We start from the raw sequence: 60,948 nt of genomic DNA on the forward strand, positions 1-60,948 counted from the left end.
ACGACCCTATATATCTGTATCCACATGCCCTAAACTTATGAATGATGAATTTTTTTTGAAAAGCATGTCCCCACAATCATTCTGAATTTATATATATATATATATATATATATATATATATATTTATATAAATTAAACTCAGGGGTCTAATCTAAATGCTATCATTTTCATGAGCCTTTCCGTGAGAGCGCATCTTTGCATGTAACGAGAGGGTACAGACATATCCAACTGTTTCAGTTCCACACCCATTTATTACGTGTAATTTATTTAGCTTTAGCTAGCCCTAGGTTAGCTCAGCCCCAGCCCCAGCTCCAGAGTGGAAATGTTTTAGGTCCATTTGTCGGTCTGATTTTAGGGCATATGACCCATCACTCAGCTATACCATAAGAGTTGAGACCAAACAAATATTACAGGCTGGTCATATCACTCACGAGACCTCACTGTTCATCATTTTCCCATCTCCTTTACTCATAATCTATGATCATTGGAAGACAAAAGCCACTCAACCCCATGTTCATGTGGCCTGCCCACGCCAAGGTTTAAAGGGGTACGTACATCCCCCCACAACACAGCTAACCCTAAACCCTAACCCTATCTAAACCCTAATTTTACGCATCACATAAATTTTGGCCAGATGAAGGGCCACATTGACCATGGAGCATGGAGAATGGACAACGGACCACGATCCATGAACCGCACTTACTTTATGGTCACATCAAACTCCTCAGGCAACAAATATCATGTACATGTTGTTTGATATCACATGCATTGATCCCATTTGGTGTCATTTTCAGACATGGCTTTACTTCCATGTTTTTGACAACCCATGTGTTGCAACTACACAAACGAATTGCATTATTTTTCTTTTCAATGGAAAATTACACCCAATAGAAGAATTTGTGCAAAGATTTATATATATTTCTTGACATCTTCATGCATGGTATAAGACATATGTGTTACCTTATGAGAGTATATTAATGAGATCATGTATGGTTTGAATATAGATATTTACAATAGGTTAATTCATCATTAATTCCAAAAACATGTCAATGGAGTATCAACCTCTACACTCTAGACCTAAATTAGAATTAACTTAGGATTGTAGGACAAAAAGAATCAAGTTTTAGCAAATACATAACACTTGTTTTTGAAAAGCAATTCTTATAGGATCCAAGGCTTAGTTTGTTCGAATCTTGTTTGCTTAAAGACTTGTCCCAAGATTCATGCAATCTAGGTTTTTCATTAGGGAAAATTATTATATAGGATGGGTTAGAGATGATAGTGATAGAGAAGGTAATTTATTTCGATAAATCCTCAAAAAGCCTTAAATACAAAAAGTCAAATATACTTTCGGTGTTTTTCACTTTAAAATCAAACATGTCACTACTTTGTCTTTTCCTTTTTTTAATAATAATAATAATTTTATTATTATTATTATTATTATTATACTTTTCACTTTAAAGTCAAGTCAAATAGCTACTTTGTCTTTTTCTTTTCTAATTAACAAATAAGAACAATATTAATAGTAATAGATATAAATAATATAATAACTAATTATAAATTATTGTTTCATCGCGATAATTAAAAATATATATTATATTTTGTATGATATATATGTCATAGGAAAATATAACAAATAAGAATAATATTAATACTAATAGATATAAATAATATAATAACTAACTGTAAATTATTGTTTTACCTCGATAATTAAAAAAATATTATAATTTTTATTATATATATCATAGGAAAATATTACCATTTTTATCAAATAGATTTCAAAATTTTTGAGTTGTTTAACTTTACCATATATAATTATTAAAAAAAATTTATAATAAAAAAATTATTTTTATAATTATTAAAAAATGAAATTAAGGCATATTCTAATATATTATACTTTTAACATACTTATGATATAAGTTCAATAAATAAGTGTTGTACCTACAATTCACATCTTTTTCTTTTCTTATCATCATCATCATCAATAACCTATCAAATAAGAACAATTTTAATACTAATACACTTAAATAATATAATATTAATTATAAATTATAGTTTCATTAATTATTATTTTAAATATATTGTAAATAACTTATCCAAAATAATAATAATAATAATAATAATAATATAATTTTAAAATTTATTGTTTCATTCCAATAATTAAAAATATAAAGTTATTATATATATTTCATAAATTTTGACATTAATACTTTAAATACTTTAAATATTTTTGACATTAATACTTTAAATATGTAATACATTATGATTCAACTTAATTTTGTTTTTAAATAGACACTTGTGGATGGTTGTCCTATGCTCTTTAAAATCTATTTACTACAAATTAACTAAAGATGATTTTTTTTATAAAAAAAAAGTTATGATTTTCATTATAAAAATTATTGCTAATAAGAATTCATCTAATATATAATGTTAATTTATTGAGATGATATATATATATATATATATATATATATATATATACTAATATAGTAAAACAATGTTTCTAATGTTATTAGATTTGTTGTAAAATGTAGATTCAACATTTCTATATTGAACTTATAACATAAATACACTAAAAGTATGATACTTTACGACATGCTTTAATTTCACTTTATAACCATTATAAAAATAATTTTTTATTGTAATATTTTCTTAATATTTATATTGCAAAATTAAACATTTCAAGAATGATATTAATAATGATATGAATAATTCAAATTACTAATATCATAAATAATAATATTAAGAGTAATATTAATATTTAATAATAATAATAATGCAAAAAGTAAACTTACATAGGAATTAAAAAAAAAGTATAATTAATTTTAAAATGATCAATCTTTAAAATTATTACTTGAGGATTTGATAGGAATTTGTAAACATGGTGACCCTTAAAGAGAATTATCACCCCTAGCTCATCCTTTTTTCTTTTTCTTTTTTTGATAATTTTCCCTTTTGGTTATTGACCATTCTAACTTACATACTAACATATCATGACTAAAATTAAATAATAAATCATCATTTTTTTTTTAATTTTTTTTTTACTTCTTATAAGCCAAATGATAATTAAGCTTATAAATATATTTTTAAGCATCAACTTTCAACTATATATTACATTTGCAAAAATAACACCATATAATATCTCACATTCTAGCATGATTGCTTAAAAACTAAAGAAATTTAGGGGAAAAAAATTGAATAATAATTTACTTGAGAGCACTTAAGACATGAATTAGTTGAGAAAAGAAGAAAAGCTAAAAAGTTAGGATGGCTTAGGTCGTTTTATTTCATGATCCTTTGGTGTATTGCTTATTAGATAAAGGATGAAATTATTCTAATTATCATAATTGTAATTGAGAGTTAAAAGCATGATTTTTACTTCCTTTCTACATTCTAACCAAAGATGAAATTGTTGGTGAAGTAATACTTAGAAGATGATATTATTTTGGTATAACCTTGGAAAACTGAAATTTGAAATTGATTAAAGCATGATAACATGTGAGAGTGCAACTTGAGCGAATTGAACCGACCCAATCCGAACCCAACTTGATGTTTAAATGGGTTTGTGCAATCATTTTTAATAATCAAATTGGGTTTAAGAAAAGTTTTTTTGAATGAATTCAATTTAGGTTGTATAACTCGAGTCTAACTCGAACCTAATTGAATGTTTTTATAAGATCTATAATGCATATTATCTTATTCAATAATATTTATTTTTTTATTTTTAAGAAAAAATATCAAATTATATTATATCATATATTTTTCATTTTTTTTATAAAAATATGTAAATTTATGTTTATTCATTTGTTGTTGATTGGGCAGACCATTGATGATAGTTACTGGAACCAATTCATAGGCCTAATATGTGCGCAAACACACTCCATAAAATTGAACGAAAGAGCATAGGGACATGTGAATGGCCGTCAAGCCTTGAGGGAGGGAAAAAATAAAAACTATCAACCTAATTAATGGAATGAACAAATGACAAAGTGAATAGATTCTAAGTATTTTTAGTGGTTGATTGGAGTCTTAACATATGCTTATACCACATAAACAATATGATTTACGCAATATAAAAGACTTGACGTGGAACTCTAGATGTACGCTAGTTAAGAGTGGCAAGGGTTAGGAAGGGATTTGTCATCAGTTCTCTAGGTTGGTCATTTTTAAGAATTAATAATTTGATGGTCAATTACTTCTATATTGGTCATTAGTAAGTTATCTTATTTTGGGAGATTGTTAATTCAAATTTGAAGGTTTAATTGTTATGTAAAAGATATCTTATTTTGATTCAATTGTTACTCCAAGTAAGGTTAGGTGGTTGCATATTGCTATTGATTTTAACTTGTCGAGGTCATTCTTATACTTAATCCTCAAGCTCAATATATGAATTGAGCATATCACCCATGGCCTCTAATTTTATGATATCACAATCATATGACCTCTAATTTTATGACATCACAATCATACTTGTTATCAAGTTATAATATTCATATAAACTTAAAAAGATTATTGTCCGTCTCTTTCAAAAACTAACTAAAGTTTCGGACGAATGTATTAAAAAAAACCACCCAAACATAAATTGTTGTAGATACGTTCATGGTTGACTATGAGAAAATTAGCCGAGAAAGATATTATTAGTCGTGCACGAACACTACATATATGTATCACTTCATGTAATCAAAAGTCCAGCCCAATAAGAAATGATTGGGCTCTAATCAAAGCCCAATTTGAACATGAAAAAGGAAACTGATCCACGGCCAGAAACACACGTTGGAGGGGTAGGACCCATGCTGCCATGCAACATATACGGCTCTGAGCATCTCCGAAAAAATACTGACACGACGTCTCAAAATTAATTAAAAACTAAAGTCCGCAAAGGTCTGTTCGTACCAGTTAAACAGTTGAAATGCTCTGAGAAAATTTTCTTTTTGACTGTTTGGTGAGCGAGAGAATTCACAGGCGAAGGGCGGGGGAGGGTTTGGGTAGCGGAGGTGGCGGTGGCGGTGGCCCTTGGCCCTGGCCCCTGGTGGGGGTGGGGAGGTGGAGGCTTTGATGGGGACGCCACAACGTTCTCGTACGGTGCACAATCGACGAGGGAGGGGAGCATCGCAGCGCTCAGACGGTGCCACGTGGAGGAGTTTTATGGAGCGGACCGAAATGGGTGGCTTTTTCAGCTGTCACTGTAGCCGACATTGCTGACAGCCACGCACGTGGGGCTTGCACGGTTGGATAAGCAGAGCGGGGCCCACCACCCCTACCCCTTCCCCCTTTTTATTATTATTTTTGAAAAAAAATGAATTTTTGTCTTAAATTTTAATCTTTGCTGTCAAATCGAACGTCTAATCGGATTGACCGTAGAATGCGGGATTCTCGTACGAGTGTTTTTAAATTCCGTGTATTTTGTATGTGCAACATCCCCACACGCCTCATTGGAGCGTGGAGGATACTCTCCACATTTTACTCATATTATCCACTTCCCCTCTCTAGGCTCATGTCTCGATACTCGGTCTATACAATGTCTACAGTTTGGCGTTAGGTTTATCCACAAAATAGGGAGCTTACAAGTCCCAAGTCACAACTTCTATTTCTTTTTAATCTCCCATTTTAAAATTATTTATTCTAATAAAATTAAAATTTTTATATTTGGATGAAGATGAGGATAAGAAATCAGTGATTGAAAAGGAGAAATACAAAATTGTGACATGTTGGATGGTAGTGGGGCAAGAAAATGAAGAGACTTCCAGTATCATTTCCATTCTTTATATATGTTTGATTACTGCTGGCCAGCCTTTTTGGTTTTTCCCCATAATTTCTAATTTCTTCTCTCTTTTATCTCCTTTCTTTGAATCAAAATCAAGAACAGAAGTTTTAAGAAAGTGGTGAAGAAGAAGAAAGAGTAGAATTATTGAGAGGTCATACTCCCAAATGACAGATGAAGAGGAGAAAGTGAAAGGTCGACCAACTCTCTCTATCATGAAAGAGAGGAGGGTGGGGGGGGGGGGCAGCAAAGGAAGGGGGGCGGGGGAGAGAGAAACGTGGCGGGGGTAGGGGGCAGATGGAAGGCCTTTTTGGAGGGGCCATTGGCAGCAGTGGGATTTGAGAGACACATGCATGCAAATGGCTTAAAAAGCAGGAGCATTTGCATTTCCACCACCTCATGCCTCATGCCTCATGGGGAAGGTAAATTTTTTGACTGTCCCTTTACTGCCATTTTTGGCTTCTCTTCCTGCAATTTTTCAGTTCTTCCTTTCTATCATTTCATTCCTCCATCTTTATCTCTAAAATAATCCTTTCTTCTTACTTTAACCCTCTTTTCTTTTTTTCTTATGACGACCCGGTATTTTCTGTACTCAGTGTCATGGCCATGCAATGCTGAATCTTTTCAATCAAGTATAGAAGATTGATACTCCATCTATATATATATATATATATATACACACACAACACCCATATTTGGAAGACCTAATTGGTTGTACTTCAAGTGAGTAAATGGTATTTTCACAGGCATTAAAATGAAAAAAAGGTAAAAGTAAATGGACACCAAAATTGATGCTCGGGACACTAGAAATTTTAGGGTGTAGAACCCCAGAGTGAGTTCCAACCACACAAGCATCAGTACCATCACATCAATATCATTTTACAACAGACAAATTTTCAATCCAAGCTACAGAAAGCACATGACATCATCAATATATATACATATCTACACACACGCATGGAAGTTCTCACTGGTCAATCATAATTGAATCAGAATGTACAAAAATGATACACCTATGTTGCTCTCTTAGATCAGCCCATTTGAATTGATGTTTCTTTTATTGAATTCAGCTGTTTCAAATTAGTGTTGTTCACTGGATGATCATAGTTTTTGTTTAGGGGGTTGCCTTCTTTCAAAGCTGAGGAGCTGCATGATTTTGTTAATGCGAGCATACAGTATAAGTATTTTTAGCCTTAGTGTCCCAGTGAAAAACCAATTTCATACATATTTTAGCAGCATACATCATCCAGAGAGACATTCGAGTTCATCGTACATTTTGATTCACTAAAAGCTTTACCATTGTTAAAGGGTATTCGTTTGAATTTCATTTGTTTGAGTGGTGGAAACAAGCAAAAAGAAAAAGGAAAAAAAATGTCTCATAAATATGTATATATCCATTATAGAAAAACCTACTTCATCTTTTGTACTTCTCTTTTAACCCATGATTCCAAGTACCATAAACATATATCAACTTCCTATAGTGGCAAATCCTAATTATTGGTAGCCACATCCTTAGCTTCACTAATTTAGGGCAATCATATCATTCATGAAAGTTTAGCACATTTGGTCATTGAACCATGAAATCATCAATCTCTAGTCATTCCAAAAGATTCTTTAGTTGGCAATTTTCACAGCTGTCACCTGAAAAGACAGCCCATTCCAGAAATTCTTGTCACACATGACCTTAAATATGGAGAGCTTAATAATAATAATAATAATAATATGATAATATCATGTAATTACAAAGAAAGCAAGCCATAGATTAATTTTAATGTTAATTTTAGGAAGTATATATTGAGCCTGTGTGTATGTATATATGTGGTATGTAAAGAGAATCAATGCTCAATATGCATTGATGGTAGAACAAATAGGAGCATTTTGGTCATGAAAATGATCAAAATACCTAAGAAGAGCATCTTGGGCCAATGCGAATGTTATTAATGAACGCTTATAACTATATACTTCAATTTTATTTTATTTTTGGCATTCACCCTGCTAAAAAGGGGAGAAGTTCAAATTTGTACAGGATTCTTGTCCACACCAATTCTTTTGTTTAGAGTGAAAATTTGTATGAACAAGTTTCTATCAGTCGTCTCTACCTTATGAATTTGCAAACAGAAGCAAAACCTTCGCTTAATTACATCTCCCATGAAGATTTTTCGGGTATGTTTCTGCTTATTTTTTAGTGGCTGGTAACGCCTATCAGAAGGAGAAAGAGAAGTAGAGTATGTTTACCATAGAAGAAGGTTCTTTTCTTTGATTGTCACAAAGGATGATCAAGTCACTAGCTGGTAAAGGAGAGAACAAAATGGAATGGCAACTGCATGCATTATAGAAATATTTAGGTTTCAATCTTAATTATTGCCATTCCACGGAGTAACAGACAATTAATTTCTCAAAAATAAAAATCATAAAGGGTAGATATTACAAGAGATCCCAAAGAGCAATTACCTTTCTCTGGTTATCAATCAATGGATTATCCATCAAACTAAGGACTGTATAAGCAACATCACCAGAGGAGTAATGAAATCAAAGTAAAGTAAGAGAACTTTATTTAGAAGAAGTCTAGCAAATTTCCTATACACTTGAGAACTCGAGAGGATTAACATCTGCAAATGGTAGAAACTGAACTCATTAAGTCTATCGATAAATTTTTGGATCAAATCACTTTTAAGTGTTCTAGCTCACTTTCCTATTAGTTACCTTGCAAACCGAATAGCCAAATACATGAATTTGAAATTAAGATCTATCAAGTAACAGAACCAAGAAACAACCGAGGCTAATAAAAGAACGTACAGTTCCAATCTACTTTTGATGGGGCAAGTGATCATTCTGAAGGAATGGCTTCCTGCTGATAACTCAAACATAGGCTTTTGCCATATCAAGACAACCCTGGTAAATGATAGACTCTTTATCATTAGATTTTGTGTAGTGTCTATAAGCACTATCAGCCTATCACTTGAGAGTTGTTAATGTTATATTCGTACATATTTCATGACGTCAGGAAGGAAATGCTGAGATCAACTCTTGCTTGTTTTTCTACCCAAAAGGGACCCTTCACCAAATTTCAAATATTTTCAAGCATAGCCTAAAATAAACCTAAATGATGAATGCTGCGAATAGATCCTTTATTTGTCAAGTGGTAGTTTCATACCCCACTAGAGGAAAAGATGGTTCCTATAGCATCTTCCTCCATAACATTATTATTTTTTTCTCTTCAAGGCCAAATGCACATAAAATGAGCACTTTTCTCTTCAAGCATAGAGCGATAAATTGTGCAAAATTTGCCTTTAAGCCAAACAATAATCAGGAAACCCAAAAACATGAGCCAATCATAGACAGTTGTCGGCGAGATTTATTGAGAAACAAGCCCCCTAGAAAACCTACACAGCCATTACTTCTTTTGCTACTCCCACGAAACCTATGTGTTAGAAAACATACATGTGTTCTCATTAGCACCTATAATGGGGAAGTTTTGAATCCGGGTCCTGTCTTTTCCCCTAATTTCATACATATCTAAATTGTCTTTGATTGGAAACCAAACAAGATTCCACTGTTCCAAGGCTCATGTGAGAGTGACTTCACCTCCTGAATGCTCTCCTCTTTTGGGAACATCTGATTCTGATTTGACAAAATATGGAAAAAGAAGATGAAACCGTCCAGGTAAAATCTGGGTTTGAGTTTTCAACACGAGATCTATCTTGTAGTTTCCAAGAATTAATTGCCAACCCATAGGTGTCTGCCATTTTCATTATCTTTTCCCTTCAAATGAAATGACAGCACCAATAACCATTAATTAATTGACCAGATATTGATGGCCCAATTATGAAGATTTGATTTACAAAAGCTCAAAATTATTACCCTAAAAACAGTGCCCATAAAGGACCTGCTGTTCTTCCTTAACACAAAACAAAGCCATATATACCAATTCAATTCTCAGACAGTAAAGCAGCTAAAGTGAGCAAGCAGAAGGGGAGGAAAGGAAAGGAGAGTCAGAGAGAAGGATCCGCAAAGAGAAAAAAAAATGAAGAACTGACCACCATCTGAAACACAATCAAAATAAACAGGTGGTATGTATATGTAGTGCTAGACATATCTGACATATGATATATCCTTTGTAAAAAGGCCTTTCAAAGGCTTTACCAACTAAGAGTTGAATTGGGTATATATTACCCCATTAAAGCAAATGGAAGAGAGAAAAGAAATGGTGAAAGAGAGAGATGATGAATTTGAACACATGATCTGCAAAATCTACTGCATGGCATACATGAATTCTCAAGTACACATGTATGAGCAATTGAATTGCTCAGTTCCACATAGAGCATAAAAAGACAAGTACATTAACTCCTACTCCAAGTACTCTCAGTACTACTATTCGACTACTGCTACTAATACCATTACTGTTTGCATCAAAAGCAGATTCATCATCTAGGTAGCCCCAGATCTAAGCATTGTTTCTGTGGAAACAAACAAAAAACACAAAGAGAGTCGAACAGCTTGATCATAGCTAGTAGATGGCTAGCACTTGGAAAAATAACTAACCCTAGATTAATTAATACTACTTAGAAATCGCAATATCCTTTTTTCTGAGAATGAGAATGATAAAGGGAGGTACCCATATGGATTAGGCCACTAAGAGGCTTGTTTGGAGATCTGGTGCACTGCTTTGTCCTTTAGTAATTCTACCATTAACTGGCTCCTGGAGGAGGCAGCTGTGGTGGCATCTGCTGCGGAAGGCGCTTCCGCTTCTTCTTCTCGTAGCTGATCCCCCTCGCTTTGGACTGCAAATCGCGAACCTCTCGGAGATAGAGCCTCACAGCCCTTGCCCCAAATGGGTTTGCTTCAGGCTTCCCTCCATTCTCTTCGAAGGCGGCGCGGAGGCGTCCGATGAGAGCATCCAGGCTTCCCCAGGCCTGGCGGAGAGGGCACGGGCAAGGCGCAGGAGGGTTTGGGTGGCCGTAGAAAGGGCAAATTGGGGTGTGGACTTTGGTCTTGCCGAATTGGTCCAGGTAGCGGAGGAATTCCAGGACATGAGCTCCGCTGCAGCGCGACAGCGACAGCGGTGGCCTGTGGTTTTTCAAGTATTGGCCGAAGGTGTTCCAGTCTCGGCGCTTCTGGTTCTCGTAGCGGCTGGGAGTGGTGGAAGCGGAAGAGGAGGAGGTCGCAGCTGAGCTGTTGCTGCTTGTGTTGATGCTGGTATTCTCAGAGTTGGAGCTGTCCATTTCTGGAATTGAATCCATGGATTGATCTCCTTCTTTCACCTTCGATCTCACACTTAAGGGATATGTAATCTTTTTGTTTCTGATTGTGGTGGTGACACTGTGATTTTTGTTTTCTACTTCTTCTCCTACTTTCTTCCTCTAGCTAGGGTTTCCTTTCCTTCCTTGGGATGATTAAAACAGAAGAAGAAGAAAAAAGAAAAAGAAGAAGACGAGTGATCAAAGAGAGATCAATGCATCTATGCTTCGTATTATAACACTTCCAGTGGCTTCAGGTGTTTTATGGTTGATGGGAGCTATCACATGAGATGAGAGACACATAGAAAGAGAATGAAGTAGCAAATAAGGTTTTGAGCTGGTATATATAGGTAGATAGATATATAAATATGAATGATATTATGGATGTTGGGGGGATGGATGAAGAGATTGATGGGAGAGTGAGAGGACTAGAGCAGTAGTACTCCTCTTTGAAGTTGGAGTTTCTTTGTTTGAGCAAAACTAGAAACCCTGATGGTCTGTGGTTCTACTGGTAGATTCACCAGTTTTGTTATCTGAAAATGTTAGGGGATTGGTTTTTTTCCTAAAAAGGGTGGAGCAACTCCACTCTTATCAATGGATTAATAATATTCTTATTGGAGAGAGAGAGAGAGAGAGAGTTGTAGAAACCGGGGGGTTTGGGCTTCTGTGGAAATGGGAAAAGAGACAGTGAGTTGAGATGGAGACAAAAAAGTTTTGAGGGGTAAAATTCAAGGGAATAACATAATCTTGTCCATGTTGTGCTGAATGACATTTCTTTACTCACTGACCAAACTAGCCTTATTCCAATTTTCCTTTCTCTCAGACTTGAATTTGGCCCCATCCCACCCCTACCTGGCTTGAAATTATCACCCATTATACTCTACTTTGGTTGATGCAGCAAACAGGTGTGTACATGATCTATTCTTAACCAATAACAAGCTCAATTGGGTTAATTTTCCCACCTTAGAAAAAAAAAAGAAAAAAAAACAATTATTTGTATGGAAGCTAAAATAATTGAAACAGTTACCAAGACATCCACACTGAAATATAGGAGTAGATTAATATTGAAGACAATATTGCATGAACACTGGACCATATGACCTGAATTAAATATTAGTCCCAAATACTTCAACACAAGAGATGGATGACTGAATTTTAATTACAAGCAGTATCCTCTTGATCTCATGTTCCCCATTGTTGCTTGCCAGATTTGATTTTACTTCTTTTCATTCAATTATCTCTGGTTAAATTAAATTTTCCACCTTTTGTAAGTCACTATCTTTTGATTGTGAAATCCTCCTAACCCCCTACCTTTCACTTTCAATGATGAAAGATAATCCATTTTCATTTTTCAACACCCATTAGCCAATGAATCATGTCTACACTTTACAACTTAGCTAGCCATTGCTTTCATTTGGTGTTCAATCAAATTTAAATTTACATGGTTGACCTCCATTACCTAATCTCTAGGGACTGAAGTTGAAGAACCCCCTTTGCTTGATTCATTTGGAGGACGAAAAAAAGCTTGTAACAGTGCTTGCTATAATTAAAACAGCTCCAAGTCTTTGGCTTATTGAGGCTTTTTTTTTTTTTTCAATTCTATGGCCCCAAGAGACCCACCTATGACTTTTCTAGACCAATTTTCACATGTTTTAGTACTTATTCCATTTTTATTAATCACTCAATAGAGGCCTATTTGGGAGAGGCATGGTTGCTTATTCGATTGGACGCATGAAAAATTGAAGCTAGCCCAGCTTAGTTCTTATATATACAGTGAATTTCCCTCCTTATGGACACAGTAATTATTAGAATGAGTACATCTGGCACTGCAAAAGAGTGTCTCACAGTGAAAGCATCCAGGGAATCTCCAGACAACAGTAAAGCAAGGATCATTGAGAGGGAGAAAGAAAAAAAAAAAGAAAGCTTGAAGAAATATATTTTCCAAAATGCCCATGAGAGAAATATAATAAGATCTTCCCTTTTTTTTTTTTTAAAGTCACTAAATTATTAGGTCTACTGACATTCTAAATCAAACCTATCCTATCCTTTCTATAAACCTCCAAAAGGGTCACTTAACATACTAAGCATTTATTAACAAATTTCATTTTTTCAAGAATGGCCCATTTGAATTGTGCCAGACTGAAATAGTAGACTAAATTGAATGCAAAACATGATATCTCTTTGTGATTTGTTGTACTATATCTGATGTATTTAATTTACTTGCTTGGAGGTGGGGTCAATGGCTATGTTTCTACACCATATTTTGAACTTAACCTCAATGTGAAAAATTGAATTAAATTTCATAATTAATCATGACTACTCATAAAAGATTGTATAATTAATGCATGTTGATAGCTAATCTAAATGTAAGCAAATTAATTAACTAATAAATGCACCTAGAGGTTAGATAATCCAACATGTATGGTTGCAAGAAAACTAAAGGTTAAGCTTCTTCTTCACCAGATACATAGCTAGGGACAAGTCAACATCCTTCCATGCCTGTATACATGCAACTCCTGTATCTTAAGTATTCAACAGTAGCCCATGCCCAATTGTCAATTGGAGGGTCTCATGTGCAGGACCAAGTAGCAATGATGAGTAGAAATCAAGCTCAAATATAGTCCGACTGACAATTACTATTTTTATACCAACAAAAGATATTGAGATTAAAAGAAAAAGGTTGTGAAAATAATAAGGAAGAATGAAGAGACCCCTATGAGCATTCCTCATTTTGAAGTGGAGAAATTAAGGGTGTGGGTGTTTATATATATTAAAACTAATATATTTCATTCTCTAAAATGAAAACAATGACATCTTTAATTTCAACCTTAAGAAATGATATTATCTTACCTTTATTCATTATCCTTTTTCACATGGTGTAGATATGAAGTACAAAAAAAGTCAAATGAAAAGAAAAAAAAACACATATATGAATGTTAATTGTCTAGATTTGATTCACCTTTGTACTATATTATAGGGTGGAGAGAAAGTGATCAAATGGTGGTGATATAAATAATTTTTTTTATTTTATAAAAAATAAATGATGCATTTTCCAAAAATTGTATTTTGAAAAAAAAAAAAAATCATTTTCATTTTGATTACAAAGCAATTAAGCCCTACCTTTTAATATCTGTAATAACCCTACCAGTGCCAGACATAATCTCTCTCTCATCACAAGTCCAACCCTTTCATAGCTTCAAACCCCATCATCAATGTTAGTCATTAGCTCTCTCTCCCACCAAAAAAGGAAAAGATGTGTCAATTTGAAAACCACAAAATCAAATTGCATGTGTTATTTTTATAATGTGATTGGTCATGTAATCAAGAGAAATGCTTGGTTGCTTCCTGAAGTGTACAGTTTCAAATCCCATAAATGTCTATGCTTGGGAAATCAACCCCATTCACTATATTCTCAAGTCACTGCACTCAGTGCCTTGCTAGGACTTTTCCTCTCTAACCAAAAAAATAAATAGAAGGAAAAAAGAATCAACTTTGGTCTCAGCCTTGTAAGAAGGTGATGATCATCATGGCAAGCCAAGAGAAAAGAAAAAAAAAAAAAAAAACCAAAGAATATTCCACTCCATATATTATTGTTAGTTTGTTAGGTTTTATTGAATATCGAGGTCCTCAATTATATTAATATTTTTGAATGCTTCATATTTTGGAACAGGTTTTTGGCTATAAAAAAAAAAAAAAAAACCAAGTATAAAGTTCATGGCCTAGACCCACCACTTTATTTTGTACATTAACCAAAAAATGCACTACATCAATAGCCTTTCTTCCCAATTTCTCTCACAGTGAATGGATGGCTACTTATCAAGACTTTTAAGTTTTGAACATAAATGTTTTTTATTTTATACAAAATTGACAGTATTTACTTCTATGAAAAGGCAAGTTGAATAGACAATTGAAAAGATACACTACTTAATTTTCTTGTCAATAAGAAATCTAACATTGATGAGGAAGAGTTCCACTTTGGGTTGTGGAGCTTGCAGGTGAAAAAAATGTGCAATGAAGTATAGCATCACTTACCCTACATATAAGGCAGTATCTATTGTCAATTGTCATTGAATGTATGGTGATTTATTTTTAGCAACTTGATAGAGAGGGGCCAAAATTTCAATTATTGTAATAAGCACTCAGGGAGAATATTGATAGAGAAATGAATGGTGGGATCTAGTTGGGTCCAATATAGTTGTGTTTTTATTATGGAGATAACCCTATACCTATAGCCTATACACTCCACACCTATTAATCCAAAGGTCGAGTTTTACAATGTAATCAAGTAGTTGGGGACCCACCTCCTTCAACCCCTCAAGCCGATAATGTTTGAAATATTGCATAAAAATTGACAATTTCACTTGTTACATTGAGTTGGTTTAGTCCTTGTCAAGGAAAAAAAAATTGATGGTGTGACTTCAACTTCTAGTTGAGAATCTAACAGAGATTTATTACAAACCATTAATTTTGACTTTAGTTATTCAGATACATTCATGTACACATGTATAAATGGGGTAAAGCTTTGGACAAATACTTCAATTGAAATGTATTGATGGAGACATTCTCCACTTTCTTAGTGAAATTATCTAATGTCATATCAATTTAGTGAAGTTCAACTTTTTTTTCTAATCAAACTCTACTATATGTGCTCTATGATAAGACATTATAGATACATACATTTACTTTTATTTTAAAAATTATAAATAATGTTATTATTTTTAAGCAAAGTACTAATCAAATCTATTACATTTTTTCATATTACTTATGGTAAAAAAAGAAAATAAAATATATGATTAACTTGGGACTAATTTGTATTTGCTTGTACTAATAACATACATCACATTTATTAATCATTAATTGTGTGAAAGGAATGGTAAGCATAAAAATATAGAACTTCACCCTTTTGATATGATATGAGTTCGAAGAATAATGATTTATATTTTTCTTACTTTATATCGAAAGTGGGGCTAAATCAAAAGTTTAGTACTAATACGTGTAAAAAGAACAAAAGAACATGGCATCTCCTTCCATATCTACCTTCACCAGATTGAGCGAATTGAGACTTGACATGAGTTTAAGGTATCAAAAAAGTTGAGATTGTACAATGCTTTTAATAATTATTTGTTAAAAGCATTGTGAAAATAAAGACAAACGTCATTCTCCACTTTGGCTTCAATTCCAAGTCAAGATTTATTTTATTTATTTTTCAAATTTTATATTTTTCTCATACTCACCATATTCGTTACATTGTATCGAACTCCTTTTAGTAACATTCCAAAAAATGAAATGACTCCATTTTAGTATCAGTGCCTGCAAGTAAAGCAAACATGCTTTGCACTGCATTATGAGTTAATTATTCAAAAAATAATATAATATAATGAGTGAATTAAATAAAGAAAATAGTGATCTAGTGCATACAAGTGGGTAGCACATTTTAAAGATTGTCCCAACAGTAGGGAATTGCTGTGCAATTTCCCAGGGCAGCAGGCAAAGGGGGGCCAACAACCCTTCCCACATTTTTACTTTTTCCCTTTCTCCAAAGCAAAAACAAATATAAGGCTTTAACCCTAATTGGGTGCATTTGATAAGTTATTTTTAATACACAAAAGTTTACCATAGGGCTCAAAAATTGAAGCAAAATTCCAAAACCAATAGGAGATGTTTCAAATGGGATATGGTGTAGGTATGTAGGGTGTTAGATTATTTAAACAGTAATTAGTGGTTAATCTATTTCTTAATCAGTGGCGTGTGCCATGCATGAAGCAAATTCCGTACAATCAACACGTGCATCTTTTTCCTTTTTTGACATTTTTGTGTTCTTTTTTAGGTAAATGTCATGAGCTAAACCCCTAATCCCAACCTAAAGTGTTGTAGCGATTGGACAACACTGCCTGGTATGTATGATCAAATATGGGTAATATTAAATTCAGGAGTTGTAAACTTTTAAAAGTGTGTTGTCTTTTTAGGGGTAATCTCTGTAGTGTTGCAAGGATTGGTCGGTGATAAATTATTGGCAACATCTCAGTCTTTACCTCTTTTTGAGGATTTGAATAATAATATTGGCCTTTTGCTTAGATTTTGCATTCTCCCTTACTCACTCGTCTTCATTCCTTTGGCCACAGATGTGGCACCTCGAGACAAGTTTTATTTTCCTGCACCATTTTCATTAAGCAAGCAATGGTAATCAAGGATTAAATTTGGTCATCATATATGGTACAATTTGGAACTCTAGACAAAGACAAAAATGAAAGTTGTAAAATGTGAATCTTGCATGTAGGCTTCTACTTATCCACATGTCAGATTAAATAGTGGGATTGATAGGAACATATTCACACATTTACTCTCTTAACAATCCCCCATAAAGTGCAATAGTGAAGGAAAATGATTATGGGGGATTACTATACTGGAATCCAATGGATCAAAACTTGTGCCCTTAGGCTATGAATCAACCTTAGGGTAAGTAGGTTTTAAGTTATAAAAATTTGGTAAAAAATTAACTTTTTTATGAACCAAGATTTTTTATTAAGATAATAATAATTAAAAAAATATTTGTTATCCATATTGATACTTCAACTTCGAGTTGTATATTACATTTTGACTCGAATAGGTCATGTGTCTTACTCAGATATTCATGAAAGTTCTAGAAAATCTACATAAGTTGTCTTGGAAAAAACCTCATTTTTCACTCTTAAATAGGGTAATCTATCAACTAGCTATGTCATGCAATTATACATACCAACCATAAAGGTATTTCCTAAGAGTACATGTACTCATCCTTAATCATTGTAAAATATGGTCCATCTATACCTTAGAGATGGACTCTCAAGTATAAATAGTTGATAAACCATTTCATAGTCAATAAGTGACTTGCTATTACTTATATGAGCCTAATTTTTTAGGATATCCATTCTAGGTTAAATTATCATTACTCTTGATTTTTGTATTAGGAATAAGTCATATCTTTCTTGATGTTTCTTCCACTAATTTCTTACCTAGTGGTTTAGTAAGAAGATTATCCAAATCAACTCCAACTTAACAAAATCTAGAGATATGATCTTTGCCCCAAATAGTTACCACACAATGTTGAGCCTTAAGTGTATTTGTTTGTTCTTTCCATTAAATATCTTAGCCTTAGCCTTGGTTATTGTAGTATGGTTATTAATACATAATCACATATGATATTGGTTTCTTCCATGATAGGATGTCTTTCAAGAGGTTTCTAAGCCACTCGGCGTCACAAGTTGTATTCCCTAAGGCAATAAATTTAGCCTCCATAGTATACTAAGTTATACAAATTAATTTATTTGAAAGACTTCTAAGATATTGAGTATCCTTTGAAGGTGAAAACATACTCACTAGTGAATTTCATCTCATCTAAATCAAAGATCCAACTAGCATCATTGTATCCTTCAAGTACATTTAAAAATCCATCATAGTACAAAGCATTCTATAAATGGCATTTTAGTGTTTCTGGTTGGGACTTTGGGTGTATTGACTTAATTTATCCAATGTATAGGTAATGTCAAGTCTGATATAATTAGTTAAGTATATCAAGCGACTAATAATCTTAATCTTAGGCAACACCATGTTCTCTTTCTTCAACTATGAGATGGGATCAAATAGAGTTGACACAAACTTATAGTTAAGTGTTCAAACTTCCTTAGTATTTTCTCAATGTAATGTTCTTCAAAAGTTTAAGTCCATTAGGTATTTTAATCTTGATCCTTATGATCAATTTTCCTTTCCTAGGTCTTTCATGTCAAAGTTAGAGCCTAGGGATCTTTTGTTCTCATAGATGATCTCTAGGCTAGTTCCAAGAATTAACATATCATGTATATATAAGTAAACGATGATGTTATCCCCAAGTTTACTAGAAATAAATTTATCAACATCATTAGTGAAAATTTTATTTGATACTAACACATGATCAAACTAGATATGTCACTATTTAGGTGTTTTAAATCCAAATAGGGAATTAATTAGCTTACACACGTTTTATTTCTCTCTAAGAACCACATAACCCTTTAGTTGATCCATATAAATTTCTTCTTCCAATTCTTCATTTAAAAATGCTTTCTTGATACTCATCTGGTATATCACTAGGTTATGAATGGAAGCTAGAGCCAATAATACTCTAATGGAGGAAATCCTAATCATAGGGTTAAAAGTGTCATAATCTACCTCATTGCTTTATTTATATCCTTGGATAGCCATTTGTGCTTCATGCTTTTTTATAGAGGCTTCTAGTTTTAATTTCCTTTCAAATATCATTGTATTGCCTATTGTCTTTGCTTCAAGAAGTAGATCCACAAGTTTCCAAGTATAATAGATATAATTGATTTGAATTTGTTATTTGTAGCCTCTTTCCAACAAGGTGCATCAGGAGAAGACATACTATCTTAATATGTCTTAATTAGGGTCCACATCTATCATGGAAGTATAGAAATCATTTTCAAAGTTTTTTCTTTCCTATCTTATTTGCCTCTTATTAAGTTAATCTTAGAATATTAGTTAGATTTATTTCTAATTTATTTTTTAATTTAATCTTCTCTATTAGTTTTCATTGGGAAGATAGTCTTAAAGGAATCAACATTTCTTTATTATAGTGTTCACTTTCACTAGGTTATTATCATATTTAACAACCAAGAATCTATATGTTGCAGTATTTTTGTCATATCCTATAAACATCACACGCATCAAAATTTTAGGACCTACCTTTCTTTTTTTTAGGTTCAAGAAAGAGAGTCTTTGTAAGGTACCATCATACTTTGATGTATGTATGTTATGTTGAGTGCATAACCTTTCAATAGCTCATATGATGTTTTATAATTTTCTAGTTTGGTATCCCATTTTGAATAGGACATGGAGAGAAGGTAGCTTCCCACCTATAAGTTCAAGATTGCTCCTAAACTTACTAACATGACATTTATCATGTTTTTAATGTCATATTCTTGCTTTCTTTGACTTCATTAGACGCTTGATAGTACGATGGTGTAATCTCGTGATCTTCACAAAAGGTGTTGAAGGGGTTAAACTTATATTCTTCTTCCTTCTCAGTTTTAAGTTCAAGATTGCTCCTAAACTTACTAACATGACATTTATCATGTTTTTAATGCCATATTCTTGCTTTCTTTGACTTCATTAGACTCTTGATAGTACGATGGTGTAATCTCGTGATCTTCACAAAAGGTGTTGAAGGGGTTAACCTTATATTCTTCTCCCTTCTCGGTTTTAAGTCTTTTAATTTTCTTATTCAATTGGTTTTCTACTTCAATTTTATATTTTGAAAACCTTTCTATTGTTATCTGTGTTTTTCAAGAGTTATACCCTTGTATATCTTGAGTAGTCATGTACAAAACTTATGTGGAATCTTTTATCACCTCTAGTTATTATATTTTAAGGATCTCCTTAGTCGGTATAAATTAGACTTAATGGTTTTGATTCTCTTGCCACAGTTTTACATGTTTTCATAGAGTGATTTTATATTTCACCAATGATTCACATTTCTCATGGTTTCCCAGAGACATTGGAAGAATTAATTGAATGTCATCCATTTTCTTCATGTACAAAAAGTTAACATGTCATAGTCTACCATAACATACATCACAAGAATTGATCAAGAAGTAGAAACACTATTTATTATTATTAATTTCATACATATTCAACATAAAGGGGTTTATTACAATATCTCTTCCTAGCAAATGCATCATTCTTTGTGAGAATGATTTTGACTAACTCAAACATGATCTTTACCCTTACTTTCCTAAGTAGAGTAACTGCTACAAATCTAACAAATGTTTAGCATGCGAAGGACATCATTGAGGACATCATTGAGGGCAAATACTTTTCTTGAGGTCAATTGGAGAAGAGTCTTCACTTTGCCAAAATCACGAGCAAAGGCCTCGAGTTGCTCATAGATACCTTCTCCCCATGTTGCCTTACTATAGTCTAAGAGATAAATGCAATTCTATTGCTACAAATGTACATGGTAGCCCCTCAGTCTACTACATAATCATTTATATTGGCAAATGTTCACCTCAAAGAAGACTACAACAACTATCACATTTATGTTAGCCAAATTAGCCTTAAGGGTGGACCCTTTACTCTTGTTTCTATGGTGGCACCACACAATGTGGTGCCGAGGCTTTCATAAACGAAGTGTTTTCTCTTCTTCTTTATTGTAGGGTTTTGGACCTCATTCATCGAGTTGGGCTTGGATTTAAGCTTGGAGTTTTGTTTTTTAGAACTTTTATTTGTTTAACTTGAGTTTTTCCTCAACTAGGTTTGCCTGAGGATAGCTCCTCACCTTTCTAGCCTTATTGCATGTTCTATTATGTTTCTCAATTTGGATGTGGATGATGACATCTTCAAGAGAGATTTGCTTCCTTTCATGTTTCATATTATTATTATAATCTTTCTAAAAATCCAAAAGGTACCCTACCAGAAATGATTAGGAAGTTATATAGTAGATCATTTGGAAATTTCTAAATTAAGGAATCATTAAATAATTCATTTCAAAATTCTCTATCCTCAATCATTTGAAAATTTAGCATACATTAAATAATTCATTTAACAAAGTGCCTAAAATTATCTTTATGTTTGAGGTCAATCAAAACATGCCCAAGGTTCATAATATCTATGGCTAAAAAAACTCTTTCTTGCCATCTTTTGAAGAATGTGCCATTGAAGGGATGGATTTTCGAGTTGTTGAGTCTGACGGAGAACAAAAACTACAAAACCCCACCAAGGGTGTGCAAGGCTTTCACTTAACTTTCCATAAGTCTATGAGACTTTAGATAATGAGTTTGAATGTATGCTAACTAAGATTCTTCTTCCTTTCCAATGTGGGATTGATATCAACACCTTCACACATACATTCTTCCAATAAGATATTCATAGTACTTGAAATACCGAATTTATGAACTATAATTCATGCTTAATATTCAATTTTTGGTTAAATTTGAATTACAAAACAAGTGTGAGATGCCTTCAAAATAGAGTATTTTTTACTTATTTGAGTGTGATTTTCCTCTAACACTACTTATCTTAAGGAAATCATTTTATTAGAAATTTCGTAAAATTTTATGTTCGGACCTTAAAAACTTTGAGGAAGAGAGGAGGATAAATCATTTTATATTGTTTGATTGCAAGGAAAATACAAAAGATGAAATATATAAAGCCTTGATGGAAATGTCATACATTTCCTCTCCATCTTCTGCTTCATACTTCACCTTTCTTTTCATTTTATCGCCTTCCCTGCAAAAATCCAAATGAAACCTAATTATCATTATATCAAATATCATATCAAGACTTATTGCTTATTTCCCATCTCTCTCCTATTTTTTTTCATTTCTTTTTTTTTTTTTTCACTTCACATGTTCTTTATAAGAAGAAAGGAAATCAAAAGATTACCCTATCAGATTGAAATATGAAAAATTGGTTCAACAATAACAAAATGAATGTCCATCCCTAAAAGCCCATGTCATACAAATGAAGGCTTCCCATCAACACCATTCTATTGAGATTTTCATGCAATGATTAGGCCCATACATAACTTGGCTTGTCTGAATAGCCTTTCTTGTCCATTGGGCATGGGCCCAAGTATTAATAGAGTGGGCCAGGGCGGTATGAAACTCAGTCCAATGATCCCCCGGAGCCCATTAGTCAGCCCAACATTCAAAAACTGGACTTGGGCATACCAAATTGGAAATTTCACTTGGGTTTTCTCACCTAGGGAAGTCCAATGTAAACATATTGCATGGTAGGATTAGATTTACCTTTAGGTCATGTTCAGAACGTTGGAATAGAGAACGGGAACGAGAATCAAAAGTTTATTAGTATGAAAACCAAATCTCACTCTTACCATGATTTTGATTCCTCTCTTCCACATGATACTATGATTCACTTCGTTCTCATCCTATTTCCATTCCTATTCCCACATACCAACTGCACTAAATCATCTGGACAGTGAAAACCCGGTCACAAAGCTCTTAAACCACTGTTTAGAAGAAGCAATTGCAATATTAAGGATACCCATGATTTGAATCCTCCCTCACAAAACTCTAGCTCCACTAATATACCCACATCCACCAAAAAGACGAGGGTACAACATATTGATTCAATCACATAAAGCATCATAGTCCAAGCTTAAGCATTCATATTCCATTAAGCATTAGTCTCCAATGGTTCCATGGGTATATGCCTACCTATGCATCATTACTTCAAACAAAAACCATCAAAACTGAAACTATTGTGCTTCCCAATCACAAAAACACAGAAATTTTCTAGCAGATTACAAGTGTCTAAGAGCATTATATATACAACATATCCCCAATACCAGACAACATGACCAAACCAATTCAGAGCATCAAAACCGTGGTGATTTCAGTTACCGATCAGGCTGAGTTATGTTCCTGGTACAACTAAGGGGTTGGGAAATAGCCTAAGTATACAGTCCCGTTCCATTTGCGCTAGATACAAGTGTGAGATTACATTTGCAAATGGATATAACTGAAAAATAAAGAATATTTGAAGAGGAGGTGGTAGAGTATATATATGGAGCGATAACAACTTACATGGGAGTATAATATCAAAAAAGCAGAAGCAAACCAACAAAAATATTCTTTTTCATGATTTTCCCTTCGCTGCAGCCCCTTCTCGCTGGTTCCTGAAGTGACTGAGAAGCTGCTGTGCCTGTGTATTACACAGTTCAATATGTCATCATCTCTCGCAAGTCTCTTGGTTCTCACAAAATTTACTCAAGAAAATTGAACACATAATATGTTGTTGATGGGGAGCAAAAATAGAACAAATGCAAATTCTGATTTCCTAGTCTACTAGATGTGGTAAGAAACTCTAGCTGCCTCCCAAATGCTCCAGCCAGTACTACTATTTCTGGTGCGGGAAAAACACTTGACCAACACAAACCCACCCCCCAAAACACCAAAAGAACTTTCCACTATGTAGATTGATCCGTTATTGAAAGGTTAAGTATATGATAGATGCCACACTGGCACAAAAAGAAGCACACATCTCTCTACGTTAGAAAATAAAAGCTAAACACATCAGGGTGCATCTGTCATTTCACTGAAAATGGAGTGCTACTTTCATAATTCACCTCTTAAGCTTTTGCACCTTTTTCCCAGGGAAATGACAGCAATACCCTCCATGGCACACAGCATGATCAATGGGCAAACAACTAGAGAGCTAAAGTACCTAAAAGAAGAAAAGAAAAAGATTAGGCTCCATACCTTCTCCTTGGCTCTTGGTGTGCCAGACTGAGATAAGGCAACAAGGGGTGGGATGGCTCCTTCTTGCAGAACCAGGGTACAAAATTTGGGACTGTTAATGCATAGTTGCAATAGTATGGAGGCAGCATTTTCCTTTCCTCGCACTGATCCTGTTTCGACAAGCTCAACCAACAAGGGAATGCCCCCTTCCCGTACAATTGCAAAGCATCCCTCTGAAATTATTGACAGGTTTGCAAGAAGAGCAACAGCCTTGTCAACCATTCCTGTAGCAGGTTCCATCAATTGAACAAGATACTTCACAGCTCCTGCTTGAATTATACGAGGCTTATTTTCATGGCATATTGATAGGTTAAACAATGCAGTAGCAGCATCTTTCTTCCCTCTGAGAGTCCCTGAGCCCAGAAGATCCACCAAGGCTTTAACTGCACCAGAACATCCAATCTTAGCTTTGTATTCTTCTAAAACAGACAGGCTAAACAGAGTTGCTGCAGAGTTTTCTTTGGCTCCAGCATTTCCTGATATCAGAACATGGATAAGAGATTCTATAGCTCCAGCTTCTGCAATAATGACCTTATTTGCATCATTAATGGATAGATTCAAGAGAGCTGTGACGGCATTCTCTTGGGTTTGCTTCACTTCTGAGTATAGAAGTAAAACTAATGGTGCAATAGCCCCACAACGCCCTATAATAATGCGGTTCTCCATGTTGTGCTTTGCCAGAAGCCTCAATTCCGATGCAGCTACAGTTTGCAATTCATTTGATTGACTCTTTAGATCTTCAACCAGTTTCTCAACATGGGAAGACGTGATCAAATCATCAAATTTTGGGTCGGAAAATGGAAGGGATAGAATTCTCGGGGAGCCACGTTTTCCATTGCTGACCATTTCCACTTTTGTTTTGGAACTATGAAATTGTTTTCCAGAAAACCATGGAGAGAATTCCAAATCTCTATTTGAAGGAGAAGCGTGACACTCAGATGTGATTTCTCCAGACAGCCCGATCCCATTTTCTTGTTTATTGGATATCCTTGACAATTCAGTTGACGCGGTAGGTAAGGAATCAATACTGGAAACAGCACTTGAGGTTGATTCAGTCCTGCTGTGAATATATGACTGTTCAGGGGATTGGCGCTCCAACTTTTCAGGTTCCCTACTCTTGCATACATTGGATTCTTCCCCACCAAATCTGGTGGAGACATCAACCTTTAATTTCTCAATTCCATTTCCAACTTCCAAAGAGGATCTTGATGTACAATTGCTACTGTGTATGGAACAACGGAAACTATCCATTCCAATGACATCTTGAGCAGATACATGATCCAATGGGGATGGAACTGGGGTTATATTAGTATGCTCGGAAGTCCCAGAAAGTGTTATATTGTTTTCCTCACACCAATTCTCTATCAAAGCTTTCACAGTGTAATTGGGGATGAGATTTGCATGTGCAAGAGTTTGACGGGTTTTTGGGCAAATCATCAACCCTTGATCGAGCCATTTTTGGATGGAAGACCTCTCATAGGTCTGACCAGATGCCACAATCACAGGATCCATCATGAGTTCCAAAGACAATGGGCAGCAGAAATATGAAGGTATTCGGACACCATTTATAACTTCAAATCCCCCAAGTCTAACCATGCAATCACGAATATGGGAGACGAGTTCCACAATTTGATTGATTCGGTCTAATTCATATGCTGTTTTATTGACTTGGGCATTCATTCTCTCCCTTTCCACAGCCACACTCTCTTTCAGCAATTCCTGCTTTGATGTCAAACTAAGGGACTCAATAATTTTAGCTAGCTGTTGAGTATGAGGAATCATCTCATCTCTTTGACTTCTCAGAGCCTGTTCTATGTATTCTGATATTCTTTTCTGCTCTAAATGTTGAAGTTTCTGCATACAGTGCTGAAATATTTATACGGGGATTAGGCATGCACTCAGCTTGACCAACCAAACAACTAAGTGATGGCAAAATAAAAGGCAGCGCCAAAAAAATAAATAAATAAAAATAAAAATTATAGAAGACAAAATGAATAAGGAGTTTGTCACTAAGAACTGTATCACAACATAATAGAAACAATGGAAGCAAGAAATGAACTTCAACTTCAGACTCACCTGAATGCTGGTTAAATTTGACACAGATGGAGACGAATGTAACAATCTACACAATATAAAACAAATCTCCAGGGAAGAGCTCTGGATTTTCATCACCAATTGCTCACTCTGTAGAACCTGTAGATTCCAAAGGAGAAATTAAAAGAGAAACATATAGGGAGTTTTATAAAATTTTAAAAATACAGAGGAAGAGACCAGATAATAAATTGTCATGAAATTTTTTCTTTTTCTTTCTTCCCTTTCTTTTCTATAAACTTGGTCTTGTAGCACATTTTTTCTGCTTGCCTGTTTGGAAATTCCAATTTTTATTTTTTCTTCAATACAGATTTTATGCAATTGAATAAGATTCACAGACCACGATCCTCACGCATGGGATAGAAAGAAAGTTCCACAACCAAAAACTAGATGTCATAATTATCACTATTACTGCTGAAAAGCATTTCAAGGAAAAAATGAATTTCATTATCAATTGTTAGAAAAGAGAGAGAACAATTACCAAAAAAAATCCAACCAAAGAATTCTCTCTCTCTCTCTCTTTATTTTTTAATATCTTGTGTTTCTGTAATGGATCCAGGGGTAAGAGTGAGTCAATGGAAGGGCACTTACACTGAAAATCTTGCTCATCTTTGGGCACCAATTCTCCACAAACTCCCTAGCCTCATTAACAGCCATATCCAACTCTTCGCATTCTTTAAATAGAATTTCATCTGATGGTATTTTGCAATTAACAACATCATCAAGCACCGGTTTCAAAAGCTTCAATAAGCTGACCATATTTCTGCAATCCTTTTGAATGGGCATAGGTTTCGGTGTCTGGCATGAAACCAGATGGATGAACCGAGAAATGCTGTTAATAAGACATCGTACAGACTTAGTGTCCATCTGACCTGTTTTGATCAAACAAATCCCAAAAATTAATAATATAAAAATACAAAAAATTGAAAAATAAAATATCAAAATTGAAATTATCGTCAAGATTTCATGGCAAGAATATGTTTTGATAATACTTAGATGAATAAATATGTCAACCAATAAATATCCTTAGATGCAAAGACGCACAAGTTATTGAATATTATTTGTTAACTGACGTAGATCTTGTTGATGTTCAAGGAATATGGGAATTGAGTCAGCAGGAATTTACTTGTAGCTCAAACACTTCAAAAACGAAAAGAAAGGGGAAATCATGCATTTGAAATGCACATTTTGTTTCAAGACTCACCAAAATCCCATATCTTTCAAATATGTGCATCAGGTACAATTGCTGGGCTAGGAATATGAAACACAATGGTAAAAGTAGGAAGAAGGTGCATCAAATTTAAAGAAGAGGGGAAAGGAGCCCCAGGGAGAAATTGAAGAGGAGAAAGTTATAATAGGGACTCCCTCAGTGGTGGAGCCAGCTCAAGTGTGTCAAAAAGTTGTATAAAATGGTGTGGATAATCAGAGCCCTGAAACAATGTCCACAGAGCAGTATATGGGCTATTTGGTATGCTTCTACCGTCCAGTAAAAAATTTAGATACTGATGCAAATAGCATACGAGACCAAGTATTGTATATGGAGCCAGTGGAGCCAGTAAGGCTGCATTGAGAATCACATGTCTGTGGCAGATGTTCCTGTAAAAAGGTAAAATTCTCTTCTTTCCAAGTAAGGATGTTGTGCCACCATAAATCCTTCTGCGGCACACTGCAGCCTAAGCAAGCCTCTACTTCATCCACAAGCCAAGATATTGCTCTGTGGACACCATTTCAGGGATCTGATTATCTGCACCATTCTCTGACTTTTTGACACCCTCGAGCTGGCTCTTCCCCTGAGGAAGTGCCTATTACAACTTTCTCCTCTTCATTTTCTCCCTTGGGCTACTTTCCACAGCAATATTGTAAAAAGGGCTGCCAGTGCTGAACCCAACCCAGAAAATGATCCAGCATTTGGATGAATGTCTTGCCCAGTATAACTAGTACCCCAGCTAAATATCATGCACTGGTATTGCTTTCTGCTAAACCAACATACATAAAAGAAGAGACACATGAAGTTCCTGTGGAACTAAATGTTCCAACAGTCAAATTAACATTTACATATCTCACTTTTCTTTGATATGCCCCAACAGACATATCCATGACTACAGGAGCAACTGCTGAGCATGTAAAATAATTAACCATGCCTGGAATTGCATTTACCAGGGGATTTTACATGCTGAGACCCAGCAATGTTTATATTAAAAGTCTTGACATTTAGACAATACAAGGGATTTTTCTTTCTTCTAAACATTATCAGTGTAGTGTAAATATGATTAAATGAACTTAGATGCCATAAGCTACTCAAGCTTCAGGCGGAATCGTTCAAGTTTGAGCTATTATTCCCAAAAAGGAAGCCTTCCACTGAAATTAAACATAAGAAGGACTTGAAAAATTTTAGGCAAGGATCCTAAGAAGTCAAAAACAAAAACAAAACAAAAGGAGGAAAAAAAATTCCTGAATAGTTGAGACTTCCATTAGGACTTCAAAAAAGGAGGTGCATTTCACTTCTCCCTTTTCCTTTTTTGGTGGATAGCATTCTATTTCACTTCCTTCTTTTCTTTATGAGGAAAGACATGGAAACTAAAAATAAAATCAAATTTTGAATGTTTGTACCTAGTAGTAATCCACTCTTAGAAAAACAGAAAAGTAGAACCTCCAGAAGCTGTTCCTAATACAAGAAGATTTACTTAAGTGAGTATTTCGGGTTCTTTTTTCCTTCTTTTGGAAATCAAAACAGCATAAAATATGGGAAACAAAATTTTCCCTTCTTTTCTTTTCATTTCTGCTCGTTTCTCAGCAACCAAACAGAAGCTGTTCGAGTTCATCCATCCAAAGCAATTTTCTCTACGATTTTTTCAGAAGAGCAATGATGTAAAGCCTACCCATTTGAGAAAACAATCTGATCAAACATGTTCCAAGATCATGAAACCCATTTTCCAGCAAATTCACCACAAACCCAGAAAAGCTTCAAATCTTGAACCCATAAAAAGCAAAGCAAACCCACTACATTTCATCACATACCCACATCAACACCACGCCTAAAATTCACAAATTCATGAAAGAAAAAAAAACTCAAAACTTCATACACAAAAACAGAAGCTTTAATCAAGACATACCTCCCTTGATGTGGATTAAGATGGTAGATGAAGGCATGTATGGATCAAAAAGCAAGAAACTTTAACATGAAACTTTGATAGGACTGACTGAACTTTTAACAATCAGCATAAAACCCTCATGCCCCAGAGCTTTGTTTATTACAGTGCACCATGAGGGAAGAGAGAGGGGAAAGACATAGGCAAAAAAAAAAAAGAAAATTGGGGCAATATAGAAAATAGCTAAAATGGTGGGTCCCTTTTTAGTTGGAGATTTGTTGGGGCTTGTGGTGAAATTAATTAACAACACAGACATAATGACAAGTAGAAGATGACTGATGGAAATTAGAAAAAGATTACTCCAATCATTATTTTTTATTATTTTTTTTTACTTTAATTGTTATTATTATAACTAGCTTACCTAATACAAGCATGCACCCTAATATTTATATCATTATTTAAAAAATATAAATATTTTTTTAAAATTTATATACTAAACAATTTTCTAAATTAGTGGAGGTCGGTGCACCTTTGATATTCTCAAAATCTTATAAAGTAGGTTTCATCATTTTATATTTAAATTCATCATATTGCTCTATACCTTAATCTTGTTATTGATACATGATTTCATTTTTTTTAATTTTTTTATTATTTATATCATCGTCCTATATCCAATGACCCAAATAACAAATTCCGTAGATATCGATTCAATCTTTTATATAATCTAATTTAATCTAATATTTAATTATAAAAATAAAATATCCTATGATTTACTTGTAAAATAAATTAGAAGAAGCATCCAAATTCTATAATAATCAAAAAGCTAGTCGGTTACATGTATCATTCCACACATCACATACTGATGTAGTGATGATAATTTTAAGTTATTTTATTAAATCATGTGGCAAAGATAAAAACATTTATTTCTATTTATTTTGGAAATTAAATCAAGTGGTTTTAACCTTTTAGTAATTAATAAATATGATAATGGAGGGGGGGAGAATAATTCAGCAAGAGAGAAGACGATATGACAAGTCTTTTGATAGAGAAAAAGGAAGTCAAGGGTTGATTTAATTAAGTGAAGAAAGGGTTGGTTGATTTAATTAAGTGAAGGAAGGGTTGATGACTGATGAGAATGAAAGATCCAACAAGATTACAGAGAAGTACCATGATTGGGTCTCAACTCTGAAGAGGAAAATGTGATATTAAAATCACTTAAATATCCCTTTATTTCTGCCATTTTTACAACTCACCAACCATCATCTCAGACTAAATTCATTCCCACCAACAACAATCATGTCCATTTGGCTTCTGGCTAACTTGGAAGAAAATTTTGGCACTATTTGCTGGTGGGCTTTTTGAATTCTAATTATTATTTTTTTTTTATATATAGTGGTATGATATAGCTTTATCAAAATAATTGGGGTAGAAATTGGAAAAGTTTCTATCAAGTCAAAAAAAATCTCATTGAGAAGTCAAGGGTATATTTGATAATTTTCTCAAAAATAAATTTGTATTCTTAAAAAGGGAAAATAATGTTTGGTTGAATGATCATTTTCAAAAAAACGATTTGGAAAAACAATTTTTAAGAATAGATTTTGGAAATAGCTTTATAATGTTTTGTACAATAAATGTCTGTTTAAAAATTTGAAATGTTTTTAACTTATTTTTTATATTTTTAAATTTGTTTTAAAAATAATTTTTATATATAATGTTTTACTTTTAATGATTCTCCATATTTGTGTAATTATTTTTATGGGAATGCATGTAGATCAAATTATTTTCTCAAAATAGTTATTCAAAATTTGTTTTGAAAATAAGTTGCTTTTTAGAATAAATTCCAGCAATTTTTAATTGTTTTTAAAGAGTATTTTAAGCAAAAAGATAAAGAATACTTTAAAAAAAATTACATTATACATTAATATATGATATCTTCATGAAAAATAAGCCAAAAAATTTGGTTTTCATATTTGACTATTCAAATAAAATTTTATTCTTAAAAACAATTAATAACTATTTAAAAAAATGCCAAACATACCTTAAAATATGTAATGATCATTTTAAAGAACACACTTGATACCTTGTACCTAAAGGAAAAACCATTTTAGGGCAATAATTTTAACCTTATGATTTATTATAATTTTTAAATATTTTTAGCAATTATCCATTAGTTTTAATAACTTGATAAGGGCTAGAGATAATAGTATGATGAACATTCCAAAGTATTTATTTTGATGGTTAGGTGTTTCCCAACAATTTTTTAAGACGTTTTGCATCATATTTAAGGGATTCCTTTGGTTCGGATCGAAAAAACAATATCACTAAAAATTTATTTTAACCATTGGTGTATTTATTCCATTACCAAAATTTATGCAAATCTTATTTAATAATAAGATAGTGACTAGAGAAGACCATAGTTGTTTCCTAACACAAAGGTAAACAGGACCACATCTCATAATAACTCTATAGAAAACATTATCTTAGGCTTAAGTGTTTGTGCCATGTACACTTCATTTTAGGTACATAATTAATACCATAGATAGAATCCCACCTAACCCCACAATTAATTAAATAATTAAAATTTTTTAAAAAAAAATGGAAAGTATTGTAGGGTTTTTTCAATTGTCTCTTGGAATATTTAGGGCTTAATGCCCATTTCCATTGAAAAGGAAGTGGATAAAGAAGAGAAGTCAAAACACTTTTCTATATCTCTTGAGTTTTACCCCTTATAGAGTAACTTTTGGCAAAGCCCAATTTCTTCAACTATGCTTTGAGTGATTAAAAGGTTTTTTTTTTTTTTTTTTTTATGTATTTTTTTTGTGTGTGTTAGGAGTCAAAGTCATGCATGATGTGGTTTGAACCTAACAAGACATGTCAAAAGCTTATCCATTATTTTTGTGGATGTTGTTGATATTCCCTTTATCAATTATTTTGGGGATTTTATGGTTTTAATTATATTTTTATTTTTATTCTTAAATAATATAGTGTCATTTTAATATCTTTTAGTGGTATGGAAAAAGGCCATGTGATAAAAATAAAATAAAAATAAAAAAATTATAAAGCATTGATCGAATATTTATCGATTTTGTGATCTGGATGATACAAATATATGATATCGGGTACAAATAAATACGATCAAAGTATAATATAAAATAATAAAATCAAATTATTTATGTTGTAATTAATTTGGTTTTTAAATAAACATTCATGCCGTAGGACCATTCCATAAATATTAAGAATGAAAATTATTCAACCCCACATGACCTCAACTTTGACCCACCATCAACCACTGATTAGGACTTAAAAGAATATTCCCCCAACCTTAACTAGTCAACAAGCCACAATTAATCTATATGGTCATATGATGCTTTCATCAATAAAGTAGGTCACTTTTTTTTCCACAAATTTATTTATTATTGATTAGACATCATTAGAAGGTAATATTATGTCTAGGAAAAAAAAAATTAACCATTTGTCACATCATTTGAATTAAAAAAACCAAATCATTTCTAATAGACCTTAAATTAATCAATTTCCAATCATTGGGGTTAATGGATAAGATTAGGAGGAAAAATGGGATAGGTGGTATCAAATTGATGATGCCTTATGAAAGGAAAAAAAAAATCATAAAATTTATCCGTTTCAATATTTTCTAACACAAATACAACTTGCTTAAACATAATGAATTGGTTTCGGTCTAATTATATCATATTAATATATATAATTTATATACAGGTATATCACTCAAACATTATTAATAAAACTCGAGGAAAGTCATGACTTAAAGAGATTAAAAATATATTTGATAATGTTTCTATTTGGTGAATGATTTTTCAATTTTTTAAAAGTATTTTTTAAATTTTATAAAATATTTGATTTTTTTTCAAAACATTTTTATATTAGAAGTATTTTGTAAAAATACTGTCAAACAAATAGAGTCTAAGATAGAAGATATTTATATATGAAATGCCATTATATAATGAAATAAAAATCCCAAGACCTTATCAACATTAACAACTTTGAACAAATGTGTAGTCAAACTTGAAAAGAAGTTTGGTTGGCAAAATCAAACCCCACCATTATTTTCTGTTACATAGCTTTCATATAAATCTAAAGTTAGGTTTCTCATGGGTGTCTGCCAGATTCCTATATTTGTAGGGGGGGTGGAGGGCTCTGTTTGCATTGAGATTCCTACCATCTATACTTCACCCAAATGGGTGTAGGTATCCAAAATGGTATATGTAGGGACATCAAATTTTCAAGTTTATAATGGAGATTTTTAGTCTAAAAGGGTTGTAATTCTAACCATTTATTTTACCATTAGGGCAAAAAGATTCATGATAATACTTATAGGATGTGACTTATGTAATTATTATGTTTCATTCACATTCTCTAGAGTTACTTTAGAAGGATATGTGTATCTTTGACTTGAAATTTATTTTGATATTTAAAAAATTATTTGATAAAATTATTTTTGAAGAAAAATACATATATAAATTTATTGAATAGGATAATAATTTTTTTTTGTGTGGGATTCATTCAGTGATAAGTCTCCATCACATTCCTCTGCAAAATCTAAGAGAGCCTGAGGAATCTATGAAAGGGAAGGAAGGAGCTAAACCCTACATGAAGTGATTCCAAAAGAACCCACTCAAGTGGGATTGAGTTAAAGGGTCTAGGGCAGGAAAATAAAAAAGAAAAAAAGAAAACCTAGAATTTGAAATTAGAATAAGCTATTTTTCTAACATGTCTTAAAAAGAAATATTAATTAAATAAAGTTTCTGTATTTGTTACTAGATTGGCAAATAGTATCTAAGTGGGATCCCAAATGAAAGGTATAGGTTGAAGTAGGGCAGTTTTGAAGCCAAGATGACCTGTGGGTAGGGTGGCAAAGGGAGGGACCTACCCTAGTAAAGGACCATGAGTTATTAGCTAGCTGGTGAGGGAAATAGTATACCCAAATGGTAACCCCATTGCATTCTATGGATGGCATTCTCTTTTAGCTACCCCACTGCTCCATTCTCCCTGGCAGTGGCCTCACTGAGAGCCCTTCAACTTCTGCTTCACATGTTCAAGGGCCTTCAAACTTGTGCCCTTGAGCAATGTGCCTAGCAACCAAACCATAAAGCATTACTTAAAAGGGTTTTGAATCTTATTCTTGTTCTATGGTCTCATCACATGGGCTAAATAATTCTTTTTTTCCTAGGTTTAACAAAGACGTCTACTTAATAATCATCGATAACCTTTGCCGTATACGGCATGTTGCTACTGCAAAGGGATAATGTAATGAATAAAAGAATGAGTTCCCATATGGGGGTTGGATTTTGAAGAAAGGACAGTGACTTCAAAAAGTTTTCATCTTTATCATTAGGGAAAACCCCCCACACCCACCTTAAGCTTTCGCTGCCTCTTCAGCTTATGATATCCAGCTAGGTATATAGTGAAAAGTTGGGACCTTGTGGTGGACATAAGCCCATGTCAGTACATGGGTAACTCAAAAGAAGAGTGACAGAAAGGTCCGGATTTCATCCATGGAGCAAAGGCATGTGGTGGTTTCACCCTCTGGCTTCCAAAATGGAGGGGTAGGGCCACTGATGTTACAATGGGTAATGGTGTGGCCTCATGCCAAACCTCAGGCCTCAGGTGTTTCCACTTATGTCCTCAGAAAGGAGACATGCCTTTCATAGGAGGGCATTATTAAAGCACACATTTGGCTTGTCCTCATCAAGCAAGAGGCCAACTGAAACACCCCAAACCTAAATTCTGAAGAGCACTGCACTTTTCCCCTGGTCATGGACACCCATCTTTCAAATTTTAAATCATTATTTAGGAGAAAAATGAAAAGGGAAAGCATCATTTTTTTTTCCGGTCACATGCATGGGGGCATAGTATTGAATATAGATGCCGTCCTTTGTTCAAAAAAGTTCTAACACATAATACAATAATAACACATCCATGGACAATGCAGTGTACTTGGATGCAAGATGCCTGAATCACTGGCTTGACCCCGTTCCCCCAGAGACCAGATCTTGGCAAGTTTACTAAATGGGCTCTGTCGGCACTGACAAATTCGGCTTTTCTACATCTCTAGGCCCAGAAGCCCAAGTAGGTTCTGCTACCAACCAAGCCAAGCACAACGTAGCATGAAGGTTTGGCATGGTTTCATCTTCTTTTTCCTGTTCTCATTTGATGTAAGATCAAATATATACAACATGAACCAGGAATTAAAAAAGACCATATGGACAGCAGATTCAAAATATAAGCATTACTTCAGGAAATTATGACATCAAAACCAGAATAGCGGTAAAACTGGCAGACGAGAGAACAATCAGAGAAGAACTATGTCAAAACCTCATCAAGGAATCCCATGCATTCATAAAGGAGCTAAGAAGTTAAAAGGCTAGTTTGATTCACTACTATCTCTGAAAATCCAAAACGATCCAAGTCCTTGAATAACATGCAAGGGATTGAATCTTACAGACCGGGAATAGAAATGGTTGATACACTAAAAACAAAAAGGCACATCCCAAAACTATCTCAACACACAAAAGTGGCTCTGTGTTTTTCATCTTTCATGCTTCATGGATCAGATTGAGCGCCCAATTAACAGCTCCATGAGCTCGCCTTTCTTCAGCTTTGAGAACCCTTTCATGCCTCGGGACTTTGCAAGGGCCCTCAATTCTGGTAGTTTTAATGCACTCAAATCCCTATGTTGAGCAGATTCCTGTTCTTCTGCATCTTCATCATCGTAAACCTCAGTATCTGAAGACTCAGCATCTGACAACTCATCAAATACATCCCCATCTGGGAATGCGGTCACAGGCTCAAGCTCTGGTTCAGGTTCAGGCTCTGGCTCTGGCTCTGGCTCAGGTTCTGGCTGAGAATAAGTCTCAACTAGGCTCTTCTTTTTCTTCCCACCCATATTTGGATTTGAGACAGAATTTACTGTGTCCCTTCCAGGATAGTATTTTACTCGTGGAACTGGAGATTTACGCTGGAAATTTGATGCTGGCCTGGTAAAAGAGGCATTAGGTTCTTGGGCCTCATCCCTCATACTGCTATTTAGATCAAAGAAACTTGTGCTTTTCTCTTCATCAAATGGGCCATTCTGATCAGGCTGGCTCAAATTGAAGTCTCTGCTACTACTTCTTCTCTTACCTTGTTCAACTGAGTGTTTTCTCAAGAGTTTAAGAAGGGAATCCACATTTTCACTCTCTTTAGCTTGTCTTTGTGATGCTTCACTCTTCCTTTCTTCTTTCATTGCTGCTCTTTCCCGAAGCTGAGCTTGCACCTTCCTGAATAGTTCCACAATCTCCTTTTCTCTAGGTCCTGGGGTTGCTGTTACTTGGAACTTTGGGCTACCTGAAAGAGAAAGTAAAGGCCCATTTTTTGATGATAAGAATTCAGATTCTTCAAGGTTTTCAGAGTTGTTATTCTCTTCATTATGCCTGTTCCTGCCTCGGGAGAATCCATGTCTGCTTTGCCTTGAGAAGTCTGGGTTTCTCCTATTGCCACTAGAACTTGCATTGCACATAAAAGATGCTCCCCTGGATATGCATTTTAGTGGTACAATCTTAACCTGTGAAAGGGTTTTGTAGTCACACCGAGAAGTGCAAGGGGATAAAGCAACAGCTCTTCTAGAAACCCCTGAGCAAGGGAGACATCTGCCATCCGATGGTCCATAACCTACAACCACAGCCAAGACTCATACCTATAAGTCCAGTGCATTATAATCATTCATTGGATGGAAAACCTTGTCTATGAAATGCAACCTCCATGAGCACCCAAATTACATAGGCTTGCAATGAAAAGTTTAAGCGAAATTACGCGTTCTGACCAGGATATTTACATGGCAAAAATGTTTGGATGATCAGCTGGTTTTGGACTATTTCCCTTGACCTGATGGTTTCTATTTTGAAACCCCAGTTAAGAGACAAAATATACCATGCTTCTGTTCATAGACATATCCATCAATGCATTTTAAAAACCGAAAACTCATGTCTCACACAGTTCATGACCTCATTGAATAAAAAAATCTTAGAGCAAGACAAATCAATTGTATAGCTATAGAGCATAAAAAGAACCAAGGAAAGAAAAAGTGCCAAGGTTGTTCCAGTCAAATTATCAATTCTCAGCCTGCTTCAGAAAATATAACTCAACTTCTAATTAGTAGCAGTGTCGAATTTTATAGTTTACAATGAAAAAAGATGGTGACATATAGGTTTGGAGAATAGATTTTGAAGTTAGAATTGAACTCCCAGCTCTTAAGAGTCAGATTCAACAAAGCCCATCAAAACGCCTAGACATGACTTCTAACCCGACTTTATTATCAAAATTAAAAGCAGCTGTGGCTTTTTTTCTTCTTTCTTTTTTTGATAGGTAAATTTTGATCCCCCATTGCAAATGAACTCACCAAAGACATTGACGAGGCCACGAAAACTTTTAGTAATAGAAATCCAGAATATTAATATCAACAGAAGCTATTGAACAACAAAGCAACCTCCAACATACCACGCATAATTATCAGCAACGTCATGTAATAAACTACCCACAGAAACATTTCATCAAACGGATGGCATGCAACACCCAAATTTCACAATTCCCAAAAGCTTAAACAGAGAGACCAAATGGGAAACAAAAGTTTCAACGTAATCTCGAATACGAGACCCAGAAGACTCATTCCAATCTTCATAACCTTTTCTCATCAGCAAAGATTAAAATACATCATAATAAACATAACAACATTAAAAAAGTCCCCATATAACGCAGGTGGATATAAACAAGGATAAAAACGCAGAACATCGTGCATGTGGGTAAGTAATATTTGAAGTCAAGTGCAACTACAAAACCCTAAATCTCCATTTGGGTGCCGAGAAAAAGGTATTTGTGAACATTTCCAAGTTTTTAGCACTTATCCGGCGAACCAAACAGAAGGGGCTAAAGAAGCTGAATCAGTAGATATTAGAGTATAGAGGGAGAGAGAGAGAGAGAGAGAGAGAAGAGAAAGTACCTGCGGCGAGATGGATTGCTCGAGACATGGCTATGGAACGTCTCAGTGGGCGTTTCGCATTTTCAATGTTGCGTGTTTGTTGTTGCTTCCAAATTTATATACTCTGCATATTTGAATATTTGTCAATTGAGGGAAAAAATATATATTATTATTATTATTATTATTATTCTTATTATTATTATTACATGAATTATTTCAAGTCAAAAATTTATTTATACTCTATAATCCAAAATTTCTTATTAAAATATTTCATCTTTTTTGTTATACCTGTAATAAAAATAAAATAATTGATATTATAATTAGAAATCAAATAGGAAGTGAAAAATTAAAACCAAAATATTGATTTTGGTGATTAAAATTTATTCTCTATGATTGATTATCCCTTTCATGGGTAGATATTTTTTCCTATTTCATTGCAACTCCATGACAGGAGTCTCACCTCTTTTCATAGCCCAACTCTTCTCTATACTTTTTATTTTTAAATTTATTTTAATCACATTTTCCTGAATTTTCTTTCCAACTACAATTTTATAATTGCTTTTTTTTTTTTATAAAAAAAAAGTTTTATTACAAAAAAAAAAAAAGGCAGAGTAATAACTCTAATATAATAGAAAATTAAGAAAAATAAGATTTCTTTATCATTTTAATATTTTTTAAATATATGAAAATAATAAATAAATGATGTGCATGTCTGTTTTCGATAGGTCACTTTGTCTCAGCCTTAACATTTTTAAATTAGTATTTTTTAAAATTAATAATTTTATTTTATTATTAAATTAATAATCTTAATAAAATAGAACCAATAAATAATTTAAATAATATAAAATCAGAGCTACTATAAAAACTCAAAAATTCAAACTAGCTTGTGGATTGTTTTGAACAAAACCGTATCTTGTAAACACGAGCTCTGTTTCAATCAGAGATCACATTTTCTAAATATGGTTTCATCTACAATGACTGCAATATTAACCAGGCAACCTGGCATCCAAAACACAAAAGGCAATGCACAATAACAGCATTCAAGGAAAACCAGCAACAAGCCAAGCACTGTCATGACTCATGACCTTGAGATGAGCCAGACTTGACATTGGTCTTGTGGAGCCATAGCAGGAAGAGGAACAGCTATAGTTGCCTTTCAGCAAAAACCAGAGCATATGATGTGTTCCATGATTCACCCCAAAATGTATGAATAGAGAAAAAAATTTGTAGGAACACGCATAAGGGTATTCCAAAGTAAAAATACAGGGGTCACATGTTGAAGCATGATCAGTGCAAGCCCAAAATAGGAAGGTGGAGCTAGAGACACTCCAATGTCCCAATATAAGCAATCCATAAACTTGGTAGTGACCTTTTCTGCTAGCTTCTCAGCCAATATTATCATTCAAATTTCCAAAGCAATGTTAGATACAGTTTTAACTCAAGATAGAAACAGTCCGCTGCAGTTCTTCAGTTGAAGACAGACCTGACGGCTGCCTCTAATTCATCAGTTGGAGAGAAAGACCCGACTACCATACCTGATCAAAGATATCTACAACAACAGTGCCATAAAACTGTTGAAATAGAGAAGACTCCATCTTTTATTATGCCTTTTTACTTCTAAGACCAAAAAGAAAAAAAAAGAAAAAAAAAAAAAAAAGATGTCCTCTAAGAGAAATGGGAGGAAAACAATACATGCCAACCAAATAAGTCGGGAAGGTGGAAATGGTATATGGTTTTTGTGACTTCTTGTCATCTCATCAACATCTAACACAAACCAAATGAGTTTAAGCAAGGTGGGAATGGTCTATGTCTTGTGACGCCTTGCCATCTCATCAACATCCAGTTCAATTTCCAACACGGGTGTATCCTTTCGCATGCTGAAATGGCTGGTTAAAGGAAGCCACTTTCAATCATTATCAGATTCCTTTTCCCCAAAACATGATGAAAAAGAATTGGGTTGAGTTTTTAGAAGCTCACCTGTTCTGCACACGGCCATGATCCACAGCTGTTCTCAGGCAGTATATGACCCTACCAACTATATCCGACATGGGGACTGGGCCAAATATTCTACTGTCATTTGCTTGCTGCCAGTAAAAAATGAAAAGAAAAGAAATAAAGATGAAGATGCTAATCAGGACTTGTACAACCATTCCAAGAATAAGGCAATTGCCATCTACCAGAAACCACAACTCAACCTTAGAGGTAGGCATCTGTGTGTGCACCTCAGGACTGACATTGTTGAAACATTAAAAATTCATTTAATTTTTATACTTTAAAAAAGGAAAACGAAGGGGAAAAAAAATGAATATATGAGACATGTTACCCTTGTGTTGGTTTCTGTGTTTGTGGGCTTGCAGAAGTGTATCCATTTACTATCAGAAAAAACTGTTGTCAGGACTGGACTGAACCAGTCAGTCAGAACACATAGCAGCCAAATTTGCCAGTCAACTAAAGTCCCAATCACAAAATTAAACTGGGATTGTCTGATTAATTCAAAATTGGGCAAGCTCAAGGAAGTAGTTATGAAGTCCCTGTATGTATGGATAGAGGACTCTATTGAGAAATAAAAAAGTCATTTTAGGATTTCATTAAGGCTGTGTTTGGATCCCAGAAAGTACTAAGGAAAGAAAAAAAAAATACAAGGAAAATGACTTTCTCATGTTTGGTTTAACCATCGAAAATACAAAGGAAAATACAAATATAATTAAAATTAGTAACAAACTTATATATTTTAAATTATGTCATCTTTATATAAAAGAGTTAAATAAGTGAAACAAGTTTAAAGTAGGATATGAAAATAATTTATTAACTTTAATTTTATTTTTTTTCCTTCTACTTTTCCTCATTATTTTCTTTCCCTCACATTTTCCCTCAAACTTTCTAGGAACCAAACATAGCCTAATAGTTAGGAGACTAACATGTCTCAATGCTTCTTCAATTTCTATGTTCCCAACCCATTTTTGGAGGGTGTTGTTTATATCATATGTATGCTTTTCTATGACATTTTACTCGTTTAAAAAATTCAAATATTAACATGGGGACTGGCTTGGAGATGAGCCATGGACTATTTATATGCTAACAGATGCCAAACCCAACAAACAAGCTTTAAGCTTTTGTACATTTTTGAAACACTCAATATTCAATCCTCTCTCAATCTGACCTCTATCAACCCATTCAACAAGCAGTGGAACTAGATGAAATGCAAACTATCTGAATGGGTCAATGACAGGTATGCTGATAACTATGCCAAAAAATACACTTTTAATCTGTCCCAACTTCTTGTGTTTTGTGTCAATGCATTTCTGCAGCTTGCTTAGTATGTGAAAAGGAAGAGAGATACAGAAGAGATGACTCAGAGGAGGCTTTCTCTAAAGGGGAAAGGAAAGAAGATCAACAAATGGGGGGAAAAAAGGAAAAATATAAAAGAAAAAACTGAAAGCAAAATACAACCAACTGCAGGAACTCAAAGGCTAATGATGAATATGTATTCCAACAAAGTTCCTCATGCTGCTAATAGAGGAGCCCATCTAAAAATGGAACCAAAGCTCTCAATAGACCAAAGTTTCCCACCTATGAGATGATAAGAATATCTAGGAGGCCGGGGGAGGATTAGATATGCTAACCTAAACTGGCACTGCCTCCTTTTCCATCTATGGGCTCAGCATACCTCTAGTTTTATCTTCTGTAATAGACCCCACAAGAAGGCATTTTCTACTGCAGAAGATTACCCATCAGCGAGCCTCAAAAACAACTGGACCCCATCCATCTCTCTGTGAAATACAATTTCAATGGACCTTGGATCTCCAAGAAGGCCTCCACAATACCAAGGAGAACATCTCTACTTCATTAAGAACAGAGATTTGTAATTCAAGTTATTCTTTTTGGTTCTTCATTCTTAGTTGGTGGGTAAATACAATTTCTTTCAACATTTAACAATGACTGATATAAATCACTTTAAAGAAGAAAAAGAAAAAGAAAAAGCATCTTTGAAACCCCATTCATGGAATTGAACAACCTACATATTGATCTATGTAATGCTAGTTTCACACTGAAGATTTGCTTTGTTGAAATGTCAACACTTAACAATAACTGGTACAAATCATCTTATAGAAGAAGAAAAGCAACATAGAAATCCCATATTTGGAATTGAATAACCTCAATACTGATATATGTAGAGTGTAAAATATGCTAGTTTCACAGTGAAGATTTGCTTTGTTGAAATATCAACCATGAAAAAGGTACATGGTTTTGTAAAAAAAAAAAAAGATTTCTCTTATGTTCATCAAGTAGATGTATCAAAAATTTTTGAAAGAACAAAATAATTAATTCTCAATAAGAAATGGAATGAAAATGGATCTATCCAATGTTATCAAGTAGATATATCAAAACTTTTGCAAGAATAAAATGATCAAATTCTCAATAAGAAATGGCATGTACGATCTAACCTATGTTATCAAGTAGATATACCAAAAATTTTGCAAGAATTTAATGATGAAATTCTCAATTAGAAATGGCATGTACCTTGGGCTTCAAAGTTTCATTGTCAGACAACACCCAGCACTGATCTTTTTCAAGAACAAAAGGCTCATCTTTTTCATCAGTAGAGCCCATTTCATACCCTTCAACTGCAGCCAATCTTCTAACCAAAAAATTATCTGACTCTTCAGGGTCTTTCAAGACCACAACATCCCCAACAAAAACACGCCTGTCAAAGAAATATACATATGAAATCAGAGAATCATGAAAGCACCAGCACTAAAGGTACATGCACATGCATAATGTAGATCTGTTAGTGGCTGCATATGGGTTCCACATTTGGACACACATTACCGTTAAAGAACTATTTGGTAGAAGATGAAGTTGTTTTTAGATATAATTCAAGATAATTACCCTACCTTAAAAAGACTACCATGTCTGTGTTTCTCGGATAGAATTCAAGACAATGATCTTACTATGAAGCAGATACCATGCCTATGTCTCAAAACCAAATCATTCCAGCATTGCAGTCAATAAAGCTTTATGTCAGTACCTAAGCTCTGCCAATACTTGCATATACAGATAATATGACCTAAATGACAAGATTGTTCAAGCAACTGCAACCTATTCAACTGTGGAAAAAGCATTGTGGCAAGAAAGCTTTTTCTTGAAGGTAAAACTTTATTATGTTTGTAGTTTGCTGTTAGGTTTTTCATTTTTTTTAGTTTTTGTTTCTTTTGAATGCATACCCTCCAAATACATGTTTTCTTTCTTTGTCTTGTGAATTCTTATAGACTTATAGTCATTAACAAGAATGGAATTTATCACATTGCACAACCCAATTTTAAATGCCAGAAGTATTTGCAATGCCTCATAAAACTGGTCTAGGGGTACACAATTCATAGTTGAGGATGCATAATATGCCAACATAATAGGTTATGACAGAAGGAATATTAGATCATTGAAAGGAAAACAAAAGTAACTCTAAATATATTTGAGAAGTGTAAAAATAGTTCCCAAAAAAAATAGACAGAATAATTAGAATAATTTTGCAGATTCATCTTTCAAGTAAAATTACGTTGGATCAGCAGCTGGCAATTTCCGGACAAGAAGAGTTCCTCCTTGCTCCCCTATAGTGGGGGCCATCTCCCCTCCTTTATTCCAATGCAGGTATGTCAACTTTCCCTGAAATAAATTTTTCCAAACAACATCACCTACTTCTCTGTCACTGATTTGACCTCCTTTATAGCTCTGCATCACACACAAGATTCAATCAGGACAATCCTCAGGGGGGAATGGTTCTAACACCCACCAAAGTTAACCTGGCATGCATAAATTATAAGACAGTTTCCATGTATCTTGACAAAATTTTGTTAAGATGCAGCGTGCAATCCACTTAATTGGGCCCATTTTCTTTTTCTTTTTTTGCTTGTTGTTTCTTTTAAGGACAAATAGGATGAACATATTAAAAGTGCCTCATTAGGAAAAAAGGAGTCCTATTCTTAGATTATCTCACTGCATGGGTCTGAATAGATTGAAATGGACCCACTAGATTAGCATCCTATCAAGTTCTGTTTCATTTCAGATCCTCTGGAAACCATTTGTCCATGCACTTTAATTGTGGCCAAAATTTAATGATTAAAATTCAAGAATCAAGAGCATAAACAAAGGAAAACCACAATTTTGGTATCATATGAAAAATGGTGTAACCCAGTGGACCTCCTTTTTAGTTCATGTGCACTACATGGTAGACAATCAATGAATGAAGCCCACTACGTGATTCCAGCAATCCATCATGAAGGGGAAAAAAAAAATTATGATGTAGTTTTCCACAAAGTTGCGCATAAGAACAAGCAGAAGAAGAAAGCAAAAAAACCAATGATATGAACCATCTACTAAGTCTATACTACCAACTATAACTATCAAAGACTTGTGAAGCTTATCCACTGAAACTTGACTGAATTATACACAAGGAAAATGCCTTGAGTTCCATACCCACAGCTCAAATCTTCAGAAGCTCATACCATAGAAGTGTAATGCCACCACATGTCTTCTTAAGCTTGAGACACATGTCTTCCCTTTTTTTCTTTTGCTAGGGAAATGAGAAAATATATTAAAAGCACCTAAGAGGAGGCGCACCAAGGTACATACCATGTATACAATACACACCCAATCTAGACAAGAAGAAGATACACAAAAAATTCCTTTTCCTCACTTGAAGCTCAACCAATCTACAAAACCTATTTTAATCATTGAGTGATCCTCTATGTACACCCTAACTCAATTCACTAAAACATACATGATATAATTTGATTGCTTGGTCGTGCTTAGCATTATTAAAAGACTTCATGTTACTTTCCTTCCAAAGAGTCCAAAACAAGCACAAGCGTGCACAGCCCTCCAAGCTTCATTTTGTTTCTTCCCCACAAAATCATGTATAAGAGACCAAAAAATTTTAAGAAAAAGAACCCTTTTTCCCATTTATATTTTAAATGCTTTAACACATATTTTATTACCATAAGGAAGACAAATTTTTTAAGGTAGCTTGAACTTTTATTTGAAACAAAGAGAAATAAAGGATTTCTCTTACCTGTCTTTTTTTTTTTATAAATAAGAACAAAATATATTAAGGGGCAAAAGGCCACAAAGCATACAGGGAGTATATATAGCAACCTAAACCAAAAAATACAAAAAACAAACAACCTCACCAGCCCTTAAGTAGCCGCTAGCCACTCCAAAAAGCCTAAGAGCAAAGAGGACTCCTCTCCCATATACACCCTAACCCAACTCCACAAATTACAAACAAAAGAATTTTTGAGTTTTTGTATAGCTAAAGAACCCCCCCTAAAAGCTAATCTATTCCTTTCCTTTCATACCGTCCAAAAAATACACAATGGAATGGAATTCCAGATCTTTTTCCTTTTTTTCCCCACAAAAGAGCCCCTCCAACTAAGTAAAACCTCTTTGACTATCTCTGGGAACACCCACTGAACCCCAAACAAGGTAAGGACGATCTCCCAGAGGACCCTGACCACTATACAGTGTAAAAGAATGTGACTTACATTTTCCTCTTCACAACCACACAAAAAACAGCAATTAGGGAGCTACCACCCCCATTTTTGAAGTCTATCCAAGGTGAGAATCTTCCCCCACGTGGCTTCCCAAGGAAAAAAACAGCTTTAGTTGGGACCTTATCCACCCAAATGCACTTTTTCAGGAAAGCGAGGGCATTGGGAGAAACCAACAAATTATAAGCATCCCTAACCCCAAAAGCGCCATGACCCCTTCCTTTCCATAACACTAAGTCCTCTTTTAAAGTAATCCTGAAGTCCCTCAGCATATTAAACAAATCTCCAATCAAATCCAACTCCCAATCATTAAAATCTCTAGAAAATCTGAGATTCCAACCTCCTTGACCAAGGCTTGAGTCCCACACTTCATTGACCGTTGCATTCCTATGGACCACCAAGGCACATAATTAGGGAAAATTTTGGGACAATGCCGCATGGCCACACCAATGATCAGTCTAGAACTTGACTTTAGTCCCCTTACCCACCTTGAACTCTATGTTATCCCAACACCAGTTTGCCTCCTTCAGAATCTCCTTCCAAACCCCCACTCTAAACGTCCCACGAGCTTCATTAGTCCGCCACCCAAAGCCCTCTTGGCCATACTTCACCCCGATCACCTTCTTCCAAAGATTGTCCTTTTCAAAGGTAAATCTCCAGATCCATTTACCCAGCAAGACCTTGTTCAAGAGATCAATCTTCCGTATGCTTAGACCACCCTTCTCCTTTTGAGTACACACCACCTCCCAATTGATTAAGTGGACTTTCCTTTCCAAGCTTCCCCCTCCCCAAAGAAAGTCTCTTTGTACTTTTTCAAGCCTTTTTGCTACAATCTTGGGCATTCAAAAGAGGGACAATTGGTAAATAGGTATGTTGGCCAGTGTGTTCTTAATAAGGGTGATTCTCCCACCCTTAGAAATATATTGTCTTTTCCAAAGGGCTAATCTTCTCATCATTCTTTCTTCCACCCCATCCCACATAGAAATAGCCTTGTGTTGGGCTCTAAAGGGCAGCCCCAGATAAATAGTAGGCAGAGACCCCACTCTACACCCTAGCTCCACTGCCACTTCCTCAATCTCTTCAACCTCCCCAACATGAATTAATTCGCTTTTAGCTAGGTTTATTCTTAGGCCCGAAGCCACCTCAAACCAAGCCAAAATCCAACTTAAAGAGGTTAGATGCTCCTTCCTTACTTCGCAAAAAATAATTGTATCGTCAACAAAAAGCAAGTGGGAGACATTCATCTCCATCCTCCCTCTCCCCCGAAGTCTGCAGCCTAAAATGAAGCCCTCATCAGCAGCCCTTCTTATAAGTGCGCTTAGCACTTTCATACCCAAGACAAAAAGGTAAGGAGAAAGAAGATCCCCTTGACGCAGCCCCTTGGTGTTCGAGAAAAAGCCTGCTGGCACCCCATTAACCATGATAGAAAATTTGGCAGTTGAAATGCACCACCAAATCCACTCCATCCACCGAGACCCAAAGCCCATCTTATGCAAGACCTTCATGAGAAAATTCCAATTGATGCTATCATAGGCTTTTTCAATGTCCAATTTACAAATCAACCCTTTCTCCTTACGTTTATGCCAGAAGTCAATCACCTCATTAGCTATGAGCGAAGCATCCAAAATCTATTTGTCCCTCACAAAAGCATTTTGATCCACAGAAACCACCTTTCCTAGAACCTTCTTCAACCAATTCGCCAACACCTTGGCCAAAAGCTTGTACAGTCCCCCTAAAAGGCTAATAGGCTGGAAGTCCCCAAGGTCCTCAACCCCACCTTTCTTTGGAATGAGGACCAGGAAAGTGGTATTGAGACTTTTGGTAAAGGATCTTTGATCATAAAACTCCTTAAACAGATCCACAATCTTCTCCTTCACAAAGTCCCAGCAAGTTTGCCAAAAGGCCATTGTGAACCCATCCGGGCCTAGAGCTTTATCACCATTCATTTCCAACAAGGCAGAGTGGATTTCTTCCTCAGTGAAAGGCAGCTCCAAGACTTCAGCTTCACGGATGTTTAGACTTTGGAGGTGCAGCCCCTCAATGTCAGCTCGCTGGTTTGGCTCTTCTGAGAGCAATTGTTGAAAAGCATTCACAATCCCCTCCCTCACCTCCTGTTCCTCAGTCATCCACACCCCGTTAATCTTAATTCTATCTAGGGAATTGTTTCTTCGGTGCACATTAGCCATTAGATGAAAGAAGTTTGTGTTCCTATCCCCTTCCTTTAGCCATAGCTCCCTTGACAATTGTCTCCAATGGGTTTCTTCCAGTAAAACCCACTTTTTAAAGGTTTCCTTAGCTTTTTTTTTTCAGTTATGTTTCTCTTTCTGAAAGGCTCCTTTCACTTTCCACCCCATCCCAGAACTCAACTTGCTGAAGAGCTGAGTTTTTATCAATTTCCAGCCTTCCAAACACATCCCTATTCCAACCTTTGATTTTTTGCTTCATCACCTTCAGCTTAGTGGCCAATCTAAAACTGGCCCTCCCTCTCACCCCAGACCCCTGCCACCATCCCCAAAGAAGGTCCTTAAAACCATCGACATTAAGCCACATATTTTCAAACCTAAACGGGGAGGGACCCCGCCTTAACCCACCACCCTTCAGCAAGATGGGAAAGTGATATAAAGTAGGTCTAGGCAGCCTGCTTTGGACAACCCCACTGAATTGATCGAGTCAGTTCTGGGTCACTAGGAATCTATCCAGTCTAGCCCAAGACTAATTATTCCTACTCCCACTCCAGGAAAACACACCCTCTTGCAAAGGAAGATCAAGAAGCTCTAACTCGTCAACAATCTGGGCAAACCTTCTCATTGCACCAGTAAGCCTTCCCTAGTTGCTCATTTCCCTTTGGGAAAGGATGACATTGAAGTCACTCCCTAAACACCAGGGGTCATCCCAAAAGCCTCTGATTGTCCCTAGCTTCCCCCACAACATCTCCCTTTCCTCTCTAGAGAACGGCCCGTACACACCTGTGAAAATCCAAACGAACCCATCTTCCACATTCCTGAGCCTACAGGAAATTGAGAAGTGTCCCACCGCCATCTCAAGCACCTCCAGGGTCCTTTTATCCCAACAAATCAATATCCCTCCCGCAGAGCAATGAGCATCCATGGCACCCCAGTCTAGAAACCTCCCAATGCCCAAACTCCTCACTACACCCTCTGACATTGCCTGAATTTTCGTTTCCTGGAGACAAAACAAGTCCACCCTATGACTTCCAATCAGGGCCTTAATCACCTTTCTTTTAGAGCTATCATTAGCTCCACGCACATTCCAACTCAACAGCCCTAACTTCATTGGACTTCCATGATCTGACACCATCTTCCTTGCATGCCACTAATTCTGTTTCTTCCCCCCCTCGTAGTTAATGGAGCATTCTAATCTCTTTAATTCCCTTTCGAATTTAGATTTCTCCAAAAGAGCTTTGTTATAAACTCTTTCCCTTCTCTTTCTGATTTTAACCAAAAAATCCAAAATGTCTTTCTCCAATCCCTCTGTCGAAAACCCCAGAAGCTTACTGAACCTAGCCAGATCGCTTTCCTCCTAGCTGACCTCCTCCCAGCCTTTAACTTCTTGTGTCATAGTTTGAACTAAGCACAACTCCTCTCTACTTTCTTCATTGTTGTCATTGTTTACCTCCATCAGCTCCCAGCGAGTGACAGTCTCCTTCTCTGTAGACCCCGGGGCATTGAACATGCGACACGGTGTTTCCCCCTGGGTTGTCTCCCAACCGACCCCAGAATAGTCATAATACTCCCCCAATGGAGTCCAACCAGAACAAAAAAAAAGAGGAAGAAGAAAAAAGACCAAAAACCAACATTCCATTAGATATAAAGGTGTTCCCATACCTCAAAGCTTCCTTCATTAAAGCAAAGTCAGTCTTCAATCTCTCCTCAGAATGTAGCTCTTCCTCAATTTGCTTCCGCAAGCCATCCTTCACCCAGAAAGACAAGATATCAGAGTCTCGACCCCTCAGTAAGCTTGGGCCAGACAAAACCGAGGGGCGGGCCTCACCAAATTGGGCTTGAACCTTAGCTAAAGGCTGGATCGGGCCTCGGCAGTCCGGCCCAGACTCCACGAAGGACTCCTTTGCTTTGGCCCGCCCAGGGTCCTTCCTAGACGATAGCCCAAAGAGAAGCGGCCTAGTCTCAAATGAGGTGGACGAAATTGGATCTGGCCCAACGAGCCCAGAAACCGGACTAGAACTCCAAAAGTTGTGTTCCTCCTTGGGGCCCAATCGACGATCCGTCAAGGCTTCAAGGAAAAACCACAGGCCGCCCCGACCCCCTTGTCTGTCCTCGCGTCCCATCAGCAGACTGCAGCAGGGCCTCAAGCCTTATGTCATCGTCCTCCTCCAACAAGCGCTTGCCCGCACGTGCATAGGCCTCACCCCCAACTTCACCTTCTGTTTCGAAATTCTTCCCACTCTTTCCTATCGGCACCGTTCTCATTACTGGCCTAACCTCCCACCACCAAAGGGCTAACGAATAGCAAATGTCTTCAACCCAAATTTCCACCACGTTGGGAAGCTCCTCGCCGTTTAGTTTCACCAGAATCCGAGCCCACTGCAATTCCTCCAGCTTCTCCGTTTGGGAATCGACTACAAGGAAACCCCCGCACTCCTCCCCTACCCTTATCAAAATGGCCCGATCCCATAATGAGACGAGTACGCCCACAATTCTCACCCATGCCTTGCTCCTTTTCTCCCCGTCCAACAAGTACCCCATCTCAGGCCTCCATTTCTCTAGGCGCAGAAGAAGCCCCCCAAACCGAAGTCCTTCCAAGGTTTAGGGCTTTCTTAGCTTTTTTTTTAAATAGTTCAAATTCCAGCAGTACCTTACCCCTTTCCAATTTTGCTAGCCTTAGTTTGCCCTTCAATCCCCAAGTTTTTGCCAATTGGGTCCCCCAACTTTTTAAGTCGTCCCCACTCACTAAACTGGGGTTCCAGAACCCAACCAAATAGTGAACCAACTTGTTTAAATTTCGGCTTAGCTCCTTTTCTCTGACCTCCACCCTAACCGCTACTCTGCCTTTGCTCCTCGGTAGCTTGACCACTTCCGCAAAGGTTTTCACCAAATTGGGCTTCAGCATCATTGCCTCATCCTTCTGGCTTTCCTTTCCTCCAAAAGCAACACCCAAGCGCCATAACGTCTCCCTTTACTCCTCTTCCTTTGGGGATAAAGATGTTGAACCTCTTCTTCTCCAAGTCCACAACCCCTAGCCGAAGAAAGCACCCCCCCTTGTTTTCATCGCGCACCAACGAATAGGCCCTCCCTTTTTCCTTCCATTTTCTTTCCCATTTTCCAGTTCTTGTGTCCTCAATGCATAAAACCAGACATTCTACAAAGAGCCCTAGGCTTTCCAGTCCCAGCTTGATCCACGAAGAAACCCCTCTTTTCCTCTCCACAATTGTGGCTTGTAGTTTGCCTTTCTTTTCCTCTACCTAGACCTCAAAAGTCTTCGACTCCACTCCAAAGCTACTCTTCCTCAAGCTTTTCCGAGATCCCGAGAGGACATCGCCCTCTACACTCTCGCTCGCATGCAGAATCACTCGCTCTCCTCCGTCGCTCTTGCTCTCTCTCTCTCCAGCCCTCTGGCTCTCACTCTCCTCCATTGTTACCTGAACAACTTACTATACTGAACCTTTGACCTGCCTTTTTAGAGATTTATCTCTTTTAACAAGTTTGTGGGATTGCTAATGGATGGTCATGAGACAGAAACTATGTCCCTGTTGAGAAAGTTGGGAAGTAGGGTCACAGTTCTTCGGATGTAAAGAGGAGGCCATCCTCCACACCCCGCTTTGTTAATGAGCTTCAAAATTCAGAAAATGCTCAATCAATTACTGCAATTCAAACAAAAAAGAGAGGAGTCGGAGTAATAGGGGGGAGATGGTTTGTCAGTGACCCTGTACGGTGCATGTTTGGATTAAAATTTCCAATGGGCAAAAGATGGTGATTTCAGGAAGGGTAAGGAAGAGGGGTTGTGGCAGTTTCTCCTAAAGGTTTGCAATGTCTAGGGCTTTTAGTTTTGCTAGCTTTAAGGGTGAAGTTGGTACTTTGAGGGCTTAGTTTCCAGTTTCTCTTTCCTTTTACTTTGGGGGGCTGGTTTGCATTAGGTTGCTACTTGTATGCTTTGTGTGTACTTTATGCGTCTTTTCCTAGCACTATTAATATATTTGCGTTGTTTACCTATCAAAAAAAAAAGGATTTAGTCATTGTTCTCTTTGAAATTGTTTGTCATAGTCCACCAATGTGATATGAACTAAAGACGAGATTCAGCAAAAATCTCTTCTATCTTTCACCTTAAAAATCCTGATAAGTTACATTAATGAAATGTTTGCTAATAAGGTTCACTAGTCAAATCTATGAATCTCAATTCAAAGGAGTACATTTCTTTTTTTTTTTCTTTTTTTCTTTTTTTTGGGACAACCAAGAAACCTTCTATGGCCAAGCCCTTAGGACTCTCCATAGGGACCCAAACCTCTATGAATCTCAATTTAAAAGAGTGCATTTTTTATGATATGAAATACATAGAGATTGCGAAAATTATGCTTTCTTTTGCCTATTTTTTATTTTTAATATTAAAATTTTCATTTAATAAATTTCAATAATTTTTTATTTTTTTTTTAAGTAAACCAAGCAGTTATATTAAAAGCGCTGAGAAAAGGCACATAAAATACACATGGAGTATACAAATAGCACCAAAAGGCAAACAATGGTAAAAGAGAAACAACAAACCACAAACCATCCACAAACATCACCCTAAAGACCTAGAAAAACAGAAAGTCCCCAAACAACCTTCTTTCTTGAAAACCAAGTCCGCTTACTGCAATCTTATCAAAGCCTTGAAACTTCATCTCTTCTTGCTGACATTAGCCCCTCGAAGAATCCAAAAGATAAATTCAAACTTCATCTACCCACTGCAGCCATTTCCATTCTCCCTAACCACTTCCTGAACAACTACCTCCTGCCCCTTTAAACATTACAAAACATTCCTGCTTCTCTAAATCCTTTTCAAATTTTGAAGAGAATGTATTCTTTCTCCTCTTCCCACCATCCCAGCCCTCCACCTCATCTCTATCCTTCCTATTTCTAAGGAGAGCCAAACACCCAACCTCTAAACCTACTTTCAGTAGTCCAAAAATCTCAAATTTTTTCCCACCCACTCTTCTGGCTCCTTTCTTTTTTTGCTTGATTGGTTGTAATTAAATGAGCAGTCAAATTTCTGAAGCTCACTATCAAAATGGAACATAAAGGAAGGCCTCCTCTTTTTACTTAAGGCCACTACTCTACAGCCCTTTATCGCTTCTAACTTTCTCAACAAGGGTACACTTTCCTTCTCATACCCTTCCACTAGCAATCCCAAAAATTTGCTAGAGACAAATTTCCAGAAAGATAGACCGAAGAGGCTCCCATCTCCCATCATGTCCTTGCTAGGATTGCCATTTCCTGAAGCCACCTCTCATTGCACACATCTAGGCCCGCACTCCTGGCATCTCTAGAATGATTCTCCAGGAAATCCACAACCAAACTCTCACTAGAAATCATTTGCAATGCATTGCCCATAACCATCACTCTTGCATTCTACTGAAAACTTTGTCTTGTTCCTTCCATGGAACCAAGCTATTAGCCATCCCCAATGATAGACCCCTCGTCTTTGGAAGTAAAAGATGAAGAAGGAGAAGACCTACCCCGGTCAAAATAACTAGAGTCAATAACTTACCTACAAAACCTTCCACTTCAAACAAGAAGGCAACGTCTGCATATGGCACTCTCTCCTCTAGGCTCCATGAGAAGAGAGCTAGTGAAGAAAGAGTTGCCTCATTGCAAACCATCCTCGAACCGACAAGATCAACTAAAGAAAGTCCCAACACCGTCTCTTAATCCACAACATTTGGAGGGGCTTGCATGCACAACACTGAGACAAACTCCCCTCTTGTGGAACGCCAATCAAATTGATCTTTCTCCAAGACAAGTGGCTCTAAAAGCCCTCACTACTTGCCAAGGAACAACCCACAAAAAAATTTCAATAATCATGACACTTAATCCTTATATATCAACCATTATGTAGACCCTCATTTTTTTGGTCTATAGGTAGGGGGTATTTTGGACCATGTTTTTTACCACCTTTTAGGAAGTTTTGGCAACACATGTATGAGAGAGTGGGCTGGAAAAGGCATTTCTTGAAGGAATCAGAGAGTGACAGGTGTGGGGGAATATTCTGAAGGTCATTGGGGAGGAGTGGGAGAGATAGCTTGAGGAAGGGACCAACTAAAAGAAAAGGATGAGGGGTTTTAGAGAAGAGATGAAGAGAGAGGGGTGAACAGGATTGTGGAATGGACAAAGAGGAAAGGTTTTCTAGAGAGAGCTAAAACAAAGGAAGAAAAATGAAGTGAAAGCAATGAGGAGAGAATAAGCTAGGGGAGACATCTGGAGCAAGATGAGTTATAGGGAAGTAATTTTGAGCTAAGCAAGGGAATGGGTTTGCTAGGATTTTGATGTAAGCTTAGGAGAAGAAGCAGAGCAACTTGAAGTCCAGTTAGTTCCGCTAGAAGGGGAGCATTTTCAAGTATGTTTGCTAGACCACATATTGATTGTCGTTGATATTCTTTGGGTTGTTGTGACTATGTTATAATAAATCCATGCCTTGTTATTTATGTGGAATTTGTTTAAGAGTGATCTAGTTCCTTTTAGCTTTCCTTTGGATGTATGAGTCACATCTTTGATCTTATTTCCACCTGGTTTTTCCCACCCATACATAAGCCCATCGACTTCAATATGAGAAGGGGCACGGTTTAATGTTTTCTTTGGCTTATTTGATGCTCTGTTTTTATGCTTGCTCCTCTGTCATTTACTCGCTGCTCCCGGTGACTATTTGTACCCCAAGGAGAAGGGTTTTGTTAGTGTCGCCATTGGTTTTCGTATGGGCATAGTTTCTGAATTTGGGTAGATGCCATTTCATTGTTCATGGAGTTGCTTGGTTACTCTGCTATACTGGGGTATTAGTGTTGCTTTTTGACTGTTGATGGTTCATGAATCCATGTTGCTGAAGCTGAATGGGATGTTCACCAAAATGGGTCGTAGTTCAAGATAAGCCCGCTTCTCTCACCTCCTCCACTAATCAAACCTCATACCCAACATACCCATCATACCCATTAACATGCTCACCACTTTCAGTTTATCCTCCCATACCATACTCACCTCCATTAGCCTAACCCATTATACCCGCCAAACACCACTCAATCCCCTTAGCACCTTTCCATCATGCATTCCTCATTCTTTACTTTCTCCATAAATTCAGCAGCTCACCAAGAAAGCTCCCCAAAGACGCCAACATTTCCACCCTCATTTTGTCTCTCTCATTTCATAAATGCTAACGCATCACCCATGTTCACTATACTTTCCGTGTATCATGAACCATCAGAAGTCGATCCAAGATTAGAAGACCTGAAATCCATATCCAGTGCTCAACCATAGCACCCCGGGCCCCCACTTCTGATAAGAGTGCATGGCCACCTTTGGGTGTGCCATTTTCAAAACCCACAGCTGCCGGAAATGCAAACGATGAAGAAGACTCGTTCAATGCTCCTTCCAAGAAAAGGGTTTGATTAGTGCCATATTCTCAAATGTCCTTTCGTCATTATAATGAAGCAAATTGGAGACAGCAATTGGTCTACATGCAAGGTGTCAGAATGATTCTCCTTTGATTGAGAGCACTGCATCCGCATCCTAACCTACTGAAGCAATTGGTGGAAATACCCATGGGTATTGGATGCCCCTCTTCTCCATCACTACATGCTTCTATGGCCATGAAGCTGTTGAATCGGCTTGCTGGACTTGGTTCACTCAGTCAAACTCTGGGTGGTTAAAGCCATAATGCGGGATTAATAGACTGTAAGATGAGGCTCTAATGGAGTATATATTGCATAGGTTAGCAGACACCATCATGAATACCAGGTGATCGCGTCAGTAATCTGGGAGCAGAATGATACAAGAAAGAGATTCAGCAGTGGGCAGTTTTTGATTGGGCTTAGCAAGTGGGTTTTCCATGGAAGAGGTCCTCACAAATTTATGAACGTCAACTACCACGAGTGTTGGGAAAGTAGATGAGCCTTCAATGTAAATGACTTACCACTGGAGTAAGACCGAATTCTGCCTTCAGATCTATCTTCCTTCAGAGATTTTTCCCAATCCAGTTGAATGATATTGATAGGTATGCCCTTAAAAGCAGGAGCAATAGAAGCCAAGAAAGAGGAATAGAAATAAATTAAGTCTCATATCATTTGCCAAGAGTGGTTAGATTGAGATTGAAGTAGATTCAAAGAGATTTTCTGTGGGAAGGTGGGGCTCTTGAGAGAAAACCTCATTTAGTAAGGTGGACAATAGTTTGTTTAGATAAAAGAAAAGGGGGACTTAGGGTGAAGAGCCTTGCCTCGCTCAATAAGGCTCTCCTTGGCAAATGGAGTTGGTGCTTTACAAATGAAAAAGAGGCATTTTGGAATCAAGTAATACGGGGGAAATATGAGAAGGATCGTGGTGGGTGGTGTTCTCAAGAAGTTAGGGAGGGGTATAGTGTAGGCCTGTGGAAAGCAATTAGGAAGTTTAGGCACCTTGTTAGCTCTATTGGGAAATGGGCAAAAGGTGAGTTTTTTGAAGGCTAAGTGGTGTGGAACTACACCTTTGGGTGATTCTTTTCCCTTTTTATTTGCCTTAGCTACTTCTAAAGAGGCTTGGGTGAAAAATGTTTGAACTGTTTCAAAAAGTGAGGAAAGGGGGGGAGAGGAAGTTACACCCTTGTTTCTCTAGGCCTTTTAATGATTGAGAGATGGATGAGGTGGAAAACTTGTTGTTGTGTTTGAGTGGGAAGAGAGTGATTGTGGAGGAGGAGGATAGGGTGAGGTGAGTGGAATCAAAGGATGGCATTTTTTCAATCAAGTCTCTTTACAAAGCCTTAGAGCCGAACTCAAGATGGTGTTTCCCAATGAAGATAATATGGAACTCTAGTGTGCAACCAAAAGTAAGCTTCTTTGCTTAGGAAGCGTCATGGGGAAAAGTTCTAACTTTGGACCAAGTTCAAAAGAGAGGTTGGGCTTTAGCAAATAGATGTTATTTGTGTCAAGCGCATAAGGAGTCCATTAACCATCTTCTTCTCCATTGTGAAAAGACAAGTGTGGAAGCTATTCTTTACTTTGTTTGGAGTGTATTGGGTGTTTCCTTCCTCGGTTAGGGAAACCCTTTTGGGGTGAAAAACATCTTTTATGGGTAAGAAGTGGAGGGCAGCTTGGAATGCGGGCCCTTTATGCTTGTTTTGGTCAGCTTGGTGTGCTGTCCATGCAGAAACTGAAAGCGTTTTTTGTATATTTACTTTGGTTGGAGTCTAAATTGTTTATAAAAGATGGTCCTTCAACGCTAATTGATTTCATTGATTGGATAGGTTCCCGTTAGGAAAATGTTGTTTTTTTTGTATATCTTGTTGGACAGTTTTTTGTTTCAGCTGTAAGGGGGTGTGAGTGTCTCTTTCTTGTACATCTTAAGCCACTATTTTAGCGCCTTTTCATAATACAATTCTCTTACTTATCAAATATATATATATATATATATATATATATATATATATATATATATATATATATATATATATATCATCTTAAAGGTCCTCCACTTATCCCTAAAGATCGTTACATTTCTTTCCCGTCATAGTATCCAAATCAACATAAGGCATGTGATATGTTATATAGAACCTTGCCTCTAATGAAGTTCCCCAATCTCTTAAAGAAATGGTCATCATGTCACTAATACTTCTAGGAGAAATCTATTCCAATCTAACTAGCTTAATTAACTCATGTCATAGCTCCAAAGTTAGTAGACAATGTAAAAAAGAGGTGATCAATTGACTCCCTGATTTTCAAACACAAAATGCAACGATCAAGACTAAGGGCTTTGAAAGGTCTTACCACCTGAAGCAAGTCATTTGTGTTAGCCCTCTTGTTGGCCGCTAGCCAAATAAATTCTTTGACCTTTGATGGAGCTTTTGATTTGCAATGAATTTCACTAGAGAAAAAAGGTTGGAATTGAGCAATTGGATGAGGCTAAGAAAAAAATTTGACCATGAATAAGCTTGGGGATGATAATGACCAGACTCTCACATCTAGGGTGGACAATGAGAGGTCACACAATTGAGAATGGACATTAGTATTTCAAGATCCTCAATTTGTGAATTCGTAAGGTTTTAATGAATGTTAAAAGTTCCAACCAAAAGGAGAAGAGAGACCAAGAATAGATGCTATAGAAGAATTTCTAACTGATACAACTCTGTATAAATTAGGAAATTGAGAACTTAAAGGTAATTCCCCCCACCAAAAATCTTCCCAGTAATGGATCTTTGCCCCATTACCCGCCAGAAACGAGTATGAATGGAGAATCCCGGAAGAATTGAGCTATAGCCTTTCAAGAACCACAATATGACCATCTCACTGAAATGTTGGTATCCCAACCGTTGGGATGTGTCCCATATATGCGCAATATAACATTACGCCAAAGAACTGAACTTTCCCAAGGAAACCTCCAAAGCCACTTCCCTAAGAGAGCCATATTCCTCAAAGAAATTCTCCCAAACCCAACCAAAGAAAATCCCTTTGCATTTTCGCAATCCTATTCGCTACTGATAAAGGGGCCAATTTCACAAATTAAATCCAAGACACTGAAAATAAATTGAAATATTTTTTTTAACAAAGAATACCTCATTGAGACCAATAACATCCACACATAATCTGTACAAGATAGAATAAATTAACCACACATAATCTAATAATATAAATGGCATACAAAAAAACTGATATAAAAAAACCATAAAAAATTGTAGTCTAAGAAATGCGTGAAGCAAGCCACCCATCCGAACACCAATACTAATGGGAAATAAACCATCTAATCTCAAGACACATTAAGAAAACTCACTAAACGGTACCCATAAAATCAAACAGCGAAAACCCACAGACAATAACCATCCATGCCAATCCCCAGAGACCCATCTTCTACCGAGCAGAAATCTCCAAAACCAACGAACCCCACATGCAAATTCGAGCTTTTGATCCACTCAAACAGACTATAAATTAAAGGACACACACAAAAAAATAAATAAATAAACAACAACAACAACAACATCTACTCCCCATTTGATCCCCGATAAAACAAAATTCTTGAACCCCGGAAAAGGAAAAAAAAAACACCCTTCACGCAATTGAACCTACCCAGAGTAAAAAAAAAATAAGTTCATCCACTTCTTCCACTATTTTCTCGGCAACCAAACAGAGGGGTCAAGGGCCCAAAAAACATGGACATCATTCCAAGAAACCACTCCCTGGGAAAAGAAAGAGAGAGGGGTACCTTCCAACTGATAGAAATGGAGTATTCGAGCTTGTGGGCAATGTAGCGGCACCAAGTAGATAGAGAAACCATGGCCAGTTTTTTATGTTGTAGCAGGTTTGGATGTGAATATGCAAATGTGCAGATGCTGCAGCAGCACCATTCCCTTTTCTTAAACCCCTACTTAAATCCCCTTTTATTTATTTTTATCCCTTGCCCTCTCCTTTCTATTTCATCAATCTTCACCTCTGCAATTTTTTATTTTTTTTTTCCATTTTCTTTTTTTCTATAAAATAAAAAAAAAAATGAAAAATAAAGACAAGCTTAATGATTTCAAAATAAATAAATTTATTTTGCTTACTTTAAAATTCATAATTATAATTGGCCCATAAGGTTCACTTTTCACTTTTTTCATTTTAATTTTTTTTTAAATAAACATAAAAAATAATTTAAAAAATAAATAAAAAAACTTCTAAACATATTTTGGATCATTATTTTTGTTTTCTTTAAAAATAGAAATAGAAAAATGTTTAAACAAACAAGGTCTTATTTATTGATAAATTATTTTACTCCACCTTTTAATTTAAATTCCCACATTTTAAAGTATGAATAAAAGTGGAAAAAATATATTTTTTTCATCTGATTTTTTATTTCTTAAAAAATAATTTTTCTTTTTTATGAAAAAAAAAAGTAATATCAATTATTTATGAAAAAACATGAGAACCCCTTACTTTTTCTTACATATTATGCAAAAAAAAAAAATAGTATATAATTCTTAAATATGAAATTAAAAGTTATTTTAGATCAATTATTTATATATTAAAGAATAATATCCCGTTTTTCTATTGGGATCTTTTTTTAATGAACATTTTAATGTAAAATACAATCAGTCAAGGTCTCATCATTTGACAAGAGTATATGTGTGGTATTTTCCCTTAAGAGGTCAATTTAAAATTGGCCAAACTTTGGAAATATGCCCAAAAATAAAGCAGGTTCACCTTAAATAAACTTGATACAAACTGAGTTCCAGCATTTATCTAGATAAAAGCCTCTCTTCTGCCCATATATTAAACAGGCACAGTGTTATTTAGGCAACATCCATCTTCATTATGCAAGTAATAAATGTACCGAACCATTGTGTCAGGAATAATCATGAACATAAACGTCTGACTTCAAGCTTAAAAGTCATTATTCACAAGACCAATTATTGGCATTTAAAGCATTAAAGACGTGCATGAAATGTTACAATTCCATCATAATAAAAGGTCACCATACATCAAATTCAAGTATGAAAAGTTCCTTAAAAAAGCTATTATCTGTCTCTTCCAAAAATTAATTTAAACTTCAGAGGGGTATACCCAAAAAAACCATCCACACACCCTGTTGCATATACACTCATCATTTACTTGAAAGATACTAGCCAAAAAATACATTATTAGTCATGTACCAGCACAAACTATCTCAGAATTACTATTAAACATTTTTTAAAGAACTATATATCGGAAGAATAATAGCTATAAGGAACATTTTGTTAGCTTCATGTATAGTGGACTAGTTAGACATTTACCATTAACACATGTTTTGAATTTT

The 60,948-nt window shown here is 35.7% G+C and overlaps 4 protein-coding genes across 5 annotated transcripts; all 4 read right to left on the minus strand.

The window, feature by feature from the left end:
* Positions 1 to 9,985: 9,985 nt before the first annotated feature.
* On the minus strand, positions 9,986 to 11,640 carry LOC117917478 (protein LIGHT-DEPENDENT SHORT HYPOCOTYLS 4-like). The gene is made up of 2 exons (XM_034833773.1): positions 10,377 to 11,640; positions 9,986 to 10,218 (listed from the first exon to the last, which is right to left on the minus strand). Exon 1 carries the CDS (start codon positions 10,999 to 11,001, stop codon positions 10,450 to 10,452), a length of 552 nt encoding a protein of 183 aa, XP_034689664.1. The 5' UTR covers positions 11,002 to 11,640; the 3' UTR covers positions 9,986 to 10,218; positions 10,377 to 10,449.
* An 11,600-nt stretch (positions 11,641 to 23,240) lies between these two features.
* Positions 23,241 to 29,658, minus strand: LOC117918805 (U-box domain-containing protein 3). 2 transcript variants are annotated; one of them, XM_034835704.1, is made up of 5 exons: positions 29,492 to 29,658; positions 26,970 to 27,250; positions 26,364 to 26,480; positions 24,249 to 26,141; positions 23,241 to 23,691 (listed from the first exon to the last, which is right to left on the minus strand). In XM_034835704.1, the coding sequence occupies exons 1-5, from the start codon at positions 29,526 to 29,528 to the stop codon at positions 23,626 to 23,628; spliced, it is 2,394 nt and encodes a 797-aa protein (XP_034691595.1). In that variant the 5' UTR covers positions 29,529 to 29,658; the 3' UTR covers positions 23,241 to 23,625. The 2 variants fall into 2 exon arrangements, with proteins under 2 accessions (XP_034691595.1, XP_034691594.1); XM_034835703.1 differs by having other exon boundaries at positions 24,249 to 26,153.
* A 6,149-nt stretch (positions 29,659 to 35,807) lies between these two features.
* LOC117919351 (rho-N domain-containing protein 1, chloroplastic) lies at positions 35,808 to 38,579 on the minus strand. Its single transcript, XM_034836531.1, has 2 exons — positions 38,478 to 38,579; positions 35,808 to 37,153 (listed from the first exon to the last, which is right to left on the minus strand). The coding sequence occupies exons 1-2, from the start codon at positions 38,503 to 38,505 to the stop codon at positions 36,054 to 36,056; spliced, it is 1,128 nt and encodes a 375-aa protein (XP_034692422.1). The 5' UTR covers positions 38,506 to 38,579; the 3' UTR covers positions 35,808 to 36,053.
* A 1,058-nt stretch (positions 38,580 to 39,637) lies between these two features.
* Positions 39,638 to 59,531, minus strand: LOC117919253. The gene is made up of 5 exons (XM_034836387.1): positions 59,380 to 59,531; positions 44,011 to 44,183; positions 42,978 to 43,161; positions 40,434 to 40,540; positions 39,638 to 40,342 (listed from the first exon to the last, which is right to left on the minus strand). The coding sequence occupies exons 1-5, from the start codon at positions 59,449 to 59,451 to the stop codon at positions 40,261 to 40,263; spliced, it is 618 nt and encodes a 205-aa protein (XP_034692278.1). The 5' UTR covers positions 59,452 to 59,531; the 3' UTR covers positions 39,638 to 40,260.
* Between the last annotated feature and the right edge of the window lie 1,417 nt (positions 59,532 to 60,948).

Source organism: Vitis riparia, chromosome 7 (assembly GCF_004353265.1).
Source record: "Vitis riparia cultivar Riparia Gloire de Montpellier isolate 1030 chromosome 7, EGFV_Vit.rip_1.0, whole genome shotgun sequence".
NCBI lineage: Eukaryota > Viridiplantae > Streptophyta > Magnoliopsida > Vitales > Vitaceae > Vitis > Vitis riparia.

What these genes read in the sequence shown, in the direction of transcription:
- LOC117917478 (XM_034833773.1), bottom strand. Translation starts at nt 11,001, where the DNA reads ATGGATTCAATTCCAGAAATGGACAGCTCCAACTCTGAGAATACCAGC.
- LOC117919253 (XM_034836387.1), bottom strand. Translation starts at nt 59,451, where the DNA reads ATGGTTTCTCTATCTACTTGGTGCCGCTACATTGCCCACAAGCTCGAA. An exon ending in CCATTTCTATCAGTTGGAAG is followed by an intron (nt 44,184 to 59,379) that starts GTACCCCTCTCT and finishes TGTGTGATGCAG; the next exon opens with AGCTATAAAGGAGGTCAAAT. An exon ending in TTGCCAGCTGCTGATCCAAC is followed by an intron (nt 43,162 to 44,010) that starts GTAATTTTACTT and finishes TTTCTTTGACAG; the next exon opens with GCGTGTTTTTGTTGGGGATG.
- LOC117918805 (XM_034835703.1), bottom strand. Translation starts at nt 29,528, where the DNA reads ATGCCTTCATCTACCATCTTAATCCACATCAAGGGAG. An exon ending in AGATGAGCAAGATTTTCAGT is followed by an intron (nt 26,481 to 26,969) that starts GTAAGTGCCCTT and finishes TGGAATCTACAG; the next exon opens with GTTCTACAGAGTGAGCAATT. An exon ending in CAAATTTAACCAGCATTCAG is followed by an intron (nt 26,154 to 26,363) that starts GTGAGTCTGAAG and finishes TAAATATTTCAG; the next exon opens with CACTGTATGCAGAAACTTCA.
- LOC117919351 (XM_034836531.1), bottom strand. Translation starts at nt 38,505, where the DNA reads ATGTCTCGAGCAATCCATCTCGCCGCAG. An exon ending in AGCAATCCATCTCGCCGCAG is followed by an intron (nt 37,154 to 38,477) that starts GTACTTTCTCTT and finishes CTGTGGTTGTAG; the next exon opens with GTTATGGACCATCGGATGGC.